This window comes from Panicum virgatum, chromosome 1K, assembly GCF_016808335.1.
Source record: "Panicum virgatum strain AP13 chromosome 1K, P.virgatum_v5, whole genome shotgun sequence".
NCBI lineage: Eukaryota > Viridiplantae > Streptophyta > Magnoliopsida > Poales > Poaceae > Panicum > Panicum virgatum.
Window position 1 is genome coordinate 53,762,337 of NC_053136.1, and position 70,009 is coordinate 53,832,345.

At 48.4% G+C, this 70,009-nt stretch overlaps 5 protein-coding genes and 2 pseudogenes across 6 annotated transcripts; 2 read left to right on the plus strand and 5 right to left on the minus strand.

The window, feature by feature from the left end:
- Positions 1-6,809: 6,809 nt before the first annotated feature.
- LOC120644226 (ethylene-responsive transcription factor 1-like) lies at positions 6,810-9,606 on the minus strand. Its single transcript, XM_039920806.1, has 3 exons — positions 9,215-9,606; positions 7,261-8,144; positions 6,810-7,183 (listed from the first exon to the last, which is right to left on the minus strand). Exons 1-2 carry the CDS (start codon positions 9,483-9,485, stop codon positions 7,306-7,308), a joined length of 1,110 nt encoding a protein of 369 aa, XP_039776740.1. The 5' UTR covers positions 9,486-9,606; the 3' UTR covers positions 6,810-7,183; positions 7,261-7,305.
- Positions 9,607-14,526: 4,920 nt separating this feature from the next.
- On the plus strand, positions 14,527-15,607 carry LOC120656407 (annotated as a pseudogene).
- Positions 15,608-32,832: 17,225 nt separating this feature from the next.
- Positions 32,833-44,132, plus strand: LOC120644235 (protein TONSOKU-like). Of its 2 annotated transcripts, XM_039920809.1 has the most exons (20): positions 32,833-33,205; positions 33,872-34,669; positions 35,224-35,400; positions 35,532-35,623; positions 36,051-36,149; positions 36,231-36,679; positions 36,769-36,797; positions 37,500-37,742; positions 39,263-39,410; positions 39,566-39,685; positions 40,634-40,734; positions 40,826-40,949; positions 41,266-41,378; positions 41,769-41,880; positions 42,309-42,413; positions 42,515-42,581; positions 42,667-42,787; positions 42,948-43,118; positions 43,204-43,321; positions 43,392-44,132. In XM_039920809.1, exons 1-20 carry the CDS (start codon positions 32,909-32,911, stop codon positions 43,907-43,909), a joined length of 4,002 nt encoding a protein of 1,333 aa, XP_039776743.1. In that variant the 5' UTR covers positions 32,833-32,908; the 3' UTR covers positions 43,910-44,132. The 2 variants fall into 2 exon arrangements, with proteins under 2 accessions (XP_039776743.1, XP_039776750.1); XM_039920816.1 differs by lacking the exon at positions 37,500-37,742.
- A 1,553-nt stretch (positions 44,133-45,685) lies between these two features.
- Positions 45,686-47,653, minus strand: LOC120656415 (pectinesterase-like). Its single transcript, XM_039934495.1, has 2 exons — positions 46,597-47,653; positions 45,686-46,525 (listed from the first exon to the last, which is right to left on the minus strand). Exons 1-2 carry the CDS (start codon positions 47,651-47,653, stop codon positions 45,840-45,842), a joined length of 1,743 nt encoding a protein of 580 aa, XP_039790429.1. The 3' UTR covers positions 45,686-45,839.
- A 1,297-nt stretch (positions 47,654-48,950) lies between these two features.
- Positions 48,951-51,274, minus strand: LOC120657914 (pectinesterase-like). The gene is made up of 2 exons (XM_039936181.1): positions 50,171-51,274; positions 48,951-49,633 (listed from the first exon to the last, which is right to left on the minus strand). The coding sequence occupies exons 1-2, from the start codon at positions 51,222-51,224 to the stop codon at positions 48,951-48,953; spliced, it is 1,737 nt and encodes a 578-aa protein (XP_039792115.1). The 5' UTR covers positions 51,225-51,274.
- Positions 51,275-51,860: 586 nt separating this feature from the next.
- LOC120656425 lies at positions 51,861-52,894 on the minus strand (annotated as a pseudogene).
- A 1,843-nt stretch (positions 52,895-54,737) lies between these two features.
- LOC120644242 (transcription termination factor MTERF4, chloroplastic-like) lies at positions 54,738-56,291 on the minus strand. The gene has a single exon (XM_039920825.1). The coding sequence runs from the start codon at positions 56,199-56,201 to the stop codon at positions 54,738-54,740; it is 1,464 nt and encodes a 487-aa protein (XP_039776759.1). The 5' UTR covers positions 56,202-56,291.
- Between the last annotated feature and the right edge of the window lie 13,718 nt (positions 56,292-70,009).

Genomic DNA, 70,009 nt, shown 5'->3' on the forward strand with positions numbered 1-70,009 from the left:
GGAGTACGCCGGACCCTGACCTACAGGGCCCACGAAACGCCATCACGCCACTTGCAGGGGCTGGCAGAACGCCGGCGCGATCTCCGCAAGACCAAGGACGATATCCAGGATGACTGTCGCGCCCGACGCCATGCCCCACAGTGTACTTCCTACAGTATTCGGCCACTGTACCCCGCGATTCGAGGGAAAACGACGACTTCCACGCCCCCACTCATGTGCGCCGCCCCTCCTTGTGACTATAAAAGGAGGAGGCGGGCTTCCTCTCGCTCTCTCGCTCTGAGGACGCTCAGACACTTCTGGGCCTCAGCTACTGCGGTTACCTACATTCACGATCATCGTCATACCCAACTCCTCTTCTAGCAGAGACCTGGGAGCTTCCCTCCCTCTCTCGCCTCGCTTGTACCCCCTACTACAAGCACTCCGGGTGCAAGATAATACAGTGCCCTCGCACACCCCCTTTGCTGGACGTACGGCCCCGCGGCCGGAACCAGGATAAACCGTGCGTTACTGTGTTGTCTCTTGCATCATCATCTGGGACGAGGAAACACGCGGTATTTACTAGTTGGGATCCGTGCCCCCGGGTCGGGACACCGACACACATGTCCTAACCGACGATGGAGTAGCAGTATTTTCTTCACATCTTCTTCAATAGCCACTGTTAATGCCGACTCCTCATGATTGACAAACCACAACCCATCACGACTGACTCCAGTCCCAATCACTCTCCCAGTCCCCCTCTCCTGAAAGACACATGAGTTTTCATCAAAAGTTGTTGTGCACTTGAATTGATCAATAATAGAACTTACAGAAAGAAGATTAACTGGAAATGATGGAACATACAAGACTGATGATAGGCTAAGAGATGGTGTGCACTCTATAGACCCTACACCATGAATTTGTCGGGATGTGCCATCAACAATTTGAACAGACTCAGAATGAGTATATGGATTATATGTTTTGAAAGGACTAGAAATGCCAGTAACATGCTTTGATGCTCCTAAATCTATAACCCATTTCATATGATGCCTATATGATGATGCAAGTGCTTGTGTCTGAGTACCTTCACCCATATGAACATAGTTGGCACAGTTACCAAAGTTATCGATGATAGGTGCAGGACCAGCTAGAGTGGTGATAGAAATCTTCTTCTTCTTCACCAAATCAGCCTCCAATTCCTCATTTTCAGCCAAAGCCACCAATCTCGCCTCCAATGACTACACTTTGGTTTCAATCTCCGCCTTCAAAAAACGAACCATCAATTCCATCTGTCTTCTTAGCACTCAAGGCCTTTAATTCCTCCATCTTTGTCTTCAGTGTGCCCTCTGTTTCCATCTCTGCAACTCTCCAAATGCCACACGCACGAACCAGACTTCTTTCTTCCCCAAAATTAGTTGCCAGCAAATGCCTGTGTACACCAGCAGCAGTAGAGTAGCACAGCACCCTCAACACTTTTTTTTTAATCCCACGATCCTGATGTGCTCTAGCTCACCATGATCCCCAGCCTCTTTTTTTTTTAGGCACAGCTGCCCGCAGCAGCAGCAAAGCTTGCACACAGCACTAGCAGTCGCCCGCGGCCACGCGCCTGGAAGCTAGCACGCCTGCGCACCCGCGCCGGCCGCCCGCAGGGCCGCAGCTCCTCCACGCGACCGCGCGCCGCTTGCTCGCCGAACCTGCCGGAACCCGTGCACACCTGCCGCCGCCGTCCGCTGGCCCCGCGCCTGCCCTCTCGCGCGCGCCCAGGCCGCGCCGCAGCAGCGCCCGCAGGCCCTGCGCGCGCCCTCGCCGCAGCAGCCTTGCACGCCGGCGACGGCTAATCGCGGACGCGGCGGCGGCAACGGTATACCCTAACCCTAGCTCTGTACACCATGTTGTAATCGGGGAGAAATCTTTTTTGGCTGGAAGCTCTCCTCCCATAGCTCTTTTTTTTCTCTCTTTTATCTTCTTCATTTTACACAATAGTGCTTGTACATTTACTAATTACAACAATACACCAACAGCCTCCAGACTTGCCAGACCTGAATTCTAACATGGGCAACGCAAACCTGAATTCCAGACAGACTTGCCAGACCGGCCGCAGGCTTGCTTTTGTCGATACGTTTTACGAAAGGTCGGCAGATTAATCGGCGGGCAGCAACTTGGTGAGCTACCGTGGAACGCTTTCAACCTTGCTGAGGACTGAGGAGGCGAGCAGCCGCGGGCGCTACCCATGGCCATGGACGGCCACCGTATTCAAGCGGAACGCGCGGCCGAGTTAGCCTGAGCTTTAACAGGCTTGTGTGAAGAAGAGCAACAAAGATTGGTCGTCGCCCCAGCCTAATCAGTAATGCTTGATCTTGCAACAAAGATTGGGACTGGAACACGTAGTAGCAAACTAGCAATAACTATGCGATTTGTAAGGACAGAAATAAATTGCCCAAGATTCTCTGTCTTTCAGAAATGTCACTTGGGATTATTGCTGATCAAATTGAATAAGGGTTGGCCAGAAGGGACGCTGTTTCAGATCACTTACGTGGGGTGTGACTATATATGCTCCAAGCCTAACCAATTCTCGCCTTCAAAGTGGAAGAAACAAGTTTCAGAGTTCTACGAGAATTCGACAAAAGCATGCATCTTCTATTGGTCATCCTCTTTAGAGAGCAGTTGTAGATGAAAAACAAAAAGTTGCAGAGACATGAACTTCGCTCAATACATTAATTACTCTAGGATCGGGAGGCATCCGGAAAACCTTCAAACCCGTGCCCTAAGCAAGCCCAGTCAATGCCCGATCCAGCAACCCAGACCACACGCCGCCGAAAAGATTACCTCAATATTCCAGTGTCTTCAGGGTGAATGTTTTCCACCGGCACCGGCCCAGGAAATGAACTCTGCTGCCGCCAGATGTTCTTTTTGAGATATGTGCTTCCGCCAAACATTGTGCCTCGACGGCCAATTTCTGCCTCGCGTTTGAGGCACAACCCCCCCCCCCCCCCCCCCCCCCCCCACCACCAGGCCAGTTATCAGTTCTTTCCCTTCCTCAAATCGCTGAACAGACGGCTCCCTCTATCTCCTTTCTTTCCTGTCTCGCCTAGTGTATTCTCGATTCTGATGTACATGCAGTGTCTGAATTCTGGAACAGAGAGGGCTACACTCCAGCTCTTCTGCTGGAAAAACTGAACAAATTGGTACAAAGTATGGCCCTGCCTAGCAATCTGTAGTGAGTAGATGTGGAGGAAGGAAAAAAATCAACCAAAATGATTTATGCTGATTTAGAAAGAAAAAAGGCACCAGCATTGATGCAAGTGTATATGACCACGTAAGTCAGAAGTAAGAGACAGTGCAAAAAGGCCGGAACTCTTTTTATTTACTATTAGATTAGAAAAAAGTCTGTATCACGAAGCATATACTCTCCACTTCTAGAGACTTTTTGCACTTGATTCAGTGTTCACCAACAATATGTCATTTGCTATAAGGCTGCCCTGTGGCCTGTGGGGACTGGAATACTTAGCAAACTAGCAATAACTATGCAAATTTGTGAGGATACAGAAATAAATTGCCCAAGATTCTATGTCCTTCAGAAATGTTACTTGGTGTTATTGCTGATCAAATTGAATAAGGGTTGGTCAGAAGGGACATTAGTTTCAGATCACGTACTTGGGGTGTGGCTATATATGCTCCAAACCTAACCAATTTTCGCCTTCAAAATGGAAGAAACAAGTTTCAGAGTTCTACGATAATTTGAAAAAAAAAGCGTGCATTTTCTAGCGATCATCATCTTTAGAGAGCAGTGGTAGATGAAAAACAAAAAGCTGCAGATATGAACTTCGCTGGATACATTATTCTAGGATCGGGAGGCATCCGGAAAACCTTCAAACCCTCTACCGCAAGCAGAGTTCGATGTGTCCTATGGACACTGTCGGAAGTTTGCAGTCTTGCAACATTGAACGACCGTGTGGCCTCGCAACATGGGCCCAAACCCACCGCAGAAGAAAACAATTGTAGAACGTGTTCCATTCCCGCTTCGAGCTACATCACTCAATGAGGGTTAAGGAGGGACAAATGCAAGGGTGTGTCTGTGTCAAGATGGTGCCGCTCAAGACTGAAATGTGCAGCACATTTGATTGGTGTCTACACTAACAGTCGCTGAATTATAACCAGCACAAAGATACATGAAACAAAGATGATCAAATCTGGCATGTTGTTTCCTTTCAAAAAAAATCCGGCATGTTGCCAAATGTAAAGATAACATAGTCAGTTCTGCAGTTTTATGGAGCTCATGGACATTAAGAAATGATCTTTGTTTTCAGAATACAGAGTGGAAGGACTTGAAAGTGTTGCTTTGGAAGGTAGTGAGGTTGACACAGAATTGGCAAATTTTGTGTCCTCCCCCTCTATTGGAAGCTCTTCAGGGGTACACCACGATCCTCAAGGAGCTGGCGAAAAGTCCTACAAGATTAACAAATGGAGCTATATGAGGAAGAACCGCCAAGTTTCACCAAGTGACGTTGACTCAGTAGGGCCTCTCAACATGGAGAATTGGAGTCTGCAGTTAAAAGAGTTGGAGCAAGCCTTGATCTCGGCTTGATTTACGTTGCAGTTTCAGGAATGGGAAGTTGCTTCTCCAGCTTCTTTCTAGGAGTTTTACCTGCTTTGTCGAGTACTCTTTTGGTCTGTAAGCTGAGACTTAACTTTGGTTGTTGGTTAGTGCTGGCACTGTAATCGCACATTTTTCTGTCTTAATGAAAAGACGGGGGCTTGGCCCTAAAACTCTGAAAAAAATGTAAAGATAACATTTTGAACAATTTTCTTCACATGTATAAGAAGCAAAACTAATATCCAAGAAATGAACAGTCATAAGGAATGCTTGTCAGGAGCCACCGATCGTCGCTTAAGTATGCTATACCAAGAATTGCAGGAGCACGAGATCGAGTGAATATCAAGGCATGTTTGGCCACATTCGCATAATGTTAAACCCGTTTACATTAGCAAACAATGACAGAAAGGTGGACGAAATGGTTTTCAGTCTCATATAAGTGGCTGCTATTAAGAGTATAATAGTGAAGGCTAGTATTGTAATTTTCTATTCTAGGGTTTGGGTGCTCTCATATGTATCCCTATTTGGGGCTGGTAAAAAAAGAGAGTTCGAGGCTGGAGGAAATGCCACTCCCGAGAGGGAAGATCGATCCCCCCAAAGATGGCGCAGCGGAGATGGACCTGGGTGGGGGCCGGATCGAGACCTAGAGCTTTGATACCATGTTAGAAAGAAGAGAAGCTAAATTGTTTTGATACTTTGACCAGCCCCAAATAGCGATACATACAGTACATGAGAGCACTTAAATTAGGCAACATATCTAGTGCAAACCAAGGACTTTGTGCAAACCTGTGCAAACCTACTAAACAAAGTTTCAAAAAATTCTGAAAAAAATCATGAATGTGTTTCTCAGATTACATCATCTATATATAAAATTTCAAGGTCAAATTCGTCTTACTCTAGAAGTTACAAAAAAGACAAATTTGAGATGCATTTGAACCATTATTGTTGTCAGAAAATTTGTCTTTTTTGTAACTTTTAGAGTAAGATGAATTTGACCATAAAATTTTGTATATAGATGAGGTAAGTTGAGAAGCACATTCATGATTTTTTTCAGAATTTTTTGAAACTTTTTTTAGTAGGTTTGCACGGGTTTGCACAAGATCCTTGGTTTGCACCAGATACGTTCCCCTTAATTAAGGAACAGCTGCCATACAAACACAGTTAAATAAGGGGAAGGTCCATTGCATTCTGTAAGCTTGCTTCTGGAGGCCATATTGCTTAAACCGCATGTATGGCTCTAAATCTGTCAGCCCACCAGTATTGTTCTATATATTGCACCAAAGCTTACAAAATCGCCTTCAAATAAACACAAGAAACAACAGGAAACCTCTGGTCTCCCACGTCTACGAGGTTCATGCAAACTAGAAACCCGTAAATCAGGAACCTAGTTGAGGTTGAGTACATTCTAGGACTGGTAGACATCTGGAAAACCTTCAGAGCCTCCACCGCAAGGATAGTTGCATGCGTCTCATGGAGTGTCGGCGGCGGTCGGTAGCCTCGCAACATTCTATCTGACATTCCCGATTGCTGGCTTGCTGCATGGGTCTGAGGTGCAACAAAGTGGTCCAAAGCAACTATGGGAACGAGTTCCTGAACATGATGATCTTCAGAACCTGCTTTCTTGCATAAAGATGGTTAAGCAGTGCCAACTGAAAATCAACTGGAGCAAATGGGATGGGAGCTGGGTTGGTGCAACCGAAGAAATCTACATTGCATAATTGCTCTCTAGGTGGAAGACGTCATGAGCACTCAGAAAAGAGAGAACGATATCGAAAAAGGAAAGCAGGGGCCATGAGTTGAGTGGAGCATCCAAATCCAGGTGGTCATCTGCATTAATCTACTGCGTCAAATCAAGAGCCAATCAAGCAACTGGAGTTGGTAAGGTTGTAATTGCACTGACCGAATCAAATGAGAAGCAATCATATTTGACTCTATCGAGACCATCTAGAAACCACTGAAACTTCAGAAGTTTATGTACGTGTACAGTTTCGTCCTGGTCTAGAAATATGTCAATAAACTGGGAGTGGGAGGTCTTTCCGTTGACCTCGGTTATTTTTTTTTTTTTGGAATCCCTGAGGACTCGTGGCTTCAACGGTTGTTGAAACCACCACTCCTAGCATATTTGAAAACGGTAGGAAAAAACACACAATTGATTCGGCATCCAATTTTCTCATCACAGTCGAGAAATACAACAGGAAAGGATTACATCAGAGAACCATACTCATATGATCACACAACCTGATTCTAAATCAGCACGCTTAAATATGCAGGCACCAAAAATTCTGGTATCTTGTCAAATGCCAAGCACCATAGCTGTACTACGATTGCCAGAACCACAGAAGGAACACCCAATCAAGTGCATATTAAGGCATGTTTGGCCACAAATTCATAATATTAAAACCATATATGGTAGCAACTAGCAACGATAGAAAGGCAGACAAAATGGTTCAGTCTCATAAATGGTTGTCATACAAACACGGTTAAATAGGGAACAGGTGCATAACCAAAGAGTTTCAGAATGCAACTTTTGCATCTGAGCTAGACACAAGCATATGCCATCCCAAGGTGCCAAGCTGCAAGCAGGTGCTTCCCAATCTCCCATAGTCTTTATTCCTGAAACACAGGGAGAGAGATCAGAACAATGAAAATGACATGTATCTTCAACAAAATTTGCAACTGACAATACTTACCCCTAGTCCCTATGTACATACTCCTATTGCAGGCCTTTGGATTTCTCAATAGAAATCGCCAGCAGCAGGCATGTCATCAAAGCTCCAGAGATCCATGTTGCTCATAACATCCTCAGATCCATCAAGGTTCAGAAGGTTATCAATTGACTCACTTGCACCATCATCCAGAAGAAACCTCATGTACGGTTCTAAATCTGTCAGCCCATCAGTGAGATCAACTGCATTGTTCTCCATAACAGAAGGCACCAGTGAGTTGTTCAAATTGCTGTTGACAAATGCAGACTCGTCACCTTCAGCTATGGTGGAAATGGGAGCAATGGATGTTATGTCTGAAGTCTTGGTATCATTCTCCCAGCTCAAGTCTGAGCAATCAAAAGAGTTACTTCCCTGGTCAGAGTGCAGATTCATAACTGGATCCTCAATAGGACTAGCAGAGTTCATTGCTAGATGAAATGCCATATTGGCATGCTGAACAGATGGCTTGCTTGAGGTGTAGTCAGCAGGTGGGTAGGATGCATTTGCGTTGGCAAGGTTGTTCACTGCTGGTTTGACGGTAGGCTTCTGTTCCACACTTGATTTGGGTGCTTTAGCAGCAGCTGGCCCACTACGGCGCTTCTGAGCAACTGTTGGTGCATCAGGGAAGTTAACCTTGGCCTTCTTACCACGGATCCTGCGTGCTTCAGCATCATAAGCTCTTGCAGCTTCCTCAGGACTGTTGAAAGTACCAAGCCAAACACGAACACCCTTCTGAGGATCTCTGATCTCAGCAGCCCACTTACCCCAAGGGCGCTGGCGGATGCCCCTGTATTGATTCTTTCTCTTCCTTTTGGCTGACCTTGCTGCAGGGCCATCATAACCAGCAGTAGTCATGGTGCTTAAGCCATCTGCAAATGGGAACATAGGATATCTAAGTAACATCATATCTTTCAGTCAAATATATATTTACTTGTACATCGAAGATCGCTACCAAAATCCACATTCACCATGTACATAATGCTTTCATATTTGCAAAAGGCACAGTTCAACTCACAATCAAATAGGAAAGGCAAGAATTCTTAAAAACAAGCCTGGTCACATCATCATTATACATTCAGATATATACCTTCCAGTCTTCCACTGCAGACAATGCAGCACATGAGATAGTTCATTGTCAAATCAAAAGAATAGCTATAAATTTACATTCAGGGTAATGCAACATCAACTAAACAAACTAATTTGCAGACAAGAGTTCATAAATTTGACTACCTAAAGTCACACCAAAGATCCGCAGTGCGACTATCGATTACCTAATAGTAACCATATTGGTAATCAATCAAAGACCGTGAGCTCAACTTTGCAGGATCAAACTCGCAAGGAATACAGTCATAAGCAGACTATGTGAAATAGTAGATGCATGCGAATATATGCTATGCTCAACACCTAAATCCTGTAGACCAAGAGGTGAACAAATTCCAGAACTAAAAACTGACGCCAATCAACAGCTATACCGGTGTGAAACCAGTAACTCAAAATTGTGGTACACAACAAAGGGAAAACTCGTATCTAATGCAATCATTGATGAACGTAACAGTTCAAACCCACAAAAGGCAGAAACCTCAGATCTAACATTCAGAAAGACGAAGTCCCCCCCACCGGAATCACAGGTGATGGGACCCTAGACATCCTATGCTGCTACCCGCTTCAGAATCCTAGCACGTACAAGGATGAAGCTTAGGGCCAAATCGGACCACTCAAGCACATCCAATCAGCTCCAGAATCCCCAACCCCCTAACATCCAACCTCTGAATACCAATCTCCCGATTTTCTATTTCTTCCTCCTCAATCCAACCACCAAACCCGCACCTACTCCCCAAAATTCCTCGAACCACCCCTAAGATTCTAATCGTCTACAAGAATCAAGCAGAAAAGGCGCACACAAGTACAGAAACTAAGGCGCCCGGAGCTATGCCGATACCTTTGGAGGAAGTCCTCTTGGCGGCGAAGGGCTTGATCTCGACGACGTCGTCGTCCTCCCCCTCCCCGAGTTCCAAATCCGACTCATCGGAGTCGCCCTGGAAGTCCTCGAAGTCGGCCTCGAAGTCCTCATCCTCCTCAGCCAGGAACCAGCGCCTCCCCCCGCCGGCGCCCCTCTTGGGCTTCTTCTTCTCCTGCCAGAGGTCCCGCTCCGTGAGCCGGCGCGGGCCCGGCTGCTTGGTGAGGTTGGCGAGGATCGCACCGCCGCACATGGCTCAGTCGTCGTCGGGAGCTCCGCCGCCGCGCGCCGGAACGAGCACAGTAAAAGAAATCGCGAGTTGCGAGAGCCAAATGGTAAACGAGTTTTACCTGGGCGAAATGTTGGGGGAGCGCGGCGGGGGCGGGCCCTATATATTGCTGAGAGCAAGTGGGCAGGCGCGGCGTAGGTGCCGGGACGCGCGGTGGGGTCCTCACGTCAGCCGGGGGAGCGTGAAGCGGAAGCCAAGGCCCAAGGGTGTAGAAACGGAAAAGGAACTCCGTTCGGCTGGCTTGCAGCGGGCGAAATTTCAAGTTCCCCCTTGCAGATGTTAGTTTTACGAATATATACCTAAAACAATAGGCAAAATCTTATGGTTTAAGGGCGTGTTTGGTTCACGTGAAGGTCGTCGCGCTAAAAGCCCAATGCGAAGCGCCTACTTTGGCTATCGCTTCCTTGTGATTGTACTTTGGCGTGACACATTTCCCTAAAGATGCAAAGCGTCTGTTTTTCTTGCTAAAAACTTAAAAGCATACATGTTTTAACTATTGTTTCCTTGTGATTGTCCTTTGGCGTGACGTATGCGCGTAAAGATGCAAAACATTTGTTTTTCTTGCTAAAAACTTAAAAGCATACTTCATTAGCAAAACTTGCGGCGCCTCTAAAACCGCGGCATGGCTAGATCGGAAAAATAACCAAATAGATGGTACTACCAGGATATAGTGGTGAATTTTTAAGTCCCCCCTTGCACATGTTAGTTTTACGAATATATCCCTAAAACAATAGGCAAAATCTCGTAGTTTAAGGGTGTGTTTGGTTCACATGAAGGTCGTCACGCTAAAATCCCGACGCGAAGCATCTGCTTTGGTTATTGCTTCCTTGTGATTGTACTTTAGCATGACGCATTGGTGTAATACACGAAAATTATCACGTCAAAAGCCGAATATGAATTACCCGTTTAACCATTGTATCCTTGTGATTATCCTTTGGCGTGACGCATTGGCGTAAAGATGCAAAGCGTCCATTTTTCTCGCTAACAACTTAAAAGCATATTTCATTAGCAAAACTCGCGGCTCCTCTAAAACCGCGGCGTAATACATCAAAATCATAAATGCCAAAAGTAAAAAACAAAGCACCCGTTTTAACCACTATTTCCTCGTGATTGTCCTTACCTGTGGTGCCTCTAAAACCGCGGCGTGGCTAGGTCGGAAAAATAACCAAATAGGTCGTGAATAAAAAATAATATGTTGAGCAATCTTAGGAAAATTTGAATAGATTGGCATAAACATGGAATATTTAGCATGATCTCGTGGTTCAATAAAAAATAGTGATCGTGACCACTGTAGCTAGAGCACAATCCTTTTTGTTTATGAAAAGATTTAACCTGATATACTCTAGCAAGAAAATCTATATGCTACTAGTATCAAGAGCAAAATCCATTAGTTTTAGTAACAAATGCATATTAAAACTTTACAAATATATACCCCCTAAGTAATAATGCACTCCCCCTGGGATCACACCAAAAAACCAACGCGAAGGATCCACTTTGCCCATCGTCTCCTTATAATTATACCTTTGGCGTCCTGCATTTCCATATGCATCTTAATACTACAAAAAATGTCTATTTCCTTCGCTAAAAACTTAAAGCATACACCATCCACAAAATTGCGGCGCTAAAACCGCAGCGCGATTGGGTTTGGAAACTAGGAAAACCGGTTATTAGTCGAAATCAATAGGACGCGGGGCCTTAGAAAATTTGAATGTGCTAGCATAAATATGGGATATTTAGCATGGTCTTGTGGTTTAATAAAAAGATAAGTGATCAACTAGAGAACATGAAAAAATTTAGCTTCATATCTTCTAGCAAGAAAATCTATGCCACTACTATATCAAGAGCACTTATAGTTATAAACGGAAAAGATATGGGAGGTATACAAGTAAGCTATACCATGCGAAATTTGCATTTTCCACCCCACCTACATATACAACTTCACAAATATATCCCTTAATCAATAGGCATTGGACTTGGACATAATGGTATGTTTGGTTCACATAATTGTTGTCACGCCAAAATCTCAGCTCGAAGCACCCGCTTTATTTGGCAATTGTTTACTTTGTGAACTGCACCTTCGGTGTGCTGCATTCACGTAGACATCTCCATAATGCAAAGCATCCGTTTATTTTCTTCAACAAAAACTTAAGAGCATACTTTATTCGCAAAACTCGCGGTGCCGCTGAAACTGTGTGGCATGACGGGGTCAGGAAACTAGCCGAAATATATAAGTCCTCAATCAAAATCAATAGATCACGGGGACTTTGGATATTTGAACGTGTGTTAGCATAAACGAGCAACACTTAGTATGATCTCGCGTGTGGTTCAATCAAAGTCAATGATAAATTGATAATGAGAAATGCAACAAGAGTCCGTACTATCCTGGCTCTTGTTTATGAAAAGATTTTGCCTGATCTTTTCTAGCAAGGGAATTTATGTGCTATTAGTAGTGTCAATATTTCACCCCTCAAAAAATTCTGGATACAATATAGTGCTTGGAATTGATCTTCGTGCTTGAATTTTATTAAAGCTCGTCGTAGTCAGAATCGTAGTCATCCCCGGCCTACAACAACTCGATCTGGAAACTCTTGTTCGTATAGTACTTCTACATGACCAGCCACACGTAGTACTACGACTACCGTATCATCATGCATGTATTAATTATTAGTCAATGTTCCCGTACTGTGTGGTCAACGTCAGCGCCTCCGCTCCCCCCTGAAAAAAAGAGAGAGGAAAAGACAGGTGCAATCAGAAGAAATATCTTTTGCAGCGAGTCCTGACATCTTCGTGGCGATTTCGCCCACGTTTCTTTGCCGTGGAGTCCACCGCTAGACCGTCCTCTCGTCTATCTCCCTGTCGGAGGGCGAAAGCAACCCGTGCCCAACTCCCCGATCGACCGCGGCCGCAAAGACGTGTCTTTGCTTGTGTTGTGCACGCGACGACGGGATGGATCGAGTAGTAGAAGTAGAACGGGAGGCGCGTGCGGCAACCACGTTTCCGCACTGTGCCCGTCTCCAGAGTCCTCTGGGCTCTGGCGCTGATCAACCAAGTCGCTGTCGAGGCACGAGCTTATTTGCCGGCCGGAGTTTTTACAGTCCGCGGCGACCTTCCTGAAAGAGGCGGGGTTAAAGGTAGAGGAGGAGGGTAGTGTATGAATTAATCTACCCGCGACCGTGATGAGAAAGTAGCTGGCGGATGCAAGTTGCTATAATTTTTCGCAGTTAATTACTGTCTCACCTAATTCGCTTTTGACCGATGACGAGGCGGCGATCGGCCGTTCATTCTTTGCTCCGATCAAACTTGGGCTGTCAGTCAATTGTTGAGGCCAGCTAGGTGCGTAGGAGTCTAGGAGACCACCATCTAACTCGTTTCTGATGCAGTCCGTGCCCGACGTGTAAATGTCCTTGCTTGTCAAACATTAGTCTGCCAATGTCGTAGCTCCTTGCTAAATTCTTGCAAAAATTTCATTTGGATCTTTCCCCCAAAGCGGATAATTCGTGAAATTAGTCTAGAGCGTTTGGATAGTTGTTTCATCTGCATGCACTGAACTACTGTGCCTCGCGAAAAAAAGGAACTACTGTGATGTTCTCCAGTTTCTGCAGAGAGAAGGGAACCATTCAGCAGCTCTGTCACGGACCAGATCGATCGAGCACGCGGCGGTCCTCGTTGTTCAGCCGTGTACACGGCCTTAATCCTCATCGAACACGTGCTGTCATCCTTGACAAAAGAAAACACGGGCGTGCTTAGGGGTTGTTTGGTTTTAGAGGCTAAATTTTAGTCTATGTCATATCAGAGAGAATTTTAATATTTAAAAATATTAAATAAGGGTTAATTATAAAACTAAGTGCAGTATCCTAGGGCTAAATTGTGAGACGAATCTAATGAGGTATACCAATCCATAATCAGTGGATGGTTACTGTAGTACCAATGTAGCACATTATGGATTAATTATGCTCATTAAATTCGTCTCGCGAATTAGCACTCAGCTGTCAAAAAATATTTATAAATAAATTTTATTTAATACTTTAAATTAGTAAGATTTTTTTTGACGTGACAAAGACTTTAAAAAAAATCCCTAGAATCAAACAGCACCTTAACCCTCCAGATTGCCTCGCCATCACAAAGGGCCAGGCTCCACAAGCTTCTTTCTGATGCGTCGCTGGCCGTGTACTGAGCAGCACCAGTCTCGGCCGGCTACTGAAGCCCTGAACCGGGGCCTCTTGCTAGCACTAGCACTCGTCTCAATCTGTCCGTGGCATGGGCAACCGGCATTTTGGTTCTTGCTATCAAAGTCGGGAGGTTGGCGATCCGTGCCGCGGACATCGTCGGGCCCTCCATTTTTGACAGGCAACCCAACTCCCGTGCAAGAGCCTACGGCACCGGTTGCTGCCCGCCGGGAGGAGCGTTTTTTTTATTGGCAACTTGAAGCCTGCGTAACGTATCATTGCTGCCTGCCGTTCTGAAAATGAGCAGCGAGAACTATAACTCTGTGCTGCAGCCGTTGCTATTTCGCAAGAATTTCTTTCTACCTTGCTGATCAGGTTCTGCTCAATATTGCTTTTTTCTTGCATTGGAACGAAAAGGAAAGGACTCGTCTGCTGGAGTGTTACTGTAGATTCAGGACTTTGTGTACACGAGTGCTGAAAAAGTCGAGTGCCGGTACAATCCTTTCCATCACCCAACGCAGACTCGATCGACGCGCTGCAGCTGCAATCCCATTCTGATTTTTGGTTCTCACATCGAGTCACCGACCAACAGCTATAAAGAGAAGAGAGTGCAGGACCTGATATTCTTTTCCGGAACTGCTTCAGGCTTTCATTCTGATTTTCTTTCTCTGACGAGCACAATGCACATAGTACCATCGATGGACTAGCACTCCGCGCACTGGCCACATTAGAGCGGCTCCAAGAGACTAGGCAAATCTCATTCTCTATACGCTCATTTAGCTATCTATTTAGCTAAGATTCTCTTTTCATACTTAGATATACTCCAACAGAATAGCTAAATCCTTAAATCCTTCTCTTCCTCGGATCGAGCTCACCTCAGCCCCTCTCCCCCGTGTGGCCATGGCGCCTCCACCCTGTTCCTCTCCTCTTCTCTATCCCCCGACGACGGCGGCCAGGACCTCTTCGTCCACCAGTCCTCCATCAAGGCCAACGGCTACCCCAACGTCAAGGAGGGCGACACCGCGAGTTCACCGTTGGCGCCGATAACGACGGCCGTGCAAAGGCCCTCGACGTCTCCGCCCCCGACAACGGGTTGCTCGCCGGCGGGAAACACTCCGACGGTAGCTACGGCGGCTGCGGCGGCGGCAGCTACGGTGGAGGAGGTGGCGGCGGCGACCGCGGCTACGGGGTAGGAGGCGGCGACGGCGGCGGGGGAGGAGGGCATGGCCGCTTCAAGTGCGGCGAGGAGGGCCACATGACTGAGATGACTCGCGACTGCTCCCAGAACGGCGGCGGCGGCGGCGGCGACTGCCCAGCTCCCCTCCCCCTCTGCTTGCCCCCTCGCCTCCCTTCCCCTGCAGCCCGGCGCGGCCACCTGCAGGCGGCGGGCGGCGGCCCCAGGCGCAGCAGTGCCTCGACGCGGGCCAGCTGGCCGGGAGTGCTCGACGGCGGGCGCAGCGGAGGACCTCGACGGCGGTCGCGAGGGCGGGCAGGCTCGACGGCGGGCGCGAACGGGGCAGCGACGGCGCGAGCAAGCTCGACTGGCGCCAAGGGGGCGCGAGAAGAAGAGATGGCGAGCCAGCGTCGTCGGAAAAGAAAGCGAGGCGAGGGAGGGGGATAGCGACGCTGATAGCGAGGGGAGGGGGATGAAGAGACTGTTGGAACGGGTTTTTTTCTCCTTTTCCTCCAAATTTACCTACCCTAATCAATATACATGAGCTGGAGTTGCTCTTATTCAGGAGCGCCACAAGCCCACAACCATCCAACGGCCGCATTATTTTTGCGCGTACCCGACAGCAGACGGGCGAGCGGAGAGGTCCGTCGGTCAGGGAGGCCATGTTTGGTTGCGGAGTGAAAAATGTTTTGACGAGAGAGAAACGATGTTTTGACCACTAATTAGGAGTATTAAATAAAGTCTAATTATAAAATTACCTTCACAACTATGTTATTGTAGCAGTTGCTCTAGCTAATGAGGCCTTTGACCGCACGATTAGAGGATGATTGAGCGCGGTTACTGTAGCATCACTGTAGCCAATCATGATGGAACTTGGCTCATTAGATTTTTCTCGAAAAGTTACACCCATTTTTAAATAGGTTTTGCAAATAGACTTTATTTAGTATTGCATGTGGGCATTTGTTTTTTAGTGCAATTGTGATTTGATGGGTAAATGGCAGGGACAGGGAGCACGCACGAGGCCCCCGTGGGTTCGCGGAATCCGGGAGGGTGCGTTGCATCTGCCATCTGCAATTGAATGCCGACATCGTCGTCGGCGTCGGGTCATCGCGCGCCGCGGCGCCGTACGCGCGCGTCGGGGGCGGCGCCGATAAAAGCTGCCGCCGCCGCCGCGCGCGCCGTGTCGACTGTCGACCATGCGGCGTCCTCCTGTCGGACGGGGGCGACGTGTGCGCCGTTCCTTCGCGCACGACGACGAGGGGCTCTGCCCGGCTGCTATCCCCTCTGGCAGGCTCGCCTTTGTGGCTTTGTCCAGTCTAGCGGCTGCTGTTGCCGAGCTCAAGCTAGACTACTGCTCCTTTCCATATAATCCAAGAAAAAATGCAGACTAATCACGGCAGCCAACACGCGGCGGGGGCATGGGCGTGAAAGAACAGCACGACACGTCACCGTTTTGGTTGGTAGGTTCGGCAATCTGGTGGAATTTGCAAAGTTCTTCTAGAGGTTTACAGGGATTATTTTTTGCAGTGGGACTGGCACCAACCACCAACTTGTGAACGGCAGCAGATTAGCTGTGTCGATTTTTTTTTCCTTTTTTTATTTTTTTGAGAATATTTTTCTTTTTTGATAACGAGTGTCGAGTTGTTCAGCTGGTGAAATTTGAAGGTGTAACGTACTGGGCCAGCAAGGTAATAGTTTCATGGAAAAAAAATGTTGGGCTTTACCTGGCCGTGGGCTATATTTTTTTGGTTGAAGGGTCGACACGAACACGCTGCTTTTTTATTTTTATATTTTTAAAAAACATTTTTTACAAAAATATATTTTCGGTTTCATATTTTATAGTTTTATACCCCTACCGTCCGGCAGGGACCTACATGTAAATAAATATATATTTTTTTCCGCGGAGGCCCCTGGCGGGAGCCTGCCGCCCCCTTGCCGGGCAGGTGGGCGCTCCCCCCCAAATATAAAAGCTGAGCCCCTTCCCTCGCACTCTCATTTTCCTGCCCATGAGATCCAGAGAGGGGAGAGGGAGAGAGGAGGGGTGAGGGAGGTAATTCCACCGGCGAAGCCCTGTAGGATTTTGGATCCGAACCGCAGGTAACCAATATTTCTCAACTTTCTCATTGAAATTTTTTTGTATGTTTAATTCAATGATTAATATTTTTTATTATTGCAAGCACTTAGGGTTCGGATTAGTGGTTATAATTGAAGACATACCATGTTTCTAGATATTGGATTTATTAAAATAAAGTCTTTGGATGGCCAGATATGTTGAGCAAGGTGGCGTTTCAAGTTCATTACGGTGACTTCTACAGAATTACTCTTGATTCATATGGAGTAAATCTATCAGCATTGGAAAGAAGACAGTGCAGTCTAGATAAACCCCTAGAGAGGAGTTTTGAGTCCATACGGAAATGTCTTCACAAGAAGTTCAATATGAATCCAAAGACCCATTTGCTTACGGTTCATACATTGACTTCCTGGGAAACTAATGGGGATTTCTGGGAGTTGACGCCTATAAGTAGTACGGAAGAATGGCAACATTACATGCACGCAGCTCTTAAAAGTGGGTGGCCTCTCGCAATGGTAATTCAGATTCACCAGAATGCCGGTGATTTAGGTGAAGGGTCAACACACACAACATCTGACTGGAATAAGAGATGGAAGAGGATAAAGAAGAAGAGAACGTGCAAGCTCCAGAACAAGAACCACAAGGTTTAGCAGATGAAGGCGAGCGGTGAAGCGTCCCCTCATAAGAGAAGACTTAAATGTGATACAAAGCACCAGTCCCAGGAGGCTGATGCCACATTTATTACATCAGATGGCTCAAAACCGTACAAACCTTAGAGGACACTCGATACAGATGATAATAATAATTAACCAAGCTACGACGTAACACCAGACCGCAAACCACATGGGGTCTATCACGGGCTCAGAGTACTGCGACAGCGGAGGCATCTCGACAGGGCCGGTTCCACAGGCAAGGTTGGGTGTAGAACGATAACCCTACTCGGCGTCGTCTGGTACGAAGTCTGGGTCTTCTTCTGTAAAAAGCAAGAGTGGGGTGAGTACAAACGTACTCAGCAAGTCCAACCACACCCACGGAGGGGGTTATAACAGAATAATATGCATAGGTAAATCAAGGATAAGGTTATGGTTTAGTTTGCAGAAAAACGACATTTTATGCAGGGGTTTATTTTACAGAAAACCTTTTAGAAATCAGTTTTTGCAGTAACACGGAGTTCAGGTTTTAAGACTGCTACCGGACTCCCCGTCCGTCGTAGCACACGACACAACTGCCGGACACAATTCCAAAACAACTCACACCAGCCCATCCCAAAGAAACACTAGTTATGTGACCACACCGTAACTCGCCCAATACCATGGGCACGGACTATTCGAATAGATTCTTAACTCTGCAGAGGTGTGCAACTTTACCCACAAGTAGGATACCACAACTCGAACACCGTCGTGTCGGTGTAGATCCCAACATAGCCATTACCCACCATAGCTAAGCCTGACTAGCCATCACGGGATGCACCAAGAGGTCATTGACCGTTCACTTAGGTATAACCGGGCATAAGTCACTCGGGCTTATCTCTTTTCCTTAGTCACCCGTTGCTCTCAGCTCTCCTGATGGCTACCACACCAACTAGTGGGATTTATGCTACGCCGTTGCCCATTCAACGGTCGAGTGGTTTGCACGATAGTGGAGTTAGGTGAGATGACACACCAACTCGGTCCTTAGACACGACAAGATGGATATCTCCCTTCTTTGCCCTGCCACACAGGCATAAGCACACCAATCGGCAATTCACACAGAAATGCCGTCCATCCCGTCCATACTCATCTTTCGAAAATCCACATTTTATCCCTTCCCACACACACACATTTTCTTTATAAAACAAATAGTATTTATGAATAAAGTCCTAAGCGTTCTAATAACGATTAACGTCCAAGCAAAACCAGACATTAATCTAGGTGGTCAAGGAATGGTCATTACAAATCAAGGGGTGGCTATCCAACCGTGTTTTCATGCAAGCAAAACGTATGCAATTTTATAAAACAGGCCATGGGGTTGTGTTTATAAAAACTAGGACAGAAACATGCATCAAAGGATGGGATTGAACTTGCCGTCTTCGCAGCCTTCGGGGAAGTCCTGTCCTTCGGGCTCGGGGTCGCGGAACTGGTCCTCGTTCTCCTGCTCATAGTATGGCTCATTGACGGGCTCTCCTTCGTTCACTCCATGGTCTACAGCGTACACAAACAAGCACACAATCAAAACACCGAAAACAAAGATCTGTCGTCGAGCTCGAAACGGGGACACATAAAATATAGGGCATGGAGTGATATTTTTGGGTGTGCTTCTAATGGCATGGTCAAAACTATATTAAAAGAGTCGTGGTAAAGTTTTGGGTAGATCCGAGGTTGTTAGGCGCATGAAATGATAGGTCAAAAGGGTGTTTAGGGCCTAAACAGGGGTCCAGGGACCTAATTGTAATTAAGTTTAAGAAGGCAGGGGCTTGGTTTGCATTTTAGAAGTTTCTTGGGTTAATCTAAAGGAGTCAGGGTTTTATTTGTAATTAAGTTTATATGGTGGGGGTTTGTTTTGGGAATATAACAAAAAGGGGGGGTTTAATCTTAAAAGGACTTAAAAGGATGGGGTTTCTTTACTGATTAGAGGAAAGGGGAGGGGGCTCAAAGCAAAACCGCCTTTCCCCTTCCTCCCCTCGACGCAGAACAGGGGAGGGGTGGAGGCGTGTCGGCGGCGGCCCGATTCGGGCTCCCCGGGTCACGCCGGCGGCCGGGATTGAGGGGGGAAAGGAGGAGGAGGGTGAAGGGGTTTGATTCCCCACCTCGGCTCGAGCTGGGGTGGAGCGAGGGGGCGGCTCCGCGGGGATCGACGGCGGCGGCGGGGGTGAGTGTGCGGCGGCGGTGCTGCAGGACTGGGGAGGGAGTTGGGAGTGGCGGTGGAGGTCGCCTGGGTGGCTGGGGTGCTCGGAGGGTGCTTCGTGGCCTCTTTTATAGGCGGCCAAGGCGGTGGCGATGGGAGCGGGGTGACGGCCGGCGGGGGCAAGCTTGTAGGCGGCGTTTAATGGCGTGGGGCGGCGCTGTCGGAGCAGTCACGTCGTCGTGGCGGTGCAACGGTGACGAGGCTCGCGTGTGGCAGCACGGCGTCAACCCGAACAGCGGCGAGCCTGCTGCTGAGGCGACGGCGGCGTTGAACAGTAGTAGCTAGGCAGGCTCGGCCGGTGGGAGGGCTGCGGCGAGGTGGGAGTTTGGCGAGGGCGGCATGGCGGCGTGCTGGGCGATTGCGTGTGGCAGGCGGCAGCGGTGTGCGGCCGTCAACGGCGGTGTGCGCGGGCGGGCAGGGCGAGCGGGACCGGCGATGAGGCGTGCGCGGGCGCGCGGGTCACGGCGTGGCCGCGTGGGCGTGTAGAGGTGGTCTGGGCGGGCGAGCTCACGACGGCGGTGCGGGGCCGAGGTAGGGCTTGGCGCGCGGTCGAGCGGGCGAAGGCCGAGTGGGCGCGCGTGAAGGCGGCCAGGCGACGTCGCGGCGCGGCGCGCCGAGCGCCGTGTGCGCGAGCGCACGGCCGGTCAGGGGTGGCGCGCGTGCACGCGGTCGAGCGGGCCGAGCAGAAGGCGCGGAGCGGAGCGGCCGAGCAGGGAGGGGCGACGCGGTGGGGTCGTGTGGCAGAGGGGAGCGGCCGAGCGGGCGGCGCTCGGGAGCGGGCAGAGCAGAGAGGGAGGAGGGGCCGAGCGCGCGGGGTAGGAGGAAGGAGAGAGAGAAAAGAAAAGAGAAAAAGAAAATAGGAAAAAGAAAAGAAAGAGAGAAAAAGGAAAAGGAGGGGAGAGGGAAATGGAGAGAGAGGAAGGGCGGGAATCGCGCCGACGCGATGCGGCCCCGGCCGGCCACGCGCGACGGTCGCGTGCGTCGAGTGCAAGCGGGATTCGCGGCGTGGTCTACGGCTGGTCGGCCACACGCGCGTCGCGCACAGAGGAGGATGGGACAACGGTTGTTCGGGACAGAGAAATGGTCTCGGGATTTGGGGTTTAGGGTTTTAGAAGGATCTCGAGCTCAACGACGAAACACAAGTTTAGCGCATGATTTATTTTAGTCAATTTTCGGGATGTTACAAACCTACCCCACTTAAAATGAATCTCGTCCTCGAGATTCGACTGGTTCCTAAATAGGTGGGGAAATTCCTTCTTCAGAGCGTCTTCGCGTTCCCACGTAGCTTCTTTTACTCCGTGTCTGCTCCACTGAACTCTACAAATTCGTACTTCGGAGTTTCTGGTCCTCCTGGTTACAGTATCCAGAATCTTGACTGGTATTTCCTGATATCGCAAGTCTGGCTGCAGATCTATCGTTTCTACTGGCACATGCTCTGCCTCGGGTTCCCTTAAACACCTCCTCAATTGCGAGACATGGAATACTGGGTGTATATCCGACATTTCTTCTGGTAGCTCCAGACGGTACGCTACTGCTCCCACTTTCTTCAGAACTCGGTATGGTCCAATATACCGAGGGGCTAATTTCCCTTGTACCTGAAATCTTCGGGTTCCTCGAATGGGTGATACTTTGAGATACACGAAATCCCCCGGGTTGAAACAAATTTCCCGTCTTTTCTTGTCAGCATAGCTCTTCTGTCAGGACTGTGCTGCTTTCAGCTTCTCTCTAATTTCGGCTACTCTTTCTTCTGCTTCTTTTATGAGTGCGGGCCCGACTAGGGCACGTTCTCCAACTTCTGACCACATCAGAGGGGTCCTGCATTTTCTTCCGTAAAGAGCTTCGAACGGCGACATGCCCAAGCTTGCTTGGTACCCGTTGTTGTATGAGAACTCGGCATAGGGTAAACTCTGCTCCCAATCCTTGCCATAAGTGAGGACACACGCTCTCAGCATATCTTCCATAATCTGGTTTACCCTTTCTGTCTGACCATATGTCTGCGGGTGATAGGCGGAGCTAAAGTCTAACTTGGTGCCCATGGCTTTATGCAAACTTTTCCAAAATCTAGAGGTGAACTGGGTCCCCCTATCTGAAACAATTCGGCTGGGCACACCATGCAACTTCACTATGTTTTCCACATAGAGCTTGGCTAGCTTCTCTCCGCCGTAATTGGTTCGTACGGGTATGAAATGAGCTGATTTAGTAAGTCGATCCACTATTACCCATATGGAGTCGTGCCCTTTCTGGGTTCTGGGCAAACCTACTACGAAGTCCATCCCTATTTCATCCCATTTCCAGACCGGGATGGGTAGGGGTTGCAACAATCCTGCCGGCTTCTGGTGTTCAGCTTTGATTCTCTGGCAAGTATCGCAATGGGCGACGAATCGTGCAATATCTGCCTTCATCCCATTCCACCAATATTTCTGTTTTAAGTCCATATACATTTTGGTGGATCCCGGGTGAATGGAGTAGGCCGAGTTGTGGGCTTCATCCATGATTATTTGCTTGAAATCTCCTTTCTGGGGCACACGAATTCTATCTTTATACCATAGCGTTCCTTTATTATCCACTCTAAAGTCTGGTGCCTTATTTTCTCCGGTCTGCCTCCGGATTTCCATCAGTCCCTTGTCCGATCTTTGGGCTTTCCTGATTCTTTCTTCTAGAGTGGATTGAATGTTCAGCACTTGGCTGGAGCCTCGAGGGACAATGTGCACATTTAATCGTGCCATTTCCTCTCGTAAATGATCGTTCTTGGGCCCATAGGATTTTCGGCTTAGGGCATCGGCTACTACGTTTGCTTTCCCCGGGTGGTAATGGATTTCCAAGTTATAATCTTTAACCAACTCCAACCACCTTCTTTGCCTTAAATTCAAATCTGGCTGGGTGAAGATGTACTTCAGGCTCTTATGGTCGGTATAGATTTCGCACTTGTTCCCGATCAAATAATGCCTCCAAATCTTAAGTGCGTGCACTACGGCTGCAAGTTCCAAGTCATGGGTCGGGTAGTTCTGCTCATGAGACATGAGCTGACGGGATGCATATGCAACGACTTTCCCATCTTGCATCAATACACAGCCCAATCCTTGTCGGGACGCATCACAATAGATGACAAAATCCCGATGAATGTCCGGCAGGGTTAGTACTGGTGCTGTCGTCAATTTTCGCTTCAACTCCTGGAAGCTCCTTTCATATGACTCCGTCCAGGTGAACTTCTTCTCTTTCTTGAGTAGCTCTGTCATGGGCCGGGCTATCTTAGAAAATCCCTCAATGAATCTTCGATAGTACCCAGCTAATCCGAGGAAACTCCTGATCTCACTGACATTGGTTGGTTGCTGCCAGTTGGAGACTGCTTCGACCTTCTCGGGGTCCACTGCTACTCCTTCCGCGGTCAGAATATGACCAAGGAAAGCTACTTTCTCCAGCCAGAACTCACACTTGCTGAACTTGGCGTATAGCCTATGCACTCTCAGTTTTTCCAAAACTACCCTCAGGTGCTGCTCGTGCTCCTGAATACTCTTCGAGTAAATAAGTATGTCGTCGATGAAGACCACGACAAACTTATCTAACTCGTCCATAAATACCTTGTTCATGAGGTTCATGAAATAAGCGGGTGCATTTGTCAGTCCAAAAGACATCACTGTGAACTCAAACTGTCCGTATCGGGTGACAAAGGCTGTCTTCGGGATGTCGCTTTCCCTAATCTTGAGCTGAAAATACCCGGACCTCAGGTCAATCTTGGAAAAGTACTTGGCTCCTTTTAACTGATCAAAAAGATCATCGATCCTGGGAAGGGGGTACTTATTCTTGATAGTGACTTCGTTTAGTGCCCGGTAATCTACACATAACCTCATACTTCCGTCCTTCTTCTTGACAAATAGAACCGGGGCTCCCCAAGGAGACGAACTTGGCCTGATGAAGCCAATCCATTGCAACTCCTCTAGTTGTTTCTTTAACTCCGCCAACTCGGAGGCTGCCATCCTATAAGGTCTCTTGGCTATGGGGGCGGTTCCAGGAACAAGATCAATGACAAATTCTACGTCCCTATCTGGTGGCAGACCAGGAAGTTCTTCCGGGAAGACATCTGGATACTCGTTCACTACTGGGACTTCCTCCAAGGACTTGGCTTCCATGCTGAATACCATCGGGTTCGCTCCACTCTCCCGGGTATGACAGGTCACTCGGACTCCCTCTGGGTTTGTTAGATGTACTACCTTGTCCGTACAACCTATGAGGCCATTGTGTTTGCTTAGCCAGTCCATTCCGAGGATCACATCTATTCCTTCTGACTTAAGTACTACTAGATCTGCTAGAAACTCTACCCCACTTAAATTGATCCTCACCCATAGACAACCCAGTTGACACCTGATGTCTCCTCCGGGCGTCCGGGTTAATAGGGGTGTTTTTAGTAGTACCGTGGGTATTTTATGTTTCTCCACAAAACTTGAGGATATGAATGAGTGTGATGCTCCAGAATCAAACAGTACTGTTGCAAGAGTTGAGCTGACTAGGTACTCACCGAGTACTACGCCCTGGGCTCCTTGAGCTTCCTGTGCGTCGATGTGGTTGACGCGGGCTCGTCCAAAAGACTGCTGGGGTTGCCTCTGCTGGTTGTTGCTGTTGTTGCTGTTGCCGCGGAGAGGCACTCGGTTGGCACCGGTCAGCACTGGCTTGGGTCCGTTCACTATATTGGAGAAAGCTGACGTAGCTGGCTTGTTCTTAGCATAAGGACAGTCGGCGATGAAATGACCCGTCTCCCGACAGTTGAAGCAGGCCCTCACATTGTTGTTGTTGTTGGTGACCTGGCTTGCATTACTCTGAGGGGCCCTCATGGTATTCTGGCTTCTGGGCTGTGTGTTAAGGGCCCGTGGTCCTGTCGCTTGAGACTGGGTTCTGTACTGCATCGGGGCTTGGGTCCTTGGTGCGTTGTAGCTGAAGCTTCTGGTTTTCTGAAAACGATCCTGTTGGCGTGACTTACTCTCCAAGAACTTGCGCTTGTTCTCTTTTCTTTCATCGATCTTGGCCCTCTCTGTGAGGATTGCCTTGTTCATCAGGGTGTTGAAATCAGGGTAGATCTGAGGAGTGAGCAGGGTCCTGAGTTCTGGGTTTAGTCCCTTTTTGAACATATCCTGCTTTTTCTCGTCGTCGTTCACTTCTTCGGGTGCATAGCGAGCCAGCTCCATAAACTGGTGTGTATACTCTTCCACCGTCATATTCCCCTGCTGAAGTGCGCGGAATTCATCCGCCTTGTGCTTCATGGTGGCCGAGGGGATGTGATAACGGCGGAATTCCCTCACGAATTCATTCCAGGTGATGGTGGAGGCATCTCGGGCAGCAGCGCAGTAATTCTCCCACCAGGCTAAGGCAGTCCCGGTGAGTTGATGTGCAGCCAGAAGAACTTTATCTCGATCCTGGCACCCAAATGGCTCGAGCTTCCTCTGGATTACGCGGAGCCAGTCATCTGCATCCAAGGGGTTGCTGGATCCGGCAAAAGTGGGTGGCTTGGCCCTCAGAAAAGCTGTCAGCTTGTCATTAAAGGTCTGCTCTCGTGGCTGCCTGTTCACTAGAGCATTGGCCAGTGTCTCCAGTATGAGAGTCTGGTTATGGATTATTTGTGCCAGATCTGTGAAGGGTGGTGGTAGTGGCAGCTGTGCACCAAGATTTTCTCCTCTGCCCTAACTCACTTCTTGTTCTTCCTGAGGATGGTTTTGCCCGTCGGGGTGTACTCCTGCATCAGCGGCTGCAGGGTCCCTGACACGGGAGGCCCTCGTGATGCTCCGGGAAACCATCTGCAGATCGAGTGGATTGGGACTAAGATTAGGTGATGTTTAAGTTGTTTATTTCGCATTTTTGAAAAGGCAGTTTCTAACTACTGCCGAAAAGCACACAAGCACACAACAAGCCGAACAACAAGCACAACAACTAATACTGCAAGGGAGGATACAACACGGGCAAGGCCAAACGCGTACTACACGTCCGGGTACACAACTTCAAAAGAAAAGGGGGCACAGATCTTCTTCGGACCACACAGCTTCATCCCTTGATGGTCGCTAGTACTTTAGGCTGACTCATCGGCTTGAGTGGGTTCCTCCCTCGGAAGGGAACTCACGACCTCCGGGGAAATGAGTGGTCCTGGCTCACCGTCCCCTAGATCTCCGTTTTCCCAGGGTTGTGTCGTGGCTTCTCTTACGGCGGCGGCCGTAGACCTTCCAGGGTTTTCGGGTGGGGCTCGTGGGTTTCCAACGAGTGGTCCCCATCCTATGACGGGTGTTCCGAGCAGAACATGGTCTTCTCCTATTGCCGGGACTGGGGTTCCACTACTAGTCCATTCCAACATGCGCTGGTCCCGGGCTTGCCTGAGACTCTCCTGAGCAACTGCTTCACTGCTGACCGCGGCTGCGGCTCTTGCCTCGGCTTGGACAGCTCGGATCTGCTGCAGTCTTAGCGCGAGCTCTGCTTGCTCGGCTCGATGGGTCTGTTCCCTCAGCAAGTTGGCTTGCTCCTCAAAGAGCTGATCCAAGGAGGCTAGGTAGGTAGCTACTTGGTATAGGAGGACTTCTTCATGGTGGCGCCGTTCCAGGCTTCTCATCCGAGCTTCCCAAACTGGGGTTCTGATGGCTGGTGGGAAGAACCTCATTGGTGTGGGGGTGAGGTGTCCTTCGAAAATCCGGCACAGGTAACGAAGTGCTTTCCTGACGGCTAGGGGATAGGTGTCCTGGTGCCTAAACCCTGTAGCAGTCACTCGCCATGACTGGATGTCGGGGTAGCGGTCACTCCTGGCGACGACTAGGATCACCCTGCAGCGGAGAGTGCCATGATGCTCGTACTCTCTGTTGTAGTACCTTGGGCGTTCCGTGACTCCAAGGCTTTCCAGGGCGTTGATCAAGAGGCTGGGGAAACCAGGTGCAGTTTGGCAATCGCCCTGGGTTCATCCTTCCTCAGCCATCTGAAAACAAAGATAGGGTGAAAAACTTGCACAATTATTTGAGGTACACAAAGGGGGTAGATGACATTTATTATTGCAACATGGTGGGGTACAACTTCATGGATACACGATTATCAGGGCAAAGGTCCTAGCTTGGGGGGCTACTCCTATCATGGGGACCCTTCCTCGACCCTAAGGGGGCGCTTCTTCAGTGGGAGATACTGATCCATCATATCATCCTCGGTCTGAGTACCTTTGTCCCAGTGAGTTACCTCGGGTTCTTCTTCTTCAGTTTGAGTTCCAACATCCCAATGGGTTTCCATGGGTTCTTCTTCTTCGGTCTGAAGGCCTACATCCCATTGAGCCTCTTCGGGTTCTTCTTCTTCGTCTTCCTCTATCCATCCACCTATTCCCCAGCGAGCCTCGTATCTCCGCATCCGAGCTTGGAGAGCGGCTAGCGAGTCCTCGGCACGTGTGACTCTTGCCTGTTGTTCTTCCAGTTCTGCCTCTTTTTCTTCCATTTGGACTTGGAGGGCGGCTAGGGAATACTCGGCATGTACGGTCCTCGACCGTTGTTCTTCCAGCTCCTGGGTTGCCTTTTCTGCTCTGCGGACTTGTTGCTTTAGTTGTGCTGCTTGCTCGCGGTAGAGCTCATCCAGGCCGGTGAGATAGATGGATAGGTGAGATACTGTGTCTTCCAGATCTTCTTCTTCCCTTCCGAGTCCTCTCATCCGGGCAATCCAGGTGCGTCCTCTTCCTTCAGTTGGCGGGAAGAACCCCATGGGAGTCCGCTGAAGGTGATGTCTGTAGATCACACGTAGACGTCGTAGGGCTTTGCGGGCGGCTTTCCGATAGGTATCCGGGAAACGGAATCCAGTGGTGGAGATGAACCAAGGGTCCACATCAGGGTAGCGGGTGCTTCTTGCTATGAAGATCATCAGGTCACACCGAAGAGTGCCCTTGGAGTCGTACTCCCGGTAGAGAAACTCTGGTGGGTCCACAACTCCAATGCGTTCCAGGCTGAGTATCAACAACTTAGGAAAGCCGGGCTCTGCGAAACAGATTCCGCCGATCCATCCATTGTCAGCCATCTGGAACAGGGCAAGAACCAAAGGTAAGTGCTTGGGTGAGGAAGGATTAAAAATAGAAAAGTCCTAAGGTGAAAGGTCCTGAAAACGGGTTTCGCTCCTAGGGTCACGTCCTACGGCCAACCTTCGGCTCTGATACCACCTGAAGCGTCCCCTCATAAGAGAAGACTTAAATGTGATACAAAGCACCAGTCCCAGGAGGCTGATGCCACATTTATTACATCAGATGGCTCAAAACCGTACAAACCTTGGAGGACACTCGATACAGATGATAATAATAATTAACCAAGCTACGACGTAACACCAAACCGAAAACCACATGGGGTCTATCACGGGCTCAGAGTACTGCGACAGCGGAGGCATCTCGACAGGGCCGGTTCCACAGGCAAGGTTGGGTGTAGAACGATAACCCTACTCGGCGTCGTCTGGTACGAAGTCTGGGTCTTCTTCTGTAAAAAGCAAGAGTGGGGTGAGTACAAATGTACTCAGCAAGTCCAACCACACCCACGGAGAGGGTTATAACAGAATAATATGCATAGGTAAATCAAGGATAAGGTTACGGTTTAATTTGCAGAAAAACAACATTTTATGCAGGGGTTTATTTTACAGAAAACCTTTTAGAAATCAGTTTTTACAGTAACACGGAGTTCAGGTTTTAAGACTGCTACCGGACTCCCCGTCCGTCGTAGCACACGGCACAACTGCCGGACACAATTCCAAAACAACTCACACCAGCCCATCCCAAAGAAACACTAGTTATGTGACCACACCGTAACTCGCCCAATACCGTGGGCACGGACTATTCGAATAGATTCTTAACTCTGCAGAGATGTGCAACTTTACCCACAAGTAGGATACCACAACTCGAACACCGTCGTGTTGGTGTAGATCCCAACATAGCCATTACCCACCATAGCTAAGCCTGACTAGCCATCACGGGATGCACCGAGGGGTCATTGACCGTTCACTTAGGTATAACCGGGCATAAGTCACTCGGGCTTATCCCTTTTCCTTAGTCACCCGTTGCTCTCAGCTCTCCTGATGGCTACCACACCAACTAGTGGGATTTATGCTACGTCGTTGCCCATTCAACGGTCGAGCGGTTTGCACGATAGTGGAGTTAGGTAAGATGACACACCAACTCGGTCCTTAGACACGACAAGATGGATATCTCCCTTCTTTGCCCTGCCACACAGGCATAAGCACACCAATCGGCAATTCACACAGAAATGCCGTCCATCCCGTCCATACTCATCTTTCGAAAATCCACATTTTATCCCTTCCCACACACACACATTTTCTTTATAAAACAAATAGTATTTATGAATAAAGTCCTAAGCGTTCTAATAGGGGGGAAAGGAGGAGGAGGGTGAAGGGGTTTGATTCCCCACCTCGGCTCGAGCTGGGGTGGAGCGAGGGGGCGGCTCCGCGGGGATCGACGGCAGCGGCGGGGGTGAGTGTGCGGCGGCGGTGCTGCAAGACTGGGGAGGGAGTTGGGAGTGGCGGTGGAGGTCGCCTGGGTGGCTGGGGTGCTCGGAGGGTGCTTCGCGGCCTCTTTTATAGGCGGCCAAGGCGGTGGCGATGGGAGCGGGGTGACGGCCGGCGGGGACAAGCTTGTAGGCGGCGTTTAATGGCGTGGGGCGGCGCTGTCGGAGCGGTCACATCGTCGTGGCGGTGCAACGGTGACGAGGCTCGCGTGTGGCAGCACGGTGTCAACCCGAACAGCGGCGAGCCTGCTGCTGAGGCGACGGCGGCGTTGAACGGCAGTAGCAGGGCAGGATCGGCCGGTGGGAGGGCTGCGGCGAGGTGGGAGTTTGGCGAGGGCGGCACGGCGGCGTGCTGGGCGATTGCGTGTGGCAGGCGGCAGCGTTGTGCGGCCGTCAACGGCGGTGTGCGCGGGCGGGCAGGGCGAGCGGGACCGGCGATGTGGCGTGCGCGGGTGCGCGGGTCACGGCGTGGCCGCGTGGGCGTGCAGAGGCGGTCTGGGCGGGCGAGCTCACGCCGGCGGTGCGGGGCCGAGGTGGGGCTTGGCGCGCGGTCGAGCGGGCGAAGGCCGAGTGGGCGCGCGTGAAGGCGGCCAGGCGACGTCGCGGCGCGGCGCGCCGAGCGCCGTGTGCGCGAGCGCACGGCCGGTCAGGGGCGGCGCGCGTGCACGCGGTCGAGCGGCCCGAGCAGAAGGCGCGGAGCGGAGCGGCCGAGCAGGGAGGGGCGACGCGGTGGGGTCGCGTGGCAGAGGGGAGCGGCCGAGCGGGCGGCGCTCGGGAGCGGGCAGAGCAGAGAGGGAGGAGGGGCCGAGCGCGCGGGGTAGGAGGAAGGAGAGAGAGAAAAGAAAAGAGAAAAAGAAAATGGGAAAAAGAAAAGAAAGAAAGAAAAAGAAAAAGGAGGGGAGAGGGAAATGGAGAGAGAGGAAGGGCGGGAATCGCGCCGACACGATGCGGCCCCGGCCGGCCACGCGCGACGGTCGCGTGCGTCGAGTGCAAGCGGGATTCGCGGCGTGGTCTACGGCTGGTCGGCCACACGCGCGTCGCGCGCAGAGGAGGATGGGACAACGGGTGTTCGGGACAGAGAAATGGTCTCGGGATTTGGGGTTTAGGGTTTTAGAAGGATCTCGAGCTTAACGACGAAACACAACTTTAGCGCATGATTTATTTTAGTCAATTTTCGGGATGTTACAAGCGGATACCTGGAATTGTGGAGGACATGTAGAAAGAAGACCAGGATGCGCGAATAATGGAGCAATGTGGGGACTCATCGGACGATGAGGACGATGAACGCTTCCCAGTGCTAGGTGAATGGCGTGAAGAGTGTTTTTGGAATCCAGTGGTACAAGATATTAGGAGTTCGGAGTTTGAATATAGAGTGAATGAGGTTGTACAAGGGGCAAAGTATCGTACCATTGAGGATGTGAAGGATGCTGTGAAGCTCTGTGTTGTATCTCTGAGGAAGGAATTCAGAGTATTGAAATCTAGCAGCAAAGAATACGATGTGAGGTGTGCAGATAGAGACTGTACATGGCGAGTGCATGCCTATAAGGGAAAGTTCAAGACACACTAGGAATGTTCAATTGTTACATCACATACTTGTAGATTGACAGGTGTTATGGAACATCATCGTAATATCACATCAACTTTCGTGGCTAAGAAGATGTATGGGGTGATTCTTGACAAAATGGATTACGAGCCTGCATTGATAATTAGGGACATTGAACAGAATTTCCAGTATGTGATCAGCTATGCAAAGGCTTGGCAGACTAAACAAAAAGTATTTGAGATGAGGTTTGGCACTTATGAAGAATCTTATGATAACCTACCTCGTATACTTGAACCAATTGTGCATAGAAATCCTGGAAGTGCTTTTGATACATACAATGTACCGAGCTTGTTAGGGGGGCCAAGCATTCTGCTGCGAGTTTTCTTCTGCATTGGTGCATGTGTGAGGGCATTCATTTACTGCCTTCCTGTTCTGTGTATTGACGACACTTTCCTGACAGGGAAATATAAGGGAACAATATTGACGGCAATCAGAATTGATTGCAACAAGCAGATAGTTATACTTGGTGCTGAAGGTGGTGCAGTTTGACTTGACGAACCTCTTGACTTCCCCTTTCTCTCTTTTATGGTTCTACTTTCATGTACAGGGGGAAGAACATCAGGTCTTGGAGGCCATGGTTTGGGGGCATGAAGTCATCTAGGTCGTCATCCCAGTTAACAGAACTTGGTGCTGGAGGTGGTGCAGTTTGACTTGACGAACCTCCGGTTCTATGCGATTGCAGAGGCCAAGTACTATCACCCGAAGATCTTCCACGCCTCCTTCATCTTGTTTGCGGCATGAGTCCACCGAAGATACATACCAATTTACGAAAATTTGGTATTGATTTGTTAATCACCTCCGTGTCCTCGAGGTAATCCTTGCATATAATTACACAACAATTTTAAAATTTACGGAATATAGATTACAAATGACTATAGATATTAGATCCGAATGATAGTTACCTTAATGTGCATCTCATACACCTCTGACCGCATCCATATCGTAGAAGTACTTTGTACGAAACCAATAACATTAGGATGATTAGCTAGTTCACATACCCTCATATACATTTTACGGCGTTCTAGCAGGTGTCCTTTTACATCTTGCATTGTAATACCTCGAAACAATGTGAAATCTTTAAACTCTACTAATTTGGACAACACCATCTCTATCGTACCATCCGCTAATGGATTCAACTTCTTACTGATTACAAGATATGTCATGATCTCAAGAATTATACTAGATTTTTCTTCGGTCCATGAAAATCCAACAGAATTGAAGGCAGCCATTGACGTATGCTGCAATAGTAATAAGGTACTGTCATTCTAAGTTTACTATTCTATATTTCACTATCCAAAAACTAAATCTATTATAATTCATAATTATTTTAGAAACAAGTCTATAATAGTTGAGAAATATTGGTTACCTGCGGTTCGGATTCAAAATCCGGCAGGGCTTCACCGGTGGAATTACCGGATCACCCCTCCTCTCTCCCTCTGCCCTCTCTGGATCTCGTGGACACAAAATGAGGGTGCGAGGGAAGGGGCTCAGCTTTTATATTTGGGGGAGCCTGCCGCCCCTCCACCGGGCGGCAGGTGCCTATCGCCCGGCAGGGAGGCGGCAGGCTCCCGCCAGAGGCCTCCGTGCAAAAAAATATATTTATTTACATGTAAGTCCCTGCCGCCCCCCTGCCGGGCGGTAGGGGTATAAAACTGTAAAAATGTGAAATCGAAAATATATTTCTGTAAAAAAACATTTTTTAAAAATATAAAAATAAAAAAGCCGCCACGAACAAAGATGAAGAAACGCAGCCCAGTAATTTTGGACTTTGTAGAAGATGGATCGACAAAAAAATATTATCTAGGCCCATATTTATGCTGTGTAATCAGGCCCACGAGAAATGCAGCCCAGAAATTAATGAAAGCGAGAAGGGCGTCCCCGAATATTTTGGCGGGAGACTACCCACATTTCGCCATTTCCTCCGTCCCTCCCTCCGAGATCCCACACGGGAAATTCGGGTGGGGGGGAAAAAAAGGACGGAACCCTAGCGGCGGCGATGGGGCGCGGCGGCCGGCAGACGAAGAAGGAGGAGGAAGAGGAGCTGCGGGGGGCGAAGCGGGCGTTCAAGGAGGCGCAAGCGGAGGGGTGCCGGGAGGAGGAGGCGCGCTGGGCCAACGTCATCGGCGACATCCACAAGCGCCGCGGCGAGTACGTCGAGGCGCTCTGCTGGCTGCGGATCGACTACGACGTCTCCGTCAAGCACCTTCCCCAGCGGCAACTCCTCCCCTCCTGCCAGTCGCTTGGCGAGGTCTACCTCCGCCTCGGCCGCTTCTCCGAGGCACTCACCTACCAGGTCGCTTCTCACATCCCGCTGCTCCACAGTCCTCATTACTTGTCACCATAGTTTCCAGATGTTGAAAACGACAGGAGTTAAGCTGTGCAGAATAATCATAATAATAATGCGCTTCCACCTGTACTGAAGTTGGAATTTCGTTACTGAATTTCAGGATTTTTGGGCCATTTGGTAGTATTTTATTCTGGACATGCGTTTGGACTGTTCAGTGGCAAGTGTTGGGTTTGACTGTTGAAATTATGGTACTAGGGGAGTATGTAGTCATTTGAATGCCTGTTGTGGTGTGGACTGTCTGGTAATGTGTCTGTGCATTAAATTATGATATGGTAATGCATTCTAAATTTATAATAATGTTTAGTGATGAACATGTAACGGCCACCCACCACCATTTTGGCATACACTTGGGCTTGTACTGGTGATCTTAGCCATATGTGATGGTCTTATTTCTTTTATATGCTTATAAACCTTGGATAACCTTACATTACCAATTGTTTTGTACTCGTCTTGTTATGCACATCTATGAAAGTATGATCATTCTGTAATCTACCTCTTATGGCTTTGAATGCAAAGATCTTGTTTCAATTGAGATTTGATTATTAGAATAGTTTGTTGATTTTGCTACATGAACTCACACTTTGTTTTCCTCGATGTTTGCTGGCTTGACAGAAGAAGCACCTACAGCTTGCAAAGGAGTCTGATGACCTTGTTGAGCAGCAGCGAGCTAGCACACAGCTTGGGAGAACATACCATGAAATGCTTTTAAGATCTGAAAACGACCATAGTGCTATAAGGAATGCCAAGAAGTATTTTAAATCATCAATGAAGCTGGCAAGGATCCTAAAGGAGAAATCCCCTTCTCAAAAGTCAGATTTTCTGAAGGAGCTTATTGATGCATACAATAATATGGGCATGCTCGAGCTGGAACTTGATAATTTTGAACAAGCTGAGAAACTACTTATCCAGGGTCTGAAGATATGTGAGGACGAAGAGGTAGATTCGTATGATGATGCTCGAACCAGGCTCCATCATAATCTAGGTAATGTTTATACTGAATTACGGAAATGGAAAAAAGCTGAGGGGCACATTGTGAAGGACATAGATATATGTAGGAATATACGCCATCCTCAAGGCGAGGCAAAAGGATTCATAAATCTGGGTGAGGTTAATTCTCGGGTTCAAAAGTATGAAGAGGCAAAACTTTATTACCAAAAAGCTCTTACAATAGCAGCATGCTTGGAAGATGAGGATGCCTTAATCAAACAAATTAACCAGAATATTGAAACTGTTACAAAAGCGGCTGAAGTACTTGCGGAGTTGAAGAATGACGAACAAAAGCTGAAGAAACTTGTCAGAGATACCTCTAATGCTCGTGGAACATCTAAAGAGAGAAAACTCCTCCTTGAGCAGTATGCGTGGTTGGATAATCTTATTGAGAAGGCAAGGATGATATGTGCATGGGAAAAAGTAAGTGAGCTGAATGGTAACTACTAACTATTATGTGATCATTAGCCACCTACTGGCTGTAAGCTTGGGCCATCATTTCTGTCTGAACTTATTTTATTAGTGTGAGATTATAACTTGACTTAGTTGCCTTTATTCTGTGTTGCACTACAGTCTGTTAACCTGGAACATTTCCGAGCAATATAAAGAAAAGTAACTTGACTTGAAGGAATTATTTGGTTCGGGACATAAGTTTTTATCTGGTCAGACTCTTTAGAAGATCCACACGCAGTATATGCAATATTCTTTGTTTTCATGTGGCACCAACCGTTTGAATTTTGTCACTTTGAAAACTTTAGGAGCCTAATGAACCCATCACACATAATTTTGTTTGGTATATTAGGTTTGGGTGCTTAACTATTTATCAGTTTATATGCTTTCCAAGTTTCAGAAATGAAAAGAATTAAATCGATACAGAATAGGCCAAATGCATGTATGCTCACCCCATTAATATGAACAAGGCATTGTGGTTCAATATAATAATCCTTGGCTCATTCATGTAACTATTTGTTCTCCAGCACAGGGAATTCTCAAAAGGGAAGAAAAGGGTAGCAACTGAACTTCATGATAAGGAAAAGTTAAGTGACTCTCTTCTATCAATAGGAGAGTCGTACCAAAAGCTTAGAATCTTCAGCAAAGCACGTAAGTGGTACATGAAAAGTTGGAACACGTATCGGGCAATTGGGAGCTTGGAGGTGAGTCTACATGCCCTTATTTACGAATATTTGACATGCCTCCTACCTAGAAGGACCACCTTTCCATTGCACTCTTTTACTTGATGCTTCTAGATTCAAATCATGCTCATCTGGAATATGTGCTCTTTCAGGGGCAAGCATTAGCTAAAGTGAACATTGGCAATGTTCTTGATTCTTGTGGTGATTGGGCTGGTGCGTTGCAAGCTTACGAGGAAGGCTACAGGCAATGTCATGATGTTTCCTGTCCAAAAGTCAAATCTTAAACACACTTGTTCTTGCATGCTTTGGGATTTCATGAATATGCCAGAAGTAATGGGGCCATTGACCACCTTTACAGATTGAAGTTTGCGGTTAAGAAATAAGAAAATTTGAATGCCAAATATTTTGGGGACAGCTGCATCTTTAGTTCTGGATCGCACAAATCTTCTATGAAAACACTGCATATATTAAGGGATTGAAACTATGCACTACTGTATTGGCATAAGAGTGTTTATTTGTTAAAATCCAAATTGCCATTTTAGTTTTTGTGTCATGTTATTGTGGCGTTTGTGTCCATACAGTCTATCTTATAATAGTTAGCTGCTCTTGTCCTTAACACTATGGTTTTTTTCCATCTTTAGATTCTGATACTTGCGTCACATCATATTCAGGATTGCTGTGGATGGAGACCTACCTAATGTGCAACTTTCTGCCCTTGAGAACATGCATTACAGTCACATGGTCAGATTTGATAATATTGAAGAAGCAAAGTAAGTTAATAAGAAAAGATATTGCGCATTGTGCAGAAGGATGTTATTTTATCCTGTTACTAAATAGACTTTACTTTTCAGGAAATTGCAGGAAAAAATAGACAACCTGAAGCAACTATTGAATCAACATGAAGCAAGGGATACTGTTAGTGACTATTGCTCAGAAACTGACACTGAAGGTGGTTGTATATCTGATAATATGCTTGATCCTGAGGATGACAACCGGCAGGTTGGGAATAAGTATTCTGAGGAATCTGATGATGATGTTACTCTTGCTTCACTCGTTCATAAGAGTAGGAGCTCATCTAAGATAAAGGCACGCGAGATGCAAAGTTCTCCTAAAAAGGTTGTTGAACTATGTGATGTGGCTGAAGACACAAGGACAGTTTTAAGTAGATCATGCACTAATCACTCCGTTGGTAGAAAACGTGTACGGATGGTCTTATCAGATGATGAATTCGAAGAGAGTCCTGAAATTGTTCAGTTAAAAAAGACATCAACTAGTCCGGCAAATAGTATGTCCGTCTCAGGTACAGGGTTTATTGTGTTATATACTCATGTTGGAATGGCTAAATTTCACCTTCTAGTTGTATTGACATCTCCTTCTCATGACCAACAGATCATGAAGCGAAAAGCAACAGAAATCAGGTAACGCAACAGTTACAATCCTTTGGACTAATGTTCTTTACAGGAAATTGTACATATAGGCTTTGTTTGGCAGGGTTACAGCTCCTATCTCTACATCATATCTGTATTTCGTAGGCTAATATAAAGTGGTTTAACTATCTATTTTTTTACTTTAAAATGGAAACAAAATGGATTCACCCAAACACCCTCAGACTCATTTGGCGTAGCTCCAGCTCTGGCATCCATGCTGGATTTAGAGTTTGTAGGATGGAATAAAGTAGTTCAAATATCTATTTTTAGTCCCAAATAAGATCAAGATGCCCAAAGCAAATACCCTCAACTTGTCCAAAGCTCCAGCTCCAAAAGTTTCTGGGGCTAGACTAGCTCCAGGTGCTCATCTAAACAAGCCCTCAATGTACCCCGAGCTCCAGCTTCATGAATTCCTGGAGAGATCTGCCAAACAGACCCATAATGTTGTTCACAACATTTGCTGGTTCTCTTTGCCTGCGGATATGTTGTCTTGCTGTCGAAAGCTAGTTTTCTTGCTGTCGAAAGCTAGTTTGGTCGAGGTTTGGAGAGAGGTGGAATAAAAGACCAGGATGAATTTTCGAGTCTTTGTGCAAGTTCCGTTAGATGTTGATGAGAATTTAAAGAAACAGTTCTTGGCTTCAAATTGTACTTTTCTGAAAGCACCATATATTGAGAGCCACTATCCAACTGCAGGATGCTTTACAACCTAATGATACAAGGGATGCACCCTGTGCTGCTGAGGAGAGTATCTGTTCATTCAAATCAACTAGTCCTATTGGTCATGATTTTGAAGGGATAGAATTAGGTGCTTCCAGTGTAAGAAAGGGATCAGCATCCAAATCAGCAGCAAGTGGTTCCAAGTTTCGTGCTCCTGGTTCAAACAGTCGGCATGAAAGCCAAAATGTTGTTGGTTTTCAATCCACAGATGCTGATCATGTAAGTATTTGTTAGAGGAATCAAGGGCCTAATGGGCCTTAGCCCATTAGGATTAATTAGTCGCTTGCTTAGGGGTCAAGTATACCTCTCTATATAAGGAGAGGAGATGTATCAATCTAATCAAGCAAGAGATTAGAAGGAAATCCCTTCTCTCTTGCCGGCCGTGGGCAAAGCCCCGCGGCCGGCCTCCCTTGGCGCCCAAAACCCTAGCAATCGCCCCCTCTCCCTCTCTCACGATCTCAGCCCAGTAGCCACCATAACAATTTGGTATCCCGCACACCCCTCTCGTTCCGATGGTCTCCATGGGATCTAGGCGGCTACATATGTGCAGGTCCAGCACGCTGAGGGTGTCCGCCTTATCTTCAGGAGTCAAAAATAAAGAGTCGCAGTTTATTTAAAATAAGCCGAGATGTCAAAGGCTTGTTCTTAGGTGCTCTGTTCTCAAGGCGTCGCCTAGGCGATGCCTAGGCGTCCATGCGCCGTCCACCTATTTGCGCCTTGCTCGCCTAGGTGCCCGCCTTGCTCGCCTAGGCGTCCAGCCGCCCCACCTTGCTAAGCGTCCGCCTTACCGCCTTGAGAACAGAGCTTAGGTGTTCGGTTTGTGTCTAGTGGAGTCATTGTTAGCGTCATCGTTAGGTTGCAGCTCGAGGACGAGCTGCATGTCCAGGTGGGGTGTAGTGTTAGAGGAATCAAGGGCCTATTGGGCCTTAGCCCATTAGGGTTAATTAGTCGCTTGCTTAAGGGTCAAGTAAACCTCTCTATATAAGGAGAGGAGATATACCAATCTAATCAAGCAAGAGATTAGAAGGAAATCCCTTCTCTCTTGCCGGCCGTGGGCAAAGCCCCGCGGCCGGCCTCCCCCGGCGCCCAAAACCCTAGCAATCGCCCCCTCTCCCTCTCTCACGATCTCAGCCCAGCAGCCTCCATAACAGTATTATTGCTAATTCTATCTTCCCATGCTCACCAAATTATAATTTCTTGGGAATGCTAGCAAGTGGAAAACATCACAAATGGCTCTATCCCCTTTCTTTTGGTTTAATTTTGGAAAAAAAAGTGAGAATGTGTTGTTTTTAATTCAGCTAATTACCCTTGTGTCTCCACAATTGTGCTAATGCGCTAGAGCAAATCTTGTACCAAACAAGAACACATTTTTGTTTTTCATTACATCTGTTGCATGGACCAGAGTAAATTAAACATACGATTGATCTGCTATGTGCAGTTCACTTGTTAAGTGATTGGTGTAGACATGCTTTCGTTCCGCAACTCTATCATCTTGCCAGTCTGCCACCTTCACGGATGTTCATTTTTTTGTGTGTACGAGCACACGATATTCAAGCCTACCTTGGATTGATGCATGATTTGTGTGCACATGCCTGTTTATTTCAGAGTAGCTTTCGATGAATATGTGCATGGTCCTTAGCCTCAAACCCTCAGCAATCATTACGTATAAGTTACATAATTACTTCAACCATGGATATTATGTGTTTTGTTAGAATAAATAGGATGTTTTTTCTGTGCAGCACTTTTGGGCCTTCAGAATTGGTGAACATTTGGTTTACTTGGATGGACGTGCTTATGTACATGAAGGTGCTTTTAGCATCGAATCTCTCAAAGTTGAAGTGGCATGTGTGTATTATCTTCAGATGTCTGATGAGAGAAGGGTCAAAGGTGTGCCTTTTAAGTTCTACTTCCTCGCCAATTTCTTATACTTTGTATTCTTCGCATTTATCCTACTTTGCTAGGTTGGTCTCCTAGTGTTGTAAACTTACATTTTATTTTCGCTAGATTTTGTGATTGGGGTCTTACATTTAGTTACTTTGTAGGTTTATTGCCTGTCATTGGGGAACTCAAGTATTGTGGAAAGATATTGGATGATACAGCACCATTATATTATGATGATCAGCTTGGTTCTGAGCAGAAGTGTGTTGACATTATTATTGCTGGTATGCATCTAAATTATCTTTCGATAGAATAGATTGCTTTGTTCTTAGTTATCTCCTTAGGACTACTATTCTGGCACCAACGATAGTTGCTAGGACTAGGACACATGGAAATCATTTGTTCATAGTGGCACCCATGTCTAGTAGGCCAGAAAAACCTTGTACCGGAGAAAAGCGTAACTATCTCTCTCAAAAGCAAGTGAAAGAAAAAAGAAATCTTGCCCAAATACAAATTTACTTGGCCAAGAGCGAGGCTAGGCAAGATTGGGTAAGGGAAGAAACATACCCATCTTTGTTGCTGGCATACAGTATAACCGATCTGAGGGTTTAAACATGTCTAATACATGAATAGCATATAATATGTGATTTACATACTGATCATTCTAACCTACTAAAATGGGAGTGTCAATCTACCTACTGCTCCAGTGTAGTGTAATGACAATAGGCAAAATCCTTGACAATGTCGCTTTCCATCCATTGTCAAGATACCTTGCTCTTTATTTAAAGCTTCCAGTGCTGGCCCATACAATGGTTGTGCTGATACTAACTTTTAATGGACTGAAAATGGCATGTAGCAGCACTTTGTAACTTTCTGGTTTCCTTATGCATCAGCAATTCAGCATTAAAGCTGCTCCGAATACAAAAATATGCCTATCAATTTGTGTTCCAAGTCGCTAGGGCTTTTGGGTTCTGGCTCATAGACAAGCTTTAGATTAATTGTGTTTGGGATTCTTAACCGCCCATTAGATACTTGAGTTTGTGCACATTTGCTAGCACCAGCTACCCCTATATGTCATCTCTGTTTTCCTCCTCCCCCGTGCTTGGCTTTGATGGATGAAGTTCATTCTTTTGCATAGGAATGCATCATGATGAAAATGTGAAACATTGTTTGCATATATTTTTATCAGTTAACAATTTAACATCTTCTGACATACCATATTTATAATGAAGATTGGGTGCCAAAGCGGTTGATGAAATTGTATGTTGATTGCTGTACAAAGTTATCAGAAGCACCCAATAAGAAGTTGCTGACTAAACTATATAATCTTGAGGTAAGCATTTTAGGACTTGTATCTGAATGATAATGTTAGAAAGCAGGTATAGTAACTTTGCCAAATATGCATGTCTTGTATTTTTTGACAGGTCTCCGAAGATGAAGTCGTCGTTTCTGATTGCGGACTGCAGGATCTGTCAATTATGCCCTTTCTTGATGCCCTAATATCACATAAAACAATAGCAGTATTGGATCTTTCTCATAACATACTAGGTACCTATTTTCCAGTAACTCAGGTCATTTTTGTTTTGTCTTTACACCGTGCATCATTATTTTGACAGCACTGTAGAAATCAGTTACAGTTAAATGAGTGCTTTCTTTACTATCGAACATGTATATGTAGTGCTTTATGCTCTTCTAATAACCCAAATCCATGATTGGTATAGCCTTTTAAGGACCTTATTCAACCACTGCATTGCTGACTATACCACTTTGATCTTAATTTGTGGGATAGTATTGAACCGCTACTTTGCTCTTATTGTCTGAATGTCTGTTGGACTGATCTGTTATTTCTGTTAAAAAAACACAGGAAACCAAACAATCGAAAGGCTTCAGCATATATTTGCTTCATCGAGTCAGACATATGGTGGCTTGACTCTGGATTTGCATTGTAATCGATTTGGTCCCACTGCTTTATTTCAGGTTTTTTACGATCCCTGAGACCTATTCATCAAATCGAAATAATATGGTACTCAATTAAGGGCAATGGTTTCAGGGTTGGAAATTCTGCATTCACTTTTTGCACATTTATGATGTGGATCCTGTTTAAAAACAAGGAAAAACAAGCATATAATAATCTTATATACTATATTCAACAGAATCATGTTACAAGGATGCAAGATATGCAAACCATTTCTTGAGAATGAATAATATTCTATTTATCAAAGGAGAACCTTTATTCGAACTCAGCAGATTTGGTCCGTAATCATTTCCTGATACAAAATGCTTAAATACTAAAATATATTATCGTGCTTTACAACATATATTGAGTAAAATTACAAATTAATTTTTGCCTCTTTAAATACTGAGCAGATATGCGAGTGTGCTGTTATGACTGATCGATTGGAAGTACTTAATCTATCTGGGAATCGCCTGACTGATGCATGCAGTTCTTACCTTTTCACAATCCTGCAAAAGTGCAAAGGTATGTAAATTTTGATATATCATTAGAATTGCATATAGCATCTTTCAGAAACTGGAGGAAGCTAGGATACAGGCTTGCTGTGGTTTTCTTCGATTTTCTTGTTTTGTTTAGTTGACTTGTCATAGGGCCTTTACTTTGCCTTATAAAATATGAGAATTTTTACAATGATCGAAAAAAATGAGAGTTGTTCATCTGATAGAATCGTACGGTGGTCAAGGTCGGAAGTACCTAGACTAAAGTACCTGGTGGTACAAAATTGTGGGACCAAGTACCAAAGAGTGGGACCGAATACTAATTTAATTTAATTTTCCATATATCAACGTCCTTGAAAGATTCAAGGAAAAAGTACCTGAAAGTATCCTGTGGTACTTTACAATCATTGTAATAGCGCTCATAAAATATATGATTCTTTTTTCACTTTGTTACAGCTCTTTATAGCTTGAATGTTGAGCGGTGCTCTATCACATCACGAACTGTTCAGAAGATGGCAGATGCACTGCATGAAGGGTCGGTCCTTTCACATCTCTCATTAGGTATTTCTTTTGCACGACACTTGTGGTTTGTGTTTCACTAAGACTATTGGCAATGTTCATGTGCAAATGCTCATAAATTCCACACTCTTGAATCTTGACAGGAAAGAACAATCCAATATCTGGCAATGCAATGCTTAACCTTCTATCCAAACTTGCCTCTCTGACAAGGTTAGCAGAAGTTTTCTCCATATTTATTGATAGATACCAATGTGTAGCGAAATAATAGATCAAGTATAACATTTCGTCCATGCAGGTTTTCTGAACTAAGCCTGACTGGTATAAAATTGAATAAGTTAACGGTTGATAAGTTGTGCCTGCTTGCACAATCCTCATGCTTATCCGGACTTCTGCTAGGTGGAACTTCCATTGGACCGGTGAATTTTCTTTCCATCTTTATTAATTTTTCTTAAAGGGCTTTGCTTGCCATGTACTGTTAATATTTGCAGGTTGTACATAAACATTTCATCTTATGTATGCTACTCTTATGCAGGTTGTACATAAAAATTTCATCTTATGTATGCTACTCTTATGCAGGTTGGGACAATTAGCCTTACTGATGCATTATCTCGTACATCTCAAGATTTGCTGAGGTTGGAGTTGTCTAACTGTGGCCTTACAGCGCCTGATTTTGCACAAATCTGCACAAATCTCTCTCGTATCAATATTCTTGACTTAAACCTTGGAGGAAATTCAATTAACCTGGAGGTTTAATTCCTACTCAGATGTTCTGGTAATATGTATTACCATATCTCAGGAGCCATGATCCGCTATGTTGTGTTGTACAATGCAGGGATGTGATGCTATTCATGCAATGCTTGTGAATCCCCCATGCAGTATTAGATCTCTCACACTGGACAGATGCAACCTTGGACTTGCTGGAATTGTTTGTATTATTCAGGCACTATCAGGTGATGAACAGTTACACTGAAACAATAGAAAAAGGTCTCTCTGAAGCTAATAATGTTCTGCTGCTTTCAGGAAATGACCAACTGGAGGAGCTGCGCTTGGCTGAGAACACAAACTCGGCGCTAGAGAGAATAAGTAAGTACGAAGACATGCAGGAAGTGTCAACATCCAATGAGCAAAAACAATGTAACAATCTTGAAACAAGCAATGCTATAGCCCAAGGGAACCTCGATTTTGAGAACATGCAGGTTCCGGATAGTGAAGATGAAGCAGAAAATGAGAACCACCGTGCGCTGTCTGGTCCACGTAGGAGCTGTGCTAGTTCATCGCAGAAAAACTCTTACTCTTGTCAAATAATCCAAGAACTGGCGGATGCCCTTATCTCAGCGAAGCAACTGAAGGTGCTTGATCTCAGTCGGAATGGTTTGTCAGATGAGGCCATACAGTCATTGTATTCTGCTTGGGCTTCTGTTACAAGAGGCGATGGAATGGCTCAAAAACATGTAAATAAGGATGTGGTTCATTTTTCAGTGGATGGCATGAGGTGCTGCGGCATGAAGCCCTGTTGCAGAAGAGACTTGCAAATGTAAACCTGGATGGCCTACTGATATTAATTTATGGTTGCTCTTTGTAAATATACCAAACTAATGTAACTGATTTGTCATCAGAGGTGAGCTTAAACGAGTGTAATTATGCTGACTCACGTCACGGGAATGTATATGGTACATACTCATCGTTTTAGTTTCTCTTCTGTTTATAACTGCAACTATTAGCCTGACTTTCCACACTAGCAACTTGTCATCTTACGCCATACCTGGGGCCCTGTGTGCATGTGTATTTTAACCGCTTGGATTTGTGAGTTTTAGTTTGTTTTATCACTTCCTTTTCGTTCTGTTTGTTGCCTTCTTGTGGTTTACTTTGCCTCTATGGGCTTTATAAACGGATTGGTATTTCTTATGTTTTATATAACACAACTAAGCGCACTTATTTTGAGCAATCCAGGAAAAAAGAACTTTTCATCAGGCCGATCTAGATCTAGGTAGTGGCAGCTCTTTTAGGCCCCTTTGGATTGGGACGGATAATAAACAAGTTTCCTTTATGTTTGCATGGTGAGGTTTGATTTCCATCATCAACACAAACAGTGATACAAGCATTTCAAATCTTAAATCTAAACATTACATAGAAAAGGACACTTGAGGTCTTTACAAATCAAATAATGTCAAGGAATGGCAGTGGTTGTTGAAACTACTGAATTGGGGTCCAGTTGCCCACTATTGGGTATTGGCAATAATAAATATCTAATTGTTTTGTCAAGTGCATCACATCACCAGATAAGGATTTGTCGGTTGTACAAATTAGAGAGTATTATTAACAAATTATGCGGATAATGTCTATGATGGGACTGGCTGGGCCCGCAAACCTAAAAGGAAGACACCACCCAAACGAAAGAAGATTGCTAAATGCATGGCAACTTGGCAAGCCAATCATCGAACGGGCCCTTTTTTAAAACAAAACAATATCGAAATATTTTCAAAACTCGAGGCTCAAATACGTATCACAAAAAAAAAACCACTGCTAAATGGACCCTGCAAGTAAATGATTCTATAGAGCTAGACATGATTAACAACGCCCTTTATCTCATCTGGACACATTGTCCATTTTTATGATCATTGGTTGTGGACTTTGCAGCATTGCATATAAAAGTGACATCTTGTTCAGCACCAACCAAACTGCAATTAAGTTCGTTATTGAAAAAGAGCTCGCTCCTATGGTAACCACTTCACCACCCTTCTCTTTTCCAAAACTGGCAAGGGTTCCTCCCCTCAAGAGCCCAATGGCGATCAGGAGCTCTTGCCATCCCACCCCTTCCTTGCCATTCCAAGTTTCGGCACAAGGAAGGCGACAGCGACAGTGAGGTTCAGCACGGCCGTGCACAGCAGCCGCGAGCACCTACCCAACTCTACGAGATCTATCAAGACGGTGAGTGCATTCCATGTAGCTTATGAGTGTTCTTTGCTAACAACTGCTCCTATAGCTTCTGAACAAGCTTGCACATGAAATTGGATGAATCTTTCGTGCCAATTTCGCTGCGATCTTTTCAGGTGTTTGAGGACCAGGTGCGAGGGGTGGTGTGCTACAGAGATGACAGGGGAGAGATGGTCTGCGAGGGGTACGACGAAGGGCCCAGGCTTGGGATGCGGCTGCCGGAGAAGGCCTGCTTTCCATGGTAGTGCTAATAAGCCCTATTAGCGTCTCGCTTCACTCCATCACTCTGTTCGTCTGCAGAACACAACAGATCAGGATCAGAAAATTCAGAATGCCTGAACCCAGAGCTTGACTTTTCTTCTGTTGTAAAATTGTGGATTTGCATCAACAAATCCAAGACTATGATCTGACAAAGTCACATCATATAAGCATTCGCAGAATTTCCCCTCTTTTTTTCTTTTATTTCGATTGGTTCATCAGTTCACAACTGGGTGATGAAGCCACAAATTTCATCACAGACAGTCCATGCTGATTTTATTCAAAGAGTCCAGAGGCGTAAGGAACCCCGGTGTCCCCCAACCATGTGTCCCCCTCGATAAGCTTCTTGACCGTGAACTCCGTGGCCTCCGCGACGGACATCGACGCGTGCACGCCGTTCCACGCCACCCGGCCGTTCGTCGCCGCACCGGGCCCGGTGTTGGCGAACTCGCCGTAGAACAGCGTGCTCAGCGCGGACGGCTCCGACCACTCCAGCCACCCCGCCGCCGCGATCGAGCCGTCCAGGTCGCTCTCCATCACCCCCACCCGCGCGAACTTGCGCCACGGGCGGCCCAGGTACACCGGCGTGCTGCCGAGGTCCGGCGCGCCGGCGATCTGGCACTTCTGGAGGGTGATGCCGGTGTTCTGGTTCAGGTCGTACCGGCCCTGGGCCGTGATGGTATCTCTCTGGCCCGTGATGGGCTTCCTGGCCCGGATGCCGCAGTTCTGGAAGACCACGGCGGCGTTGCCGAAGATGAAGTCCACCGTGCCGGAGACGTCGGTCTGGGCGTAGAACTGCCGGTTCGCGTGCGCGTAGAGCGTGTCCTGGTACGCCTGGATCTCGCACTGGTACAGCGCCGAGCGGTCGCCGGAGACCACGAGCGCCACCGCCTGGCCCTTCCCCGGCCCGGCGCTGTTGATGATGCTCAGGCCCTTGCCGATGAAGCCCGCGCCCAGCACAACTGCAACAACACCAAGCTGAGAAGGACACGTGCTCATCTCGATCGTTCACACGAGCAGAGACTGTACGTACCGACGGTGGCGGAGTTGTAGGTGGTGTAGCCGTCGCCGGCGCTCTTGCGGCCGTCGAGGATGGTCTTCCCCTTACCGTCGCCCACCAGCATCACGTTCGCGTTAGGGACTCGCACGGTCTCCACGTACCGCCCGGCCTTCACGTGGAGCACCACCCTCCTGCTAGCTCCTTCTCCGTGGCCACCGCTCGCCCGAGAGCGCGCCGCCGTGACGTCGGCGACCGCATCGTTGATACTTTTGTGCATCCCTCTGCCGTCCAGCGCCACCACGGCGTCCGGCGTGATGTTAGCCACCGGGGACTCGAGGAGCCTCCTGTCGCGCTCCGACAGCCAGGACGGGAACGTGGTGATACCTTCCGGTGACGGCGCCGGTGCCGGCGCGGCGCCGCTCCGGCCCTCCATCCTGCTGACGTGCAGCGCCAGCGCGGTGCCGATGAACTGGGCGAGCGCGCCGACCTGCCGGCGCACGGCGTCGCGCCCCGCGGAGGCTGGAACGGCGGCGAGGCTCTCGTTGCACGTGTCCTGGTACGTCATCGCGGCGCTCAGCCACGTCCGCGCCCCTTGCGCGTCGGACGCGGATCCCGCGAGCGCGTCGCCGAGCTGGTGGAGGGTGATGTCGAGCAGCTCGACGCAGTCGCGCATGCCCGACGGCGGATCGGTCGGGGTGGACGCGGAGAGGTTGCGCGCCAGCGCGTGCGCCGCCGTGGCCCGGGCGATCGCGAACTGCACGGACGCCGCGAACGGGTCCGCGGCCGACCGCGCCTCCGCCGACGACAGAGCCGTCTCGCAGGCGCTCGGGTACGGCGTCGACTGGCAGATCAACGTCACGTTCTGTTTCTGTCTCGTTGGCGGCGCGGCCGACGAGGTGGCGATCCTCGAGACGGCGCCCGCAGTGCCCGTCGACGTTGCCTCGCTCTCTCCTTTTGCTGTGGAGGTCGCAGCTGCCGGCGCTGCGAGAGCTAGCACCATGGCCATGGCGCAGGACCATGCGGCAACTGGCAGTAGCCTCCTCCTCCTCCCCTGCCACTCTCGCGAGCTTGCCCTAGCAAACGTTTCCATGGTTCCAGCTCGCTAGATGCGTGAGCTCGTCGTGAACAGTTGGGTACGTCCATGGGTTTTATAAGTTATAACTAGGCAGCTGAGCACTTTGCAGAGCAAATTAAGGGAGAAACTGAACTCTGCTAAAATTGGGGTACGTAGTTCTTGGGTTGTTCATTCAAAGCTTCAGAAACGCCAGCTTGAAGTGGGGAAAAATCTCGCCAAAGTTTCAGAAAGATTGCATTACACCAATTCCATACTGAATTCTATGCCGGTTTCATTGTCAACATTGTTAGCAGTATTTGCTCGCTCTGTCCAAAGACTTATTTTGTTACCCCCACGCGCCCCCGGTTAAGGTTCACAATATTTTGTCAGCAATTTGTCAAATTACATGTGTATGTCTGCATATAGAGATTGCATGAACGGATTCAATATGTGTTATGTTGTAATCAAAACTGTAGTCAAAATTAATATTTAAAGACTTTGTCATACCAAATACTACACCTTACCTTTGGCTTCAAGTTTGTAGTCTGCCTGCACCATCTTATCTGATGCAATTCTATCTGGTGATAAAAAGATTATTACAACGAATTGCACAAAACACCATATTTAGATGCAATACTCTCACATTAAACTGGTTATAGAATTTCTTACACAAGGATTTCCGGAGTTTCTCTTTTTCGCTTATTTATTTGTTCGTCCAGGTTATAATCAGTAAGGGCATAGGTGTTGTATACCGTATCTGTCAACCTGCTAATGGTTTGGGTTAAAACCGGTTGTGGTGGTTTGGATTTTGTATTGGGTCCACTTCAATTTGATGGGAAATGATTTCCCTAGCAATCAATTCGGTTTGGTTTGGTTTCACAAGAGAAACGGTTTGCTTTGGTTTTAGTCCGCTCTCTTAACGTAGGGTCCGCGAGTAGGTCTAACTACACTATTTTGCACAGAGTAGCTATCAGTTATACTGAGTCGTCTCAAAAAAATTTCAGTCGATTTCGATAAAATTTTATAGTGTGAACGCGAGGTTTTATTTTCGGGGTCCGGCTCTTGACGTAGGGTCCACGTGTAGTTTTAGCCACACATACTGAGTCATCTCCAAAAATTTCAATCAATTTCGATAAAATTTTATAGTGTGAACGTGAAGTTTTATTTTCAGGATCCGGCTCTTGATATATGGTTTGGTTTGGTTTGGTTTTTACCTAGTATAGATTGGTTTGGAGTGGTTTATGTGAATATATTTAATAAAATAGTTTGGTACTGTTTTGGTTTGGATCCTAAACCATTAGCACCTTGACGTATCTGTATGTCACAACCTTTCTTACAGTCCAGAAGTGTACCCAACTCCAGTGGCGCCCAACCATGAGTTCCCCATGATAAACTTCTCCACGGTGAACCCCGTGGCATCCGCCGTGGACAATGACGTGTGCACCCCAGTCCACGTCACCCGCCCCTTCGTCTCCGCGCCGGCCCCGGTGTTCCGGTACTCCCCGTAGTACAGCGTCGTGCTCGGCGCCGGCTGGTCCGGCCACGCCAGCCACCCGGCCGGCGCGACCGAGCCGTCCAGGGTGCTCTCCATCACGGCCACCCGCGCGTACCTCTTCCACGGCCGGCCTAGGTACACCGGCGTCCTGCCGAGGTCGGACGCGCCGGCGATCCGGCACCTGTGGATGGAGATCCCCGTGTTCTGGTTCGGGTCGTCGCGGCCCTGCGCCGTGACGACGTCCTGCTGGCCCGGGCTGGGCTTCCTGGCCTGGATGTTGCAGCGCTGGAAGACCACGGCGGAGTTGCCGAAGATGAAGTCCACCGTGCCGGAGATGTCGGACTCGGCGTAGAACTGGCGGTTGGAGTGCGTGAAGAGCGTGTCCTGGTGCGCCTTGACCTCGCACTGGTACACGACGGAGCGGTCGCCGCCGACCAGCAGCGCCACCGCCTGGCCTTTGTCTGGTCCGGCGCTGTTCACGATGCTCAGGCCCTTGGCGATGAAGCCGGCGCCCATGGCAGCTGCATCGTCGTCGGTCATCGCAAAGATCACAAAGGGCGTTGGTTAGTTGGTTCATACTACTCGACAATAGGAGTGTACTGTTGAGAGACTTAAGAAAAAGTGGCAACATTCAAATGTGATCGACATGGCAAGTGAAACATCGCACTCGTTTCATTTTGGCGTGGTACGCTCTGTACTGCGTGTAGAGTACTCCCTCCGTTCCAAAAAAAATGCAATTCTCGCTTCTCGAGAGTCAATGGTTTTCAAATTTGATCAAAACTTGTGCAAAAGATATCAACATTTATAATACAAAACTAGTATCAATAGATTAATGATGGGATATATTTTCGTAATAGATTTTGGTCGATACATAAATGTTAATATTAATCATTATAGACGGTCAAACTTTAACAAATTTGACCGGCACGAATCCCATAATTGCGTTTTTTTGGGACGGAGGGAGTAGATGAGATTGATCGATAAAGCCTAGAAAGATCTTTACACATAAAGAGAAAAAGTTTGCCACCAGATCCAAGAGTACATGCCCACGTACGTACCCAAGGTGGCGGAGGAGTAGGTGGTGTAGCCGCCGGCGACGCTCTTGTCTCCGCCGATGATGGTCTTCCCCTTGCCGTCGCCCACCAGCATCACGTCCTCCTGCTGGTACGAGATGCTCACGCTCTCCTTGTACAGCCCGGTCTTCACGTGGATCACCTTCCTTCTCGATCCTCCTGCTCCGCCGCGGCCGCTCGCCTTGGTTCCCACCGGCGCCGTGACGGCGGCGATCGCCTCGTTGATGCTTCTGTGCGTCCCGCTGCCGTCCAGCGCCACCACGGCGTCGGGCGTGACGACTCTGGTCGCCGGAGACTCGAGGAGCCTCCTGTCGTGCTCGGGCAACCAGGACGGGAACACGGTGCCTTTATTAGGTGACGACGTCGCGGCGGGCGGTGGGACGCCCTTGACCTTGTTGACGTGCAGCGCCAGGGCGGTGCGGATGAACCGCGCGAGCGCCGCGACCTGCTTGCGCACGGCGTTGCGCCCCGCGGGGCCCCGCGCGGCGGCGGCGAGGCTGTCGTCGCACGTGCCCTGGTTCGTCAGCGCGGCGCTGAGCCACGTCGTGGCCCCGGCCGCGTCGGCCGCGCGCCCCTCGAGCGCGTCGCGGAGCTGGGCGAGGCTGATGTCGAGCAGCTCGGCGCAGTCGTGCATGCCCGACGGCGGCGAAGCCGGCGCGGACGCGGAGAGGTTGCGCGCCAGCGAGAGCGCCGTCGTGGCCCTGGCCATCGCGAATTGGACGGACGCCGCGAACGGGTCCCCGGCCGACCGCGCCTCGGCCGACGTGAGCGCGGTCTCGCACGCGCTCGGGTCCGGCGTCGACCGGCAGATCGACGTGACGTTCACGCTGGACGGCGGTGCCGACGCCGACGTGGCGGCGATCCTCGAGACGGCGGCCGCGTTGCCGACCATCGATGCCGCCTCGTCTCCCTTTCCGGCAGCGACAGGCGCCACCGTCGCGAGAGCCAGCACCGTGGCCATGGCGCAGGACCATGCAACGATGGGTAGCCTTCTCTTCGCCTGCCTCTCTGGCGAGCTTGCCCCACCAAACGTTTCCATGGTTCTAGCTGATCGAGGCTGAGCTGCCTGTGCGGGTCTTGGCTGTTGTGTACTTGTTGAGTCGATAGCTGCAGGTTACAGTGCGAAAGGCAAAGGGGTTTTATAGAGTTGGCACAGTGCCTTTTGCCGCATAATCAATGCTCGGCCAAGGGTGAGTTTAGGGGAGAAACTGAAATATGTTGAGGGCCTAGTTCATCTTCAATTCTTCAATCACGGTCTACTAGTTATAAATCGTCAGGAGCAGGAACTTTTTGACATTTACGGAATTACGGTGCTCGGGAGATATTGGTAATTGGTACCTCGGTGGTAGCTTTATTTAGACGAACCCTCCATCACTTTATTATACGAATTTTGGCACAGTATACCCAAACTTTTTCGTTGAAGTACATTGAGGTTGTTCGGCTGATCCAGTGAATAGTGTTCGGCTGGTAGAATAAATAGTATTATGTGAAAGGAGATAAGCCAAGACAAGTCGAAATTGGATCAGCCGAACAACCCCATTAAGTAATCATTCAACGAGTACCAAAAATAGGCTAGTACAATCATTCTGTGATGTAAAAAAAATCAAGCTGAGCATAGCAACATCGAAAAATAGCAAGCCTAAACTAAAACCACTAGCTATAGAGATCGAAATTTCTATTCACTAACTACGCCGACATAAGGTAATTCCACCGAGCCCATATACAACTTGCCGCCTTCCCTCTCCATTACCTTAGTCGGTCTTACGCTCTTGGATCCTTTCATCACCTGGACCACTTGCCCGTCAGCATTGATCCTCACAGCGAGAAGGTGGCTATCGGGACCAAATGGCAATTCCATCTTCTCCCGGTGCAGTGCTATCCAAAATCCACCTTTAAGGTCAGCCCTCACGTTGTCAGGATAGCCCGGTAGATCGGCAAGCGGCTCTGATGTGCCTGCCTTGGGACCCTTGATCCAATACCTCATCAACTTGCACGGTCCGGTGAGTGCTACGACAAGGTGTGTTCGATCGGCATTGATAGCGAGACCATTAGGGTACGTGATACCGGATTGTAGCACGGTGACACTCTTCGTCTTCGGGTCATACTTCATAAGGTGGCCCGTCGAGTCTCCAGTAGCCGTGACTCTCTCATGCTGCGACCGCTGATAGTTCATGCTACTGTCCGTAAAGAACACTTCTCCGGTGACCTGGTCGACGTCGACGCCGTTGGTGAAGCGGAGCGGCACGCCATCGATCTCGTTGGCCAGAACCGTCGCCTTGCCGCCGCCCGGGCCGACACGCATTAGCCCCTTGTACGCGTCGGCGATGTAGAGGTTGCCGGACTTGTAGTGGAAGCGCAGGCCCAACGGGCGGCCACAAATGCTCTCCGTGACTTCCGCCGGCCGAGTTCTAGACGCGGTGCAGGCCTTGGCGCTGTAGGCCGACCAGCGGCGCGCCTGCCCGTTCCACTTCAAGACGCGTCCGTCAGAGACGCCGCTTAGGGGCCCATGCTGTCGCCGTCGAAGGCGACGCTCTCCGGGCCGCGCAGCAGCGACCCGCGGAGTGGCAGGTGCAGGCTCCGGCTGCCGTCAATAATAGAGGCTGTTCCGGGAACGGGGCGTGCGGCGGCGCACGGTTGGAGGAGGAGAGCCAGGACAGCGAGCAACGAGATCGCCACCGTCAGAATCTTCTTCCCGGCGACGTTTCCCATGATTGCTTCGCTTGCGTGAGCGCTGCCTCGCACTGCAGACAGGGTGCGTGGACTAGGCCCTTGGGTTGGCTGCTGAACGTTGGTGACCGCCGGCTCTGGCTTGGCTTTGCCTTCGATGGAGAGAAGCGCAGGGTGCCTCGGCCTTTTATGGGGGCCTTGCAACTATGCTGTTTTCCGAGTCGGTGGTAGGCTGGACTAGCTCGGACTCCGACTTGGTGTATCCCAGGCCTTCCGATCAGGATGAGCTGATTACTGCTGGTGCTTCCGATTCACATACGGATCAGTGGCCGCAGTGCTTTTGCGTATTTACTTTGGACGCGGGCCAAACGGGACCGTGATCAGCAACAACTAGCATTCAAAAAGAACTTCAAAGTATGTAGCTCGACCATTCATTACAAAGAAGGGCTAGCCGGGTAGGACGACTCACCAGGCGGGAGAGCAACCGTGCACCAAAATTACACGATTTCAGTTGATCATCATTGTCATCAATTGGCAATATAACTTTGCTTCTAACTTGAATTAAGATAGGGCGAACCCGAGTGCATTGTACTGACATCAAATCAAAGGTGCCACACGATGGTTTGAGTAGCTAGAAGCAATGTGCAGTCTGTGGTTGGGCGGGGGGCAGTACACTACTGAAGCAATGTGCCACACTATGGTTTGAGTAGGTGCTATTTCATTGACTAAAGTAATGCTGAACATTCGAGTTACACACAGTAAATAGTGCACATTTACAAAAATCTGAATCGTATTGCACGATCAACCCATGGCCTCTCTTAGAGTTGCATGAATCAACTAGTGCAACATTCAACTGTTTACCTGGAGGGAGTTTTTCATCATCAGCACATTCATATCCGTTCCACTTCAGAGTTCTTCAATCTCCCGCTTAAATTGTCAATGGACATCCCATTTCCATCGCCGGGACAAATGGTCAAAGGCTGTGTCCCCCCAAGTACCATCAGTGCCGCTATCAATCCGTTCGAGTTGTTGGTTGGGCACTCAAACTACTTTGGCTGGTTCCAAGAGAAGGCTCATCATTCATGTTCTGGTGCCTTCTCACCTAGCAAGTGAGGATACCTACATAGTGAACGGATTTATATTTTAAATATACTTTACAATTGATTGATAGTGATAATATAACTTTAAGTCTTGAACAAAAATTAAGCAACAACTAGAATTATCTCGAAATTTTTGTAATTGTTCAATTTATTATGATAAAAAAGAAGATTACTTTCTGTTGAACGGAACATAGAACTGCCTGCAAATACACCATTTTATAATAATGGGGTACTAAATACTGTTAGCCTATAAATTCCTAACTACAGCTTATTACCATTTTATTATCTAGTTTCCTGCTATGCGGACTCTCATCTAGCTTATTCTTTGCTTGTTTGTTTGTTTGTTTGTTTGTTTTAGCTTTGAATTGTGAACTCTAGTTCCAAACGCTGAAGTTAAAACAAATGGGTCACTTTTTAAAAAGCGATATTTATAGTCCGACCCCTCTTTACAATTTACACCACAGTCCACAAGCTACATCCCAACAGTTTACAGCTTTTAAGAATCCAGCTCTTTAAAACCTACAGTCTACAGTTAGCTTTTAAGGATCAGAGTTAGAATAGATACCCTTTGACATGTTCAAGAAAAAAAAGAATAATATCAAACACTTACTTGCTAATACGATACTGCTGCAAACATGTCACGGAAGACCTTTGGAATTAAACTGCACCATATCTGTAACAATAAATGGGGAGCTTTTGTAATTTCATGAACAATCACAAACAATACTGTTCTACAACCTTGTTCAAAGGAAAGCAACAAGAAACAAATTATCAAATTATACTCACTAGAGCATGACTGTCCGCCTATATAGCACCTCATCATCAGTATCCTCATTATCATCATCTGACACTAACTGGCTACCTGGCATCTGAAGCTTCCCACCCATTGTAAATGAAGGTCCTGGTGCATCCCCTTCAATAAAATCCCCTCGCATCCTTTCCTCAAACCTCAGATCACTGCAGTTCAGGAACCAATCCAAGCTACACCTAATCCCTTTACTTGTAACTCTCATGTACCTAGGCTTGATCCTTGACTCCAAGCTATAGGTAAAATACTCCGGGTACTCCAACAATTCACTCATTGGTCTCTTCATCTCACTCTTGAAGAAGTATAAGCTGTTCTTCATGAGCTCAATCCGCAGCAATAGAATCTGTGGGCACCGTACCACCATACGTGCAACATCCTCATTGGAGATCCCTCGTCCACGGAGGAACTCTACAGGCTTCAAGATCACATTCTGATTTAAGCTTACAAGCTGTGGCAACTTCTCAACTGCACGGGCAAATCCATCTGGGTCAATTTGGAGCTTCAAGTTGAAGAAATACTGTTGCGCTGCTAGCTTCGCTTTCAGCGGCAGCCCAAGTATAGATGGGTACTGTGCGATCACCAATGGCAGTGCCTCCTTCTGAATGCCGAAGCTGAGCAATGCATCCACGTTTGGTTTGACCGTCTCCTCGAGATCATAGCCCAGAATGTACGGCCGCTTCTCAAGGATCCTCGCCAGGATTCGCATGGGCAGCCCGAGAGAAGTGATGTAATCGCAGAACGGCTTGATGGTAGTGCCAACTCTCATACCGAGGAAGAAAGGGTAATGCGTTACCATGGGACCGATGTCTCGTGGCGCCACACCGACGATGCCGACGAGGTAGGCGACGGAGGTGCTGATTGTGCCGTCCGGCTTGAGGCCCAGGACGTCGGGATACCGCTCGAGGACTCGTGGAATGTCCTGGCGGTCGACGTCGAGGCCACGGAGGGCCTTGACGACGGGGGAGAGGTCGACAGCAACGGAGGCGTGGAGGCACGCGGGGTAAGCGCGGACGAAGGCGGCGAGGCGGGCGCGCGTGACGCCGAGCTTCTCGAGGTAGGAGAGCACGGGGATGATGTTCTTCCGAAGGGAGCAGGCGAGGAGGAGCGGGTAATTGGAGAGGTCGTCGGTGGAGAGGCCGAGGCGGAGGAGGAAGTCGAGGCGCTCCTGGAGCACCTCGAGCGAGGAGGGGAGCTCGACGGCCTCGAGCTCGCCGGCGGGGTCGGACACGCCCGCGGAGCGGAGGAAGTCGAGCGCCAGCACGCGGGAGACGAGGCGCTCCTTGCGCCCCTGGATCACGCCCCACGTCACGGACGGCATCTCGTACTCCGGCGGCGCGGAGGAGGAGGCCGACCTCGCGGAGGAGAGCCACGCGAGGAGGGGGCCCTCGCGCGCGGCCGCCGCCGGGCCGAGGCTCCGAAGCGCGCGGGCGAGGGGAAGCATGGCTGATGGCGGCGGCTCGCCGGGAGTGGCACTGGCGGCGGCGAGGCGGTGGCTGGGGTGGTGCCTGGCGGGGTGGGTTTCAGAGGCGGGTCCTTTTGGGCCGTGGCGAAATGATGCGCCCTCAATTGTTGCCGGGTGTGAGTTGTACCAGTGGGCCGGTCCAACGCGGGTTGGCGTGCGCGTTTTCATTAGCCGGGCCGTAATTTTGTGGGGGCTGGCTTGCTTCTGAGTTTTGATTTTTTTTTCTTCAGATACATCAGTTGTTTTTTTTTACTTTCGATAAACACGTGAATTGAAGCCAAAAAGGATTTCTTGAGAGCATGGTTGGAAATAGCCCGCTATAGCCTCGCTATAGCCCGCTAATAGCTTTTTAGGAGATCTACCGCTACGCTATACAACATTTGTCCGCTATATCCGCTAAAAGAGGTTTTATGAAATTTAGCCATGCTAAATGTCCGCTAAATAGGTTTTTGTGAGACTTAGCAGCGCTAAATGTCAATTGGGTACTGTTGGGTAGTTAAGAGACGTGTTAAACTCAAATTTTAGGTGTTAGACCAACGATACTTATAATTTATATGAGATTATTTATTATTTTATCATTCCGCTAAATGATTTAGTTTTCGCTATAGCCCGCTATAGCTTCGCTATAGCTATTCTATAGCTTTTAGAGAATGTTACCGCTAAACTTCATAGCCCGCTATTTCCAACCTTGCTTGAGAGACTACGACTCTGCAGAGTGCAGAGTACAATGTTCAGTCAACTGTTGCGGCCGCCGCCGTCATCGTTTTTTAATCTCGCATTCCTGTCACTGCCACTCCAGCATTTTGCTTGCAGTGCCTTCCTTCTTCAGTTCTTCTTTTCTATAAAGCTCCCACGAGTCGTGTTTCATGAGCGATTTTTTGTACCAAAAAAAAAGATTGTGGCATCCCAACGAATTGTGCTGGATGGACGAGTACACGAGCCGTTTTTTTTTTAAGCAAGGAAGAGGAGTCCCCGAGTGTCCATCCATGACGCTCCACGAAAGCAGCAGCACGTGAGCAGCCCACCGAAAACTACGACATCTCAACCGCGATTGCGTGTGCCGCGCGCGCTCCTATAGATCGATCCGGCGTGGTCCTCCATCGATTTTGCGCACCCGACCCGAGCACGGCTCTTTCTTCTCTGCTCGCCGTGGCGTCGTCGCCCTCCCCTCGTGATGATAAGCTATTAGCTATTGTTAATCTTTCTCTTCCCAGTTGGACACGCAAAAAACTGCCGCGCTGGAGTGGACCTCTATATATATGACTACGGAGCAAAAGCCTTATAGTAAACCGCAAAAGCCTTTTAGTGAAATTAAGGTCTGGATTGGTTACAGGGACTGTCTAATTCCAAAAACTTATTTTAAGTTTCCATCATATCGGATGTTTGACACCATTTAGGAGTATTAAATATAGACTAATTACATAATTAATTGTATAAATTGAGGCTAATTCGTGAGATGAATATACTAAATCTGATTAGTTCATAATTTGACAACGGTGTGCTACAGTAAATATATGATTAAATGATGAATTAATTAGATTTAGTGGACTCGTCTTGTGAATAAATCTTTATTTATACAGGGTTTTTTTAAAACGATCCAGATAGAAGAGCTGCCGATTATATTTACTGTCTAGACTGGACACAACAAACAATAACACCTGCTGGTTGGATCGAAACATCAAACACTCCACACAACATCCATTTATACAGTTAGTTTTGTTGTTAGCTCATATTTAGGCCTTGTTTGGCTCCAGGACTTTTTTCAGAAGTCTCTATCACATCAAAAGGAATCTTACTATTTTATAGTATTAAATAAAATCTGTTTATAAATGTTTTTTGACAGCTGAGTGCTTTTTCGCGAGACGAATCTAATGAGCCTAATTAATTCATAATTTGCTACAGTGGTGCTACAGTAACCATTCGCTAATCATAGATTAAGATACCTCATTAGATTCGTCTCGCAGTTTAGCCCCAGGGTTGTGCAGTTAGTTTTATAATTAATATTTATTTAATACTTCTAAATACTAAAAAGTCCCCAGGACCTTTTAAAAGTCCCTGTTTCTAAACACCCCATTAATCTCTTTAACTAACATCAAACATCCGATGTGCGTGCCAGAGCACATGCGCACGCGGCGCGAGGTCGGCGTGTTTATCTGGCGATCCAATCAGCGAGAGCCTCCGCTCGCCACGCCGGCACCAGCGCCGCCGTCCGGCACTCTCCGGCCCGTTCTGAGGAAAGGAATGGAAATGACTTTCGTAATCTGCGTCACCGTCTCAGTGAGCTGTGCCTCAAAATGTCCAAGCTCATGCGGATGGGGACCAAACACTACTAAAAAACGGAACTTGGGCACCGGCTAAGAAGGGTTAAAGGCACCAGTTTCCCAACCGGTACCCCGCAACCGCAACCAATGGCCTCGCCTTAAAACACCGGGTTTTTCAACCGGTACCTTAGGCTTCCATTGGTACCGGTTGGAAAGACCAGTCGGTACCAAAGAGGCTGCCACGCTGACGTAAGGTGGCAGCCCCTTTGGTACCGGTTGGTATTTCCAACCGGTACCAATGACATTTTTCTTTTTCTTTTTCCAAATCCAGTTTTGTTTATTATATATATTACTGTTTATTCTTTTATAATTGCTAAACGCACTCAAGCTCTACAGTATTATACGTTCATTGGTCGTTCGTGTTCGTTTTCGTTTTCAGAGAATATTTGAAACTAACTAAAAGTAAAATGCGAGCATATAATTAAGCTAATTAGATGAACTAATATATTTACAAATTTACAAACAACAAGGCATAATGTTTAAAAATATTTACAAATGTACAAGTCATGTTAGCAGTCCAACTACTAGTCCCCTCAGAAGGTCGATGGAAGTCCTCTATAGATGTGACCATCGTGGTAGAACTCGCCTCTAGGATCCAAGATCTCGTTCAAAATGAATCTGGCGAGCTGCTCGCACACGGCGTTGATCCGATCAGTAGAGTAACATTCATCCCCCATTTGAGACATCTATTATTTAAGAAAAAAGGATTAACATCATGTGCGTTAGTACAATTATGAAAATATACTAGTGAATGGTTTGGACGTACTCTCGTTTCTTCATCAGTAGCCTTCCCGCATGGAGTCATGATGTGCAAGTAGTCGCATACGTAGTACCCGCACCAATCAGTTCCTTGTTGTTGTCTCGCACACTTAAGGAGAAACAAATAAATTACTCAATTTAGAACAATTTGGAATTATATACTTAACTAGACAAATCTTTATGAATAAACATACCGGATAATCCATATTAACGTTCAGTTCGGGCCCCTATTGACCACGTCCTTTGTTATTTTTCATAATTTTTTTCCAAATCTTGCGCTCAAAGTTAAGTTTGATATTCAGGAATTGTTATTAACAGAAAAAGGATACTATTCACTTATAACTATAATAAATAGATACTATTCACTTATCAAATAAATTGTAAAAACATATAAATACAATAATTTGATAGTATTCAAATATCAAATAAATTGATAACGTATATAACTACAATAAGATGCTACAAATAAAAATAATTATCACATATATAAACTAAATCAAGTAATAACTGTTTCTAAAAATTAATTGCTAAGTTATAAAGAAAAATAACTAACCTTTTTTCAAAAAAAAAGCAAAAAAATCGCCTCCCCTCACCCCACTCAGCTGCCATAAACAGTGAGTTCACGACAGCTTGAGAGAGGGAGGGGTTGGGGTATTTATATTCTCGGGCCAAAGGCACCAGTTGATTTCAATGACCCGGTGCTAAAATTAATTCAATAGCACCGGTGCCTTGGACCCGAGCTCCTGGCAGCTGCCACGTTTCATTACCATAGGAACCGGTTATTCCTATAAACCGGTGCCTTTAGCGCCGCCTTCATTTGGTACCGGGTGGTGGTTCAGACCGGTTCCTATGGTGATGCATTGGAACCGGTTGGAACCACCACCCGGTGCCAATTGCCCTCCACTAGGTCGGTCGATAGCCAAAGGTATCAGCTGCTGTTGCAGCTGGTACCGATGGTGGCCAGGATCGATGGCCCGTTTTCTAGTAGTGAAAGGACCGTCTTTCTTTCAACTCTTTTTCAGTTTTTTTTGGGGCATCTGTTGCTGACGCGAGCTCCTCATTTCATCCTCTCGCCGTGCCCTCTTGTTTAGTCACTCCTGTTTTTTTAGATGAGTTTAATTTTTAAATAACTGGTTGAACCACGTTTCCTGTGTGTCTTGCGAGGTTATTTGTCTTCTTGTTAGTCACTACCTATCTCATTTTTTTAGATACCTAATATGTGCAAAGGGGCTTTAGCCCGGTTGGTAGGATGTCCACATGGGAACCTTCAGGTCGGGAGTGCCTGTTCTCTTTCCAAAATATAGTTTTGGGGTGGCCCCCGCCCCCCCTCGCGTCGCTCCCGAGGGGCGACTCGAGCGGACCAGCGCCGCCGGCCCCTAGCCCCTCGCCGCCCTTCCTCCACCTCGCCGCCGCCAGAGGGCCTCCGCGCAGAAGTCTGCCGGGCTCAAGGATGGCGGCGGCGGGGCCTCTCCCACGCAGCTCGGATCCACTCATGTGGACTCGCCGGCGCCGGCCATGGAGGACGCCCCCCGGCGGTGGTGGCGGGATAGGGCTGCGGATCCGGTGCCCCCGGGGCCGGATCTACATGATTCGACGGCGACATCCTCCCCCGCGGCGGAGACTCGCGGTGGAGGGCGAAGGAGCCGGCGCGCATGGTGGACGCCCCCGTCGGCGTCGTCTACAACCTCAACCACCAGCCAACGTGCGGCGGCTGCAGCTGCACCCCGTCGTGCACGCCGTCGCCGTGCACGTGGGCGTCGACGTCGCCGACCGCGGCCCCTGCCACCGGCGCATGTGCGAGCTGTAATGGGGCTTGGTCTGAAAGAGGCGGTAGCCGACGCAGCTATGCGGCTGCCGCGTGCAGCCGGCGCGTCAAAGACATCTCTTTGTAGACCAGTGTGGGGACGAATCAGCCATGAATCTGTGCTCCCCCTCCGATGCTGCTCCTCCCGTAGATCTGCGGCTTCTCCAGGTGAAAACCATGATCCAGCTCTGATGGATCGAGCAATGTTGCCGTCTTAGTGTAAGTCCTCGTTGGAGGCATTGTCTCGGAGAAGAATCTTGAACTTGCACATGGTGAGGTGTTCTCCTTGCAGCTACAATTGCAGCTTGTGATTAGTGTGGTTGTGTTATTCGCGGTTAAGCCGCATCTTCATCCTTGTGCTAGGATATGGTGTTATATGTGGTTATGCCACAATTTGCCCTTGTGCTAGGGTGTGTTGTATGTGACCTAGTTTAGCTAGTTAGGTTATCAGGGTTTTAGCTCGGTTTTTCAAAATTAACCGAGCAAGGGTTTTGTCTCATTTTCCTCAAAAACGAGACCTTTGATCTGTGGTCTGCCACACTTTTGAATACAATTCAGGTGGGGATACTCTCCCCCGGTGACCATTCAAAAAAAATAGTTTGGGGTTTTTTTTGGTGGGGACAGGGGTTCGGTATTTTTTTTTACCCGTGTGTGAGTCAAGTTTTTAGATACCTAATATGCACTGATTAACCCACATCGGAATGAAAGGTACAGATTGTGACTGAATTGGCTCTCTGAGCGTCCGTTTGGACGACGGGGACTAAATTTTATTTTATTTTTGAACATCGAACCACATCGAATGTTTGGACATCAATTAAAAATATTAAATATAGACTAATTATAAAATCAATTGCATATATAATGTCCATCAATTAGTCCATCATTTACATATTTACTGTAGCACAACATTTATGTAATTAATTTTATAATTAATCTGTATTTATTACTCCTAATTAGTTTCAAATATCCGGGAACTAAGGCTTAGTCCCGTGATCAAACAACTATTTTGTGGCGCGGGCCATGGTGAATGATTGAATGATGAAAGTGAAAGGCGCCGCCAAAACTCTCAACTCACAGGATATACACGGGAAAAATGGAAAGGCATTGGAGTTGGAGAGGCGAGAGTTCATCAGAAAATTCAGAATTGTTGCGCTCAGGCCTGAGCGAGACGCGGGGAAAAACACCTTCCCCTGTTCCATGAAGATTTACCTCTTTTCAAATTTCATGGGACCTTTACAGCCTTCGATGCCCGGAGCACAGACAAAATCTGGATAAACTTTGTTCGAAAAAAAATCTGGATAAACACGGGGACACGCAATCGGGGCCGCGGGGGTCGCTGCGAGCCGGACAAACAGAGTGGAGTGCAGCCATGGACGTACACGTACTCCATCCATCTCCGGCTCCACGTTGGCCCCGCTTTTTGGGTAGTTCCCCGTCGTCTCGTGCGCTTCCGACGTGAGGCAACTCAGCCCAACACACGCTCGTGTCGAGGGATGGCAACGGGTATCCGAAACCCGAAATTCGATGGGTTTTTCTCCATTAGGGTGTAGGTATAGACTAAATTCTATAATCGCGGGTTTTTTAATGAGATAAACTTCGTACCCGTCGGGTTTGCGGGTGCGGGTTTATTCTTCAAGTACCTGTAGCAGCACCGTCCAAATTAAACCGGCTTAAATGCACTAACCATCATCTTAATACTTAATCAAGTTACTGTGCACTTAAAACGGTGTAACCTGACAGGCTGTCGGGTAAAATCCCGATTAAACTACTGTACTCCAGGATCACAATTACACTTAGACCCGTACGAAGACGAGCACAGGTGATACCAGCATATAGAAATCTTCAAATTAATTTACAACACGAGTTTTACATAAAAGGTTCGAATACTAACGACAGAGTTCCAAAACACAGCGGAAGATTAAAACTGAGTTTGAAATACAATACGATAACCACGACGACGATATAAGGTGAGCTCCACATCCTGCCCACCGATGTGATGCCAACCTGCCCGGTCTTCATGGGGAAGACGGGCCCACTCGACGGTCCACCCAGGAGGAAGCGGCTGTCCAATCCAGGACGCACATACCTCCTCGAAGTCAGCGGGAACACAACCTGCTAAGAAGGGTTACAACAACAACCCTGAGTATACTAATACTCAGCAAGACTTACCCGACTTTGGGTATACTTAGCCCATTACCTAGACATGCAAAGCTTTTTGGCTCTGGAATTCTTTTGCTGAAAGGCTGCTAGGAGTGAATCCTTACTTTCAATATTTTAGCTCCATTTAGTACAGCGAGTATTAACTAAATTCGCCTAAACATCTAGAGCACACATGGTGGAGCAGATTATTCTTCGGTAACTCACAAACCAATCTTTTTCATTCCTCTTTCATTCCACTTTCTTACTACGATGCGACAAAGTGACCAAGGTTCTCTTAACCGAGAGAGACGGCGAATCGATCCGATTTAACCTTGCAAGGTGGACCTAACTCACACGACACGCGTAAACCCCGTCGGGCCACACACGTCAACTGTTCCCATCATCACCCCGACGTCTGAATCACGCCTGCCAAAACCCGGGTGAAGGGTCCCTCACGGCGAACTCCCTGAGAACCCGGAGGCGACATACTATCCAACACCCGCCATCATCCCACTCCCAGAATAGCAGGTCGCGATTCAAAGTATGGTTGCAAATCAGGTAATTAGCTTACCGGTTTCGACTACCTCCTACTTCCGGCATGTGGTTAGTACTGTTCAAACTCGGTCATCAGGGCCAACAACGGTACGGTCCTCAATCGACACAGGCGGGAGTTTATTTTTTCATCTATTCCATACCAAAACTCCAACTCATTCCCGCCCGGTCTCCAATTCTTTTTACTCATCAGCGCATTTCAAAGCCAAAGCTAAGGAACCAAGATCCTAAAACTCGCGAGTGACAGTAATCACTCGACTTTTACCGAGATCCTACTTAGCATAGCATTGCTAACGATACCTGCACACTAGTATGGACTCTCAGGTACCTAGGGAGATCATGCATACTAGGGTTTCATACAACTCCTAATACTTAAATGCACAAATACTTAAATAAACATTGAATAATTAAATTATGGTTATGCTCCGGGGCTTGCCTTGCAGGTCAGCGGGGTTAACGAGGTCTTCTGGAGCGTGCTCAACGGCGTCCTTCTGCGGCTCTTCTGCTCGTGGCTCCTGGACCGGCTCAGCGATCAACTCGCAGGCGACTTCGTTCGCGGCGTCTACACGAATAAAAATATGCCATGCACAATTAGAACACAGTGCAAAGCATGAGCACTTAATGCGATGAAAAGATCAACTCAAATTAGCCTGAAGTGTTTCCTTCAACCACAAAACTACTAAACTTGCTTGGGTAGCAGGGATTAAAACAGACTCTTGCTTTGATGAGATTACACATGCATGAAACAAATAACTAACAACACTTAAATAAAGAAAAGAGCATGGCTAGGGGCAAACTATAAGCAAAACCCTAACTTGCATACATGATCTAACAACACAATTAATCAGCGTAACGTGAAAGTAGTAAAGCATGCCTCACAAATTTTTCCAACAATTAACGACGATAGAAAAACATTTCTTTTAGCCCTAAAAAAGGAAAACAACACTAATAGATCCACAACCAAGCACATAGGCCATGCATCTGAAAATTTTACAGTGGACTACACATGATAAGATGAGGCTACTAAAATATTATCAGAATTTTTAGATCAACAGAACAGCAGATACAAAATAGAAAAGCTCAAACACAAAGTAAAATTTAGCAGGGCTAAAACTGAAATTTGACATACATGGGTATTTTTCTTCTAAAGATCTAAATTTTAGCAACCTAACAAAATTTACTTTGCATTTTTAGGATTTTTTTGCGAATTTCTAGGGATTTTCAAAGTTGCAGCCAATATAAGAAAAAAGGAAAAACATTAAAAGGGGGGAGCTGACAGCCGGGCCCCACATGGCAGTGGGCGCCGGCCCAGCTGCCTCCCCCTCCTCTGCTCTGCCCCGCGCCAAGGCCGTGGCTGGCGTGGCGGCCTGCACCGCGGCGGCGGCGGCGGCGTCCAGGCCCGCCCGCGGCTCGCCGGCGGCGCGGCCTGGCCCGCCCGCGGCCCAGGCAGCCCGGCGAGGCCGGCGCCCAAGGCGGCGCGGCTGGCCGCGCGCGTGACGCGGCTCGCGGCGGCGCAGGCGCAAGACGGCGGCGGCGCAGCCCTTCCGGCCCGACCGGCGGCGGAGGCGGGGCTAGGCGGCGGGGTTGCGGTCCACGGCTCCTGGCGGCTGCGGGGCGCGCGGCAGCAGCTCGCGGGGCCCGCGCAGGGCGGCCCGCGGCGCGCGCAGTGGGGGCGGCGCGCGGTCACGGCGGTGCGGCAGCGATTCGACGGTGGCGGCGCCGAAATCGATTGGGGAAGGGGTCTGGAACGACAAGTAGGGTGTGACCGAGCTCGCCGTGGATCGATTTTGAGCGGAAGAGGTCCGGAAGAGGGGGCTCGACGGAGAGGCGAAACTCCGGTGGCGAACAGTGATGGCGGACGTCGTCTGCGGCTCGATTTTGGCCGGGGTAGGGCACGACCGCGTTCGTGGAGGGATGGAGTGGGTTAGGGGCGAGGTGCAGTGGGTTGGGGCACGATGAATCGAGGTGGGGCGGCGAGGAACGGCCGGTGCGACAAGCGGCGGCGGCTACGCTCGGTTCTGCTCACTCGAGCTCGACCTAGCTCCGAGGAAGGAGAAGGGAGGAACGGGACGGGACAGGAAGCTTCGAGGCGTCCGCGTGGCTAAGAGTGGCGCTCAATGCCGAGGTCGGGCGCGATTGCTGACGCGTGGACGCACTCGCCAGCGACCACAGCGGCGGTATGGGCGTCGGCGCACAGTATCGAGCACAGGAGAGGCACTGCTTACTCGTTTGAATGATTTTGGCTCGAGTTTGACCAGTTGAAACTCCAAATTTCATATGGGAACATGAAATTTGGCCAAAATGAAAGTTGTAGAGCAAAAGAAGATCTACAACTTTCGTTTTGGGCGAAAGTTGATTTGGAGCTCAGATCGGTGATAAAAACGAGATCGAAAACGGCTAAGACAAAGATTAAAACGCGGACTCGGTTATCGCTAATGACGCGCTTAAGCCAGGATTAGCGATTAAACACATGGTTAACGAGTACAATTAACACAGGGGTGTTACAGCCTTCCCCCCTTAAATGAATCTCGTCCCGAGATTCACGCACGAGAGAATTCAAACAGGCGGAAAGGGTTCGAAGATGTAGTACCTAGATGAGCGTTTAAAAACTCCGGATACTTGGATTTCAGAAATTCCTCCTTCTCCCAAGTAGCTTCGTCTTCGGAGTGATTACTCCATTGAACTTTGTAGAATCGGTTGGTGGTGCGACGAGTAACTCGATCCTTGCGATCAATAATCTTGATAGGATGCTCAGGATAGGTGAGATCGGACTCTAATTGAATCGAGTCACTTTCAACAACTTCAGTTGGAACCCTAAGGCACATTCTAAGTTGTGACACATGGAAGATGTTATGAACTGCAGAAAGATTCGCTGGAAGATTCAACCGATAAGCCACAGGACCGCATCGTTCCACAATTGGATATGGACTGATGTAGCGGGGAGCTAACTTCCCTTTTATTCCGAATCTTTGCACGCCTTTCCAAGGTGATATTTTCAAATAGACATGGTCACCAACCTTAAAGACGAGTGGATCTCTTCTTTTATCCGCATAGCTCTTCTGCCGAGACTGTGCAATCTTTAAGTTGGCTTGGATAAGACGAACTTGTTCTTCGGCCTCTTGAACCATGTCGGGCCCAAAGATAGTTCTTTCTCCGGTTTCCGACCAATTGAGAGGTGTACGACATCGACGACCGTATAAGGCTTCAAATGGTGCCATTTTGATGCTTTCTTGATAACTATTGTTATAAGAAAATTCAGCTAATGGCAAACATTGATCCCATTTCTGTGGATAGGTCAAGACGCAGGCACGGAGCATATCCTCCAAAATTTGATTGATTCTCTCCGTTTGGCCATCTGTTTGAGGGTGGTAAGCAGAGCTGCGAATCACCCGAGTTCCTAAGCAAGTATGCAATTGTTCCCAAAAGCGAGCAGTGAATTGGCTTCCATGATCAGAGATGATAGTCTTGGGTATACCATGCAGGCATAAGATACGCTCAACATATAACTCAGCATATCTTTTTGTGGAAAAACGAGTACTAACTGGAATAAAATGTGCTGACTTGGTTAGTCTATCGACTACAACCCAAATAGAGTCGTAACCCTTTTGAGTTCGAGGTAAGCCGACGATGAAGTCCATACTTATATCTTCCCATTTCCATTCTGGAATATTCAAGGGTTGAAGAGTCCCAGCTGGTCTGAGATGACTGGCTTTAACCCTTCGACAGATATCACACTCTGACACATACTTGGCTATTTCCCTTTTCATCCGAGTCCACCAAAATTGTTGCTTCAGGTCTTGGTACATCTTGTTGCTACCCGGATGAATTGATAACCGTGAAGTATGGGCTTCGTCAAGAATTTGTTTTCTGAGCTCAAAATTCTTAGGTACCACTAATCGGTTCTTGAACCATAACACATTCTCAGTATCCTGGTGGAAGCAATTCACTTTAGGGTCTTCTTCTGACAGTCTTCTCTGAATTTCCTTCACCCCTTTTGTCGTGGTGCTGCAAACCACAGCCGGGTGGCGGATGGCACCCGCCCTAGCCCTGAGGGTGTGTACTCGGGGGTTAGCTGGTCTTAGATCGATCTCACTCAAGAACACGATGAACACAGCAGGATTTAGAGTGGTTCGGGCCGCCGGAGCGTAATACCCTACATCCACTGTGTGTTGTATTGCCTTCCCACGAGAGTGAGAAGGTTGCAAGAGCTTGAGTCTGTCTGGATTGTCCTGTGCGCAGCGAGCGCCTCCCTTTTATACCTCAAGGGGGCGCGTACACAGCCGTTGGGTCCCCGACAGGTGGGTCCAACGATGCAGCATAACGTACTGTTCATATATTATGGCGTCGCAGGCAAAGGAGATCTCTCTTGGATTCCCTCGCCTGCTCCCGGAGCCCTTCGTCCATCATGTCCTGGTGCTGTCTTGTCGAGACGGAGCCTGACGTAGCTAGAGGCATCGCCCGCCACGTTGCTTAAGCGGGCGGAGTAGCTTGCGGCGTAGGCGGCATGATGGAAAAGCGCCGTGCTGTCGTATCCATTTAATGCTGCAGGCGGGCCCTGCGCGGGCGCGGCACAGGCGGCTCCACTGTGCTCCTTGGTAATATGCGGCGCGCAGCGGGGCCTGACAAAGGCTGTCTCGTGTACCGCGGCGGCAGAGCACGCCTTGTCCATCGCATTAAATGCGGTGGGTGGGCGAGTCTTCCTGTGGAAGACTCGCACACGATCCCGCGCCTCTGGGACACGTGGCGGCTCCGGACCCCTACATGGTGAGGGGAGTCCGGACGGGCGCAGGAGGTCCCGGACCCCTCTGGGGGTCCGAGGCCTCGGCGGTCAGCTCGGAGCTTCCCTTCCTTAGACCCACGTGGCATCACCGGACCCATTCCCAGGTGGGGTACGGTCCGGGGCCGTTGGCCTGGTGAGGGAAAAGCCTGGCCTGTGGGACCTGGCGACTCCGTCCTTCCCGTGCAGTTACGGATAACTACGCAGGTCCTGCCTAGCTGCAGGAAGAGTGGGTATCCCTGCTACAGGGTACCGACAGTGGCCCCCGGGCCCACCTTGGGGGAGGTACGAACCCACAGGTGGGGCCACTTCTGCGATTTGGCTCTGTTTAGCTTGAAGCTCCTTTCTGCGGGGGTCTTGACCGGTTGTCCGGTTTTGACTACCCCTCGGGTTGGTTGCTGCCTCATCACATCGCAACGGCTTCCTGACTATGGGCCCCACGAACAGTGGTTCACCTAGTCACGCGCGCGACGTTCGGCATTGTTGCGGCTGGAGTAAACGGATCATTTACCACCGGCGCAGCTCCCGAAAAGCTCGGCCACGCCTGCGATTAATACGCGCACGTCAGCTCAGCTTCCGCCTTGCTTCACGCGCGTGGGCGACGGTTCTGATCCCGTCTTTTCCCACCTCTGTTGGTTACCCGCTCTCCCTGACAGGTGGGCCTGGCCCCACTTGCCATGGACCGAGCGGTTAACCCTAGGTGCGGGCGTCGCTTGGGTTCCAGCGACGGTTCCGGGGCGCGCCGGATGAGTCAGGCTTTATATTGGGGTGAGCCACATTCCATGGTTTCTTTCCCACTTTCGCCTTCTTCCTTCCATCTCTTGCGCCCCTTTGCCTTCGAGCTTTCCTTGCCCCTTGCTCCCCGCTCCCCTGCGCCGGCTTCCTCTCACCTCCACTAAGCAATGGCATCCCTTGTTCATCCCCGCCGCTTCCAGACCGAGGGAGAGTTGAACACAGTGCGCCGCCTACTCGGGTGGAGTGCACAGGAGACCGGCTGGGGGGTTCGAGCAGGCTCGGTTCCTCTTGGCAACCTCCGCGCCGGGGAGTTTGTGTTATTCACCTCGCACATCTCCGCCGGCATGGGACTGCCGATTTCTTCATTCCTGCTACTGCTGCTGGAAGACTTCGGCCTCCAACTTCAGCATCTGACGCCCCACTCCCTCCTCCTGGCGTCCATCTTCGTGCACTTATGCGAGATGTTCGTGGGAGTGCGCCCCTGCGTCATCCTCTTCCGCTACTTCTTCATTCTGGTGAGGTCCGGAAGGAGCAAGGACGAAGTGGGGGGATACTACTTCCAGATAAGGAGCGACCTGCCGACTCCTTACATTCCCGGTCTTGCTGGTGGAAGGTGGGAGGAGTGGCGCAGGGATTGGGTGATCGCCACCACCGAAGCCAACGAGCGCCTTGCCCTGCCGACCGAGGGGCCCGCCTCCGA

Excerpts from the sequence above, each read along its gene's own strand:
- LOC120644226 (XM_039920806.1), bottom strand. The coding sequence starts at position 9,485 with ATGTGCGGCGGTGCGATCCTCGCCAACCTCACCAAGCAGCCGGGCCCG. Across the intron at positions 8,145-9,214 it reads CAAGAGGACTTCCTCCAAAG|ATGGCTTAAGCACCATGACT; the intron begins GTATCGGCATAG and ends TCCCATTTGCAG.
- LOC120644235 (XM_039920809.1), top strand. The coding sequence starts at position 32,909 with ATGGGGCGCGGCGGCCGGCAGACGAAGAAGGAGGAGGAAGAGGAGCTG. Across the intron at positions 34,670-35,223 it reads TGATATGTGCATGGGAAAAA|CACAGGGAATTCTCAAAAGG; the intron begins GTAAGTGAGCTG and ends TTTGTTCTCCAG. Across the intron at positions 36,150-36,230 it reads GATAATATTGAAGAAGCAAA|GAAATTGCAGGAAAAAATAG; the intron begins GTAAGTTAATAA and ends TTTACTTTTCAG.
- LOC120656415 (XM_039934495.1), bottom strand. The coding sequence starts at position 47,653 with ATGGAAACGTTTGCTAGGGCAAGCTCGCGAGAGTGGCAGGGGAGGAGG. Across the intron at positions 46,526-46,596 it reads CTACAACTCCGCCACCGTCG|TTGTGCTGGGCGCGGGCTTC; the intron begins GTACGTACAGTC and ends GTGTTGTTGCAG.
- LOC120657914 (XM_039936181.1), bottom strand. The coding sequence starts at position 51,224 with ATGGAAACGTTTGGTGGGGCAAGCTCGCCAGAGAGGCAGGCGAAGAGA. Across the intron at positions 49,634-50,170 it reads CTACTCCTCCGCCACCTTGG|CTGCCATGGGCGCCGGCTTC; the intron begins GTACGTACGTGG and ends ACGACGATGCAG.
- LOC120644242 (XM_039920825.1), bottom strand. The coding sequence starts at position 56,201 with ATGCTTCCCCTCGCCCGCGCGCTTCGGAGCCTCGGCCCGGCGGCGGCC.